General features: G+C 47.9%; 2 protein-coding genes across 3 annotated transcripts in view; one reads left to right on the forward strand and one right to left on the reverse strand.

The window, feature by feature from the left end:
- The window catches only part of PEBP1 (phosphatidylethanolamine binding protein 1), a 5,442-nt gene extending 3,358 nt beyond the window's left edge, over positions 1–2,084 (reverse strand). The window contains exons 1-2 of the mRNA XM_077766021.1: positions 1,841–2,084; positions 356–465 (exon numbers count right to left, since the gene is read on the reverse strand). Of these exons, the coding sequence (XP_077622147.1) occupies positions 356–465; positions 1,841–1,975 (245 nt within the window). The 5' untranslated portion in view covers positions 1,976–2,084. The remainder of the gene's footprint in view (positions 1–355; positions 466–1,840) is intronic.
- A 21,134-nt stretch (positions 2,085–23,218) lies between these two features.
- VSIG10 (V-set and immunoglobulin domain containing 10) lies at positions 23,219–60,705 on the forward strand. Of its 2 annotated transcripts, none has more exons than XM_077766022.1 (9): positions 23,219–23,631; positions 29,639–29,920; positions 41,164–41,466; positions 43,218–43,478; positions 51,455–51,748; positions 54,266–54,376; positions 54,903–54,918; positions 56,369–56,586; positions 57,735–60,705. In XM_077766022.1, exons 1-9 carry the CDS (start codon positions 23,553–23,555, stop codon positions 57,788–57,790), a joined length of 1,620 nt encoding a protein of 539 aa, XP_077622148.1. In that variant the 5' UTR covers positions 23,219–23,552; the 3' UTR covers positions 57,791–60,705. The 2 variants fall into 2 exon arrangements, with proteins under 2 accessions (XP_077622148.1, XP_077622149.1); XM_077766023.1 differs by having other exon boundaries at positions 54,906–54,918.
- Positions 60,706–62,199: the final 1,494 nt, after the last annotated feature.

The raw sequence follows: 62,199 nt of genomic DNA on the forward strand, positions 1-62,199 counted from the left end.
TCCAACAAAACCTCATACGTGAACAATGAGATCTGAATTTCATGTAGCTTTCACATGTCACAAAGCATTATTCTTTCAATTGCAATCACTTAAAAATGTAAAATCCATTCTTGGTTCATGCGGCTACACAAAAACAGGTTATCAGGCAGATGTGGCTCTGGGTTACAGTTTCTAGGCTCCTGCTCTAGGGACTGAAGGGGTAGGAAATGCATACCCTGGCTCAAGCGTCAGTGTGAACATCCCAAACTGGGTCTATTCTCTTGGCACAGCATGTCCAGCGAGGGGCTTACCCCGTGCCAGGAAGCACTAGGTCACCTTTGGATGACCTGGTGTTCCCCATCTTTGCCCAACTTGCCTGTATTTGGGGTCCTTCCTGCTGGGAGCATCTGGATCAGTCATGACCAAGGTGTAGAGTTTACTTGAATCAAGGCCATCCCATGCAATACTCGTGGGCCGGTTTTTAACCTGTAGGAAGGAAGCAATGTGGAGTTCAAAAGTTGGAAATGCAGAAGCCAGCACTCTTTGATGCCAGGTTCCTGAAAGGCAACACATAGATTATTAATAAAGGCTAAAGTTTATGGACTCTGCTGAGAGCTCGGAACCTAATAATATACGTTATTTATTTTAGTCCCATCAACACTACAGGGCTGTGGGGGCGCCTGGGTGGCTTAGTTGGTTAAGCGTCCAACTTTCGCTTGGGTCATGATCTCACGGTTCGTGGGTTCGAGTCCCGCGTCGGGCTCTGTGCTGACTGCCAGCTCAGAGCCTGGAGCCCGTTTCAGTCTGTGACTCCCTCTCTCTCTGACCCTCCCCTGCTCACGCTGTCTCTCTCTCTCTCTCCTAGAAAAAAACAAAACACTACAGGGCTGTTAACCTAGCATGTTATTAACAGAAAGAGAGGGGGTCAGGATTTAAACCCTCAGGTTTAAAGACTGAGTCCTCTAAACTGCAACCTCACATGGTCTGGAATGACAGGGTCTCTAGATTTGGTGACCAGGAGCTTAGCTGGGGCCTGCTAAAGTGCAACCTGAATTAACCAGGCACTTGAAAGTGTACAGGAAACGACAAAGTCCAGGGGACCCGACTGGACAGTGAGTCTGGGAAAATGGAGGTTAGGGAGAGAGGCACTTTATTTAAAACAATGAGCTCTGTAAAATTCCAACACAATACACTGTCAGAACAGTTTATTCACACCAGTGCCCCGGAGCTTCATGGCCAATAACCAGCAAGTGTCCGGCACTCCCGTTTCGCCACTTGCACTAGCCAGGCCTAGTCTGGTCTCCGGACGGGGCGTTGGAGGCCAAGCAGTAGAACAAGGCTGGCTGTTGCCCTCGAGCCTTCCAGCAGCAGAACGAATTTACCGTCGGGTGGCTTCTTGCTCTTGCCCGCTAAGACAAACGGGAGGAATCCGGCAGCGATACTGGTCACTGGTTATATAATGCGTCACATGCCATCGGGTGGGGCTTTTGCCACCAAACCGTGGCCTAAAATCTTGAGACCCGAGCGGAGGCTCTGGGGCCTCGGGGGCGAACTCGGCCACCACTTCCCAGGCACCGCCCCCTCCCCGCCCCCGCGGCCCAGGCTGTTACTGGGCCTAGGCCCGGCCTACGCCTAGAAGGAAGTCCCTGCAAAGTAGATCACTTTCCCTTGCAGGCGGAGCCCCGCCCGCCACGTGCCGTGGTCCGGGTGCTCGCAGGTTTCTGCAGGCGTGGGCACCGCGACCCCCTTCCCTCGGAGGATCCGGCGCACAGAGGCCGAAACATCCTTCCCATCTCCGCTGGGTCCCCGCCCCGCACACCTCCAGGCCTGGAGCAGAGACACCCCCGCCGCCCGCGGGTACCTGGGTGGGCGTCAGCACTTTCCCCAGCTCGTCGACCTCGGTCCCAGTGTATTTGACCTGCAGCGGATGCTGCGGCCGCTCGTCCACTTCCTGCAGGCTCAAAGGCCCAGACCACTTGCTGAGGTCAACGGGCATCGCGGAGCCGCGCCGGGGCAGACAGCGGAGAAGAGTCGCGGGAGGTAAGGCACAGGCCTGCAACAGCGACTCCCAGCACTCTGCAAGCGGGCGGGAGGAGGCGCGCGACCAGCGGCCGTGACAACGCATGCGCCGGAGCCCAGCCCCGCCCTTCCTCTGTCCTCCAATCACAGGCGAAGCCCGGCCCACTCTGCTCTCTAATTGGTCAAAGTCGGTAGCGCGGGGCGTCCCGCGGTCCCAGGTCAATACAGTAGGTTTTGCTGTTCTTTTTGCACCGAGAGTGGTTGTTAACTCGCTGCAGCAGCCGAATTCCGAGGAACTGCCTCGATTTGCAAGACTGTCTTTTCAAGGAATGCAATTAAACTAGCTTTGAGATATATATAACATTTCGCATGATTCTTTGCTCTATTTTTTAAATGCAGAAATGGTAAGGCCTTGCTTCTTTTCCCACTTCTTGCAGCAAGCTTGATTGCCCTCACGCTCTATACTTTCCGCGCATGCTCATGTTTTGCTAACTGCCAAGTGAGAAGGCCTGAGATCGAACTAATGAGCATTTTTCTAAAGGGACAAATATATTTGCACGTGTATTTGACTTCCCTGCCCCCACTCGGTGCATACAAGTTTCCTGGGAAGTGATTTATTTTTATTTTTTTAATTTTTTAAGCCATAATGATTCCTGTTTTGCTGGCAAGGGGCTCTCCCTCTGCCAAAACTGCTTTCACGGTCGCCACCAAATGCTTTCTTTTTACTAAATAGAACTATTTAACAGTCCTTAACCAATTTGACCTTAGGACAGTTGTTAATATTGATTACCGCCTTTCCCCCTCGGCCCCAGGTAATAAAAAACTGTTGTTTTCTTAGTGATAAGAATACAAGTTCATTGTAGAAAATTCGGAGGGAAAAAAAACTAAAGAATTAAATAAAAATAATTTTTGTTCCACTACTTGGATATAAACATCAGTTAACAATAATTTCGTTCTGTTTATTCACCAAAAAAGTTGCATTAACCTCCACCATTATAGAATATATCAAAAATATATCAAAGTATATATAAAAAATATACCCAAAATATCAAATCAAAAATAAATCACTATTTAATGGCTTATTCTGTTCTAGATGAACCACCATTTATTCAACAATCCTCTTGATGTTAGACATTTATGCTTTTTGTTGTTCTTTCCTTTTACAAATATCGAAATGAACATATTTATACACACACATTAAAACACTTGAGGGGTGGCTGGGTGGCTTAGTTAAGCATCCAACTTCAGCTCAGGTCATAATCTCGCTGCTCCTGAGTTCGAGCCCCACATCCGGCTCTGTGCTGACAGCTCAGAGCCCAGAGCCTCTTTTGGATTCTGTGTCCTCCTCTCTCTCTGCTCCTCCCCTGCTCAAGCTCTGTGTCTCTCTCAAAAATGAATAAACATTAAGAAAAAGAAAAAACACTTGGTAGGTAGTTTCAGGAAAATTTTATTAGGGATGTACTAGGCCAAAGAGCACTCCAAGGAGGACTGTCATTTACTGACCGTTAGCACTACCATGTGCCAGGCCATGACTGAAGGGAAGCCTTGAAACTCAGAGTCTCATTCATCATGACACCAACACAACGTGGGAGGCACTGCTGTTACCCCATTCCATAGATAAATAAACTGAGGCTTGGAAAGGTGTAAGCCTACCTGGCTACAAAGGCCAGACACAAAGCCCTTATGCACACCCTAGCTGGGAGTGCAGGGTGAGGGGAGCGGGGGTAGTAGAGGTGAGGCAGTCATGATCTAGCCTCCAGAAAGCATCCTCCAGGAAAGGTGTCACCATGAAGAGCCCACTTGGCAGCCATGAGAATGTGCCTCTTAGATCTGACTGCTAGGAGAGAATTTGGATCCCAGCTTCTATGCTCTGCTTTCAAGCCCAGGCCATGCTTTGGCACACTTCGCCCACTGGCAATGACTGAGCTCTGCAGAGATACTCTGGCAGAGCCGGGAGACTGGGACTCCTCTGTAGTCAGAATGGATTGCCTGCTTTCCCTGAAACTGCACCTCAGGTAGACGCTTCCTGCACAGACGGTCAGATGGCTCTCCCAACCTCTTCGCTCCCTCCCACTTACTTGCACAGCCATTTCCCCTAATAAATTGTTTGCACAGTTTCTCCGATGACCAAGAGTGACACTCCCAAATTTAAAAGACAGTATGAGGACAACCCAAAGTGGAAGCGAGCTTGGAGTGTTAGGGCTTGGAACAGGGGACAGATGGACTTTGCTGGAATGGAGTGTAGGGATAGGAGTGTTAGGTAGGGACAGGTGGATGGCATAGCAATTAGGCCGAATAAGGCTGAAGAGATGAGAAAAGGAATATCCTTTTATTTATTTTTATTTTTTAAAATCTTTAGTTATTTTTGAAAGAAAGAGAGAGAGAGAGACATAGAACCCGAAGCAGGCTCCAGGCTCTGAGCTGTCAGCACAGAGCCCGATGCGGGGCTCGAACTCACAAACCACAAGATCATGACCCAAGCCGAAGTTGGACACTTAACCGACCGAGCCACCCAGGTGCCCCATCCTTTTATTTTTTTAACCTAAAAAAAAAGTTTAAAATTTTCTCCAATACACAAATAACCAGCCACATAGCATAATCTAAGGGCATGGGTATGGGACACAGAATGAGTTCCTATTCCAAATACCTCACCTTTGAAACCCTGGGCATGTGTGGCAGGCAGAAGAATGGCGTCTCAAAGATGTCCACATCCTGACCTCAGAATCTGTGAATATTGCATGGCAAGGGGGAATTATGGTGTCAGGTGGAGTGAAGGTTGCTAATCAGATGCCCTTAAAATCAGGAGATTATCCAGGATTATCTGGGTGGGCCCAAGGTAATTCCAAAGATCCTTAAATCAGAATGGGAAGGCAGGATTGTCAAAACTAGAGTGATGCCCTGTGAGAAAGACTCAACCATCCATTGCTGGCTTTGAAGATGGAAGACGGGGCCATGAGCTAAGGAGTGCAGGTAGCCTCTAGCAGCTAGAGAAGGCAAGGAAACAGATTCTCCCCTAGAGCCTCCAGAATGGACGTAGCAGTGCTGACACTTTTGATTTTAGCTCGGTGAGACTTCAGATTTCTAACATCCAGAACTGTGAGAAAATACCTCCGTGTTGTCTTAAGCCACGAAGTTTATGGTCATTTGGTATAGCAGCAACAGGAAACTCACAGAGCACATGACTTATCCCTCTCTAAACTGGGTTTACCGACACCCCTGAAATGATTCCATTCAACTCACCTGATGTGCCTCATACACAGCCTGGCACCTCCAAGTAGGAAGCTATTGCTTTATTAGATGTTCATTGCATAAAACTCATAATAAAAATAAGCAAACATAATCAGCTAATTAAGCAATGTCTTTTAGCAATCCTACCACCCAAGTCAATGAGCGTGTTGCTGTATTTCCTTCCAGACTTCTCTCTATGGCTATAAATGTGAATATGCATATATGAAAATCTGATTTTCATATGACATACTTGCTGTTGTATAATTTGCCTCTCTGTGGCTTTCTCCAGTCATGTCTGTAAAAAAATACAGCAACATTTCTTTAAGTCTGGCTTTTTATTGATTTTTATTTATTTATGGTTTTTTTTTGAGAGAGAGAGAGCATGCACAAGTGAGCAAGGGGCAGAGAAAGAAAGAGAATCCCACAAGGGGCAGAGAGAGAGAGAGAGAGAAGTGGGGCTCACCCAGGGCTTGAGCAGGGCTCAAGCTCACCCGATGTGGGACTTGAACTCCTGAGCCCTGAGATCATGACCTGAGCCAAAGTCAGACGCTTAACAACTGAGCCACTCAGGAGCCCAGCAACATTTTCTTTAATGTTTATTTTATTTAAAAAAATGTTTTAAGTTTATTAGTTTATTTTTGAGAGACAGAGTGAGTGAACAGGGAGGGGCAGAGAGAGAAGGAGAGAGAGAATCCCAAGCAGGCTCCTCCCTGTCAGCACAGAGCCCAATTTGGGACTTGAACTCACAAACCAAGCCGAAACCGAGAGTCGGATGCTCAGCCAACTGAGCTACCCAGGCACCCCAAATGTTTATTTCATTTTTGAGAGAGAGACAGAGAACAACAGGGTAGCGACAGAAAGAGAGGGAGACAGAGGATCCGAGGCAGGCTGTGTGTTGACAACAGAGAGCCCGATGCGGGGCTGGAACTCACAAACCGTGAGATCATGACCTGAGCCGAAGTCGGAGACTTAACCGACTGAGCCACCCAGATACCCCTACAGCAGCATTTTTAATAGCTGCACAGGATTCCATTGTATGGATCATCACCTGTTTATAAACACAAGCCGCCCCTTTGGGGACATGTAAGGCATTTTTGCTATTATGCTCTAGAAACATCTCTGCAATACTTCCCTTTGGCATGTACCTTCGGACCCTCACTGGGTTGATTGAGTTGGTTGTTTTCTCTTGAGGATAGAAAATCCTGAAAGTGGGTCAAAGAAAATCTACATTTGAAGTCTGAGATACCATGTTCCATATTGGCTTGGGGCTCTGCGGTCAGTCTTTAAGTGAAAAGGGCACCTAGCATTCAGCCAGGTTTACCTTGTCATTTATTTCTAATGTTTCAACCTCCACAAAGTTCTATTTTCATGCTCTTATCAATATATGTAGAGTACGTGATCCACATAAGGATGCATACATAATTCTGCATTTGACCTCCTTTATTATTTTATTTTGAACATTTCCTGATGTTAAATACGTTTCCAAAAAAAAAAGTTTTTTTTTTAAATGGCTAACACAATGGGGTCATGAATGGCTTAATCATGCGTATGTTGGTTTTCATTTTCTCCTTTGACAACCAGAGGAAAGTGGAAGTTCAGAAATTTCGGGAACTTGCTGAAGGCTGGCAACCCGCTGAGGAGAGAGCATTTAGTCTGTGCTGAGTGGTCTGCGGAGTCCAGAGCAGGGTCTGAGCAGAGAGGCAGGGCTTGTCCAAGACACAGCTCCTGGCAGCCAGAGCAGAGGCAGCCCTGTGCGCCTGCAAATGCCCATGGTAAGCCTCGTTTTCACCTAGACACCAAGGAGTGCCCCAGAAATCCAGGTTAAAACCCAGCCCTGGAGACGTGTGGAGGCTCCTGGCATTCAGCAGAGATGCTCTATATTTACTGATTACTCAGAGCACTGTTCACGCATTAAAGGAGATGGGGAAAGCAATTTTTAAAAAGGAAGAAAAGAAAAACAAATGTTATCTTTATTGACACATATCCACTATATACTTGCCTTTCTGGGTTGTAATCTGTGTGTGTGTGTGTGTGTGTGTGTGTGTGTGTGTGTGTGTCTAGGCAGGGAGCTTCCGCTGGTGCTGTCCTTGGGTAGCCTCAAATGAATGAGTCTGAAAAACCGCAGGTTGTTTTTGTTTGTTGAGTGAGGGGAGGAAATTCACTGATGTGGTTATTTGGTGGAATGGCTTCATTCCAGTTTACTCATTGTGCTTCTGCTAGAGCAGCGTTTCACCAGGCAGGCCTAGGCAAAAAAATAATAGTAATAATAATAAAGCTCTGTCCTGTGGCCATAATTCAGAAACTGTTGTTGAGGCCATGCTTGATTTGGAATTGTAACATCAGGGGATCCAGGCACTGGCTGTTGGCCATGGAAGCTGGACTGAGGTACAGTTCTGGAAATTGACCAAGATGTTGGTCTCTGGCACTTCACTTGTTAGGTTTTTATACTGAGATGTTTGCTTTTCTGCTATGAGAATCAAAGCATTTTATTTTATTTTTAAAGATTTTGATTTTGAAGTAATCTTTACACGCAACATGGGAACTTACAACCCCAAGATCGAGTCACGTCACCTGCTCTACCAACTGAGCCAGCCAGGTGCCCCTCAAAGCATTTTAAGACACTCTTTAGGGGCGCCTGGGTGGCTCAGCCGGTTAAGCATCCGACTTCGGCTCAGGTCATGATCTCATGGTTCGTGGGTTCGAGCCCCGCATTGGGCTCTGTGCTGACAGCCAGCTCAGAGCCTGGAGCCTGTTTCAGATTCTGTATCTCCCTCTCTCTCTGACTCTCACTGTCTCGCTCTCTCTCTCTCTCAGAAATAAATAAAACATTAAAAAAAAGATACTCTATATTCATTAGGAAAAAATGAGACAGAAAAGTTTTTAAATGAGCAACTCTATTTCCTCAAAAAAATTAAAGTAGGCTTCTGATATGACCCAGCAATCCTACTTTTGAGTCTGTATCCAAAAGCATTGAAAGCAGAATCTCAAAGAGATATTTGCACATCATATTCACACCAGCGTTATTCACAATAGCCAACGGGTGGAAACAACCCCAAATTTGTACTGATGGATGAGCAAAATGTGGTCTCTCCCTACATGCAATATTACTCAGCCTTTAAAAAGGAGGAAGCCCTAGGGTGCCTGAGAGGCTCAGATGGTTGAGCGTCCAACTTCGGCTCAGGTCATGACCTCAGAGTTCATGAGTTTGAGCCCTGCATCAGGCTCTGTGCTGACAGCTCAGAGCCTGGAGCAGGCCTCAGATTCTGTGTCTCCCTCTCTCTCTGCCCCTCCCCCGCTCACACTCTGTCTCTCTCTCTTAAAAATAAACATTAAAAAAATTAAAGAAAAAAACAAGGAAACTCTGTCACAGGCTATAACATGGATGAATCTCAAGGACATCATGCCAAATGAAATAAGTCAGTCACGAAAGGACAAATACTGTATGATGCCATTTAAATGAAATATCTAAAGTAGTCAAATTCCTAGAGACAGGAAGTAGAATGGTGCTGCCAGGGGCAGGGGAGGGGCCAGGGGAGGGAATGAAGAAAGTTCTAGAGATGGATGATAACAAAATGGTTTCCCAATAATGCAAATGTATTTAATGCTGCATAGCTGTGCTTAAAAATAGTTAAGATGGTAAATTTTGTGTGATGTGTATTTTATCGCAATTAAACATAAAAAATGAAATAAATAAGAACCAAGCAAATTGTGTATATACACATGATGGAATATAACTCAGCCCATAAAAAGGAGCGAAGCACCCATACTTCCTACAATGTAAATGAACCTTGAAAACATTATGCTCAGGGTACCGGGTGTCTCAGCTGATTAATAATCCAGCTCTTGATTTCAGCTCAGGTCATGATCTCGTGTTTGTGAGACCAAGCTCTGTGTCAGGCTCTGTGCTGACAGCAGGGAACTTGCTTGGGATTCTCTCTCTCTCTCCTTCTCTCTGCCCCTCTCCCACATGCGTGTGCTCTCTCTCTCTCTCTCTCTCTCAAAATAAATACAAAACATTTTTTAAAAACCTTTGAAAACATTATGCTAAGTGAAAGCCACACACCAAACAAAGGCCAAGGATTTTATGACTCCATTTACACGAAATATCCAGAATAGGTAAATCTGTGGCAAGAGAATGAACACTGGTGGCCACGAGGCGTGCAAGGAGGAAGGACTGACGAGCCACTGTTTAATGGGCACGGGGCTTTATTCTGAGGGGATGAAAATGTTCTGGAACCAGATAGAGGTGGCAGTTGCACACTGTGAATGTACTAAGTGCCACTGCTTTGTTCGCTTTAAAATGGTAAATTTTATGTTATGTGAAGCTCACTTCACTTAAAAAAAAACAAAAAAAAGCAAATTCTAGAAGTCACCTGCAAATATGTTGGTAGGCTCAGAGGACATTAGCAAGATCACTCTACCAACAGCACATGCTTTTAGAGACTGGGAGGCAGACACAAGACAGATTAGCAGGTGTAGACACTAGTGTTGCTTTTGCTAGCATTCATTTCTCTTTCAAGTACTGACAGCCCATTCCTCTGTCACTCTCAGTGCATATGGGTTGGTGGGGGGCGGGTCCAGGGATGGTCACGTGACCAGAGACTGACCAATCAAAGCATTGCATCCCTCTGGTCTAGCCACTGGTTCCCGGATGCACAGGTGACCAAGCCAGCCCAATGAGACTCTGTTTGGGGACCTCAGGCAGAACCACTGTGAAGAAGGACTCTCTCTTCCAGCCAGTGCTGCTGAGGAGAGAGGACGTCAGCCTGGGGCTGCTGGGGATCATCTTGTCACCAAGGCAAAAGAGGCTGCTTGAGAATGAACCCACACAGAGGAAGGTAGCCCTGAGAGAGTCATCATGACATGATGACATTGACACTGTGTGACCTCTGGCTGGAGCCAAGCCTGAAGCAAGAATTACCCTTGGACTTTGCAGATACATGAGCCAGCAAATTCCATACTGGATCTGTGCCTGTTTAAACTGAATGCTGTTCGTTGGCAACAGAAAGAGTCCTTGGTTAATGCAGATAATCTCCTTATTAAAAAGGAGCTAGAAATAGAAACCAGTTCTCCCAAATCGTGCTCCAACTCAGTGAAGCCTCGTTCATTCAGATTTTAATGCTATCAGATTGGTGATGATTCAAACTGGAATCTTGACCATGCACATGAAAAACAGCTTGCGTTGTGTCTTTGAGCCCCCCATGCCCACAGCTCCTAGGAAGCCCTCAGGAGTCCAACCCCCACCCACCTGACCGCCAATCCACAAACTTGACAAACCACCTATGAAACAGACCTGCTCAACGGCATGACCTGGAACAATTAGATTTGCCTTCTTGAATCAGCCCTGGTACCTAAGGAGAAACAGGCAGGTGTAAATGGCCGGAGCTAATGCAGAAAGGAGATGTACGGAGGGCGTAAAGGGGCCATCGAGAGTCTTGCACAGGATGAAAATCAGAGGCAGCAGGGAGTTTGGGTAAAAACATAGAGAGACTAGGGGAGAAATGGCTCATCAGCAGTGGGAAAACAACAGATCACAGAGAGAAAGCAGCAGCTGGAGAGACATAGACCTCTGAGCTCCAGAACTGACCCACTCCACAACAGGGCCCCAGGTCATCCTTTCAGCTAACACCTTGTCCTTGACGTGACCTCAGCACATCTCTATCGCAAGACACCCAAAGAATCTGGCCAACTTAATTTTATGTTAATCAGGACTCTTTCGGTTTCAAGTGACTAAAACCCAGTGCAAACTGGAGCCTTTAGGGACTCCTGGGTAGCTCTGTCGGTTAAGCGTCCGACATCAGACTTCGGCTCAGGTCATGATCTTGCAGTTGGTGAGGTTGAGCCCCACATCGGGCTCCCTGCTGCCAGTACAGAGCCCGCTTCAGATCCTCTGTCTCCTCTCATCCGCCCTTCCTTCCCACTCTCTCCCCCTCTCAAAAATAATAAACATTAAAAAAAAAAAAAAACCACTGGAAACTTTAAGGAAAAGTAATTCATTTGGGTCCTGGGACACCAATGGGTGGTTGGCTTCAGAAGTGTCTGGATCCAGGGGCGCCTGGCTCAGTCGGTTGACATCCGACTTCGACTCAGGTCATGATCTCACAGTTCATGGGTTCGAGCCCCGTGTTGGGCTCTGTGCTGACAGTTCAGAGCCTGAAGCCTGCTTTGGATTCTGTTTCTCCCTCTCTCTCTGCCCCTCCCCGGCTCATGCTCTGTCTTTCTCTTTTTCTCAAAAATAAACATTGAAAAAATATATAAATCACAACATAAGTGAAAGAAGTATCTGGATCCAGGGGCTTAAGTGGTACCATAAGTATCTCTCTCGCTCCTATTTCTCCCCTTTGTGCCTCTGGCTGGTTTGAATCTCAACTAGACTCTCCATTTATGTTGCCAGAAAGCCATTGTGATGGCAGCTTCTAAGAAGGCCCTGGTGATTCCCACCTCCTGGTATTCATGGCCTTGTATAATCCCTTCCCCTTGAGTAACCCAGTTTTAACCAAGAGCATACAGCAATGTTAATGGAATGTCACTTCTGCGATCAGGTTACGTAAGATTGTGACTTACAGCTTGCTAGCACACACTCTATCTGGCCTTCTCAGCTTGCAGGCTTTCATGGAATAAGCTGCCACGTGGAAAGGCATATGGCCAGGAACTGAAGGCAGCCTCCATCCAACAGACAGCGAGGATCTGAGGTCCTCCATCCAATCGCCCACAAGGAATTGAATCCTACCAGCAACCACCAAGAGAGATTGGAAGCCAATGATTCCCCAGTCGAGGCTTCTGATAAACAGGGTGTCCAGCCCCTGGTTAAAAACCTACGTGTGACTTCTCAGGCCTGCCCAGAGGCCTTTACCTCACGGGTCTCACAGGGGAAAGCTGGCCTCCCCACACCAGGCCTGGTGCACGGCAGGCACATGGCAGGCTCTGAAAGGAGATGCATCAAGGACTCACGTCCTTTGACCAGTCATGCTCTTACCCATGTTTGTATTCCAAGGGCTGGTGCCTTCATTCCGAGGTCCCTTTATCTGAGGTCTTGGGCAGAGACCCTTTTCAGATACCCATGTCAAGGCCTCCTTCTGGAGGGGGGACAGGACTTTGTAGACACTTCCTCCCCTCTGACTCAGTACCAGTAATTTTCCACTCCAAGGCTTGCTCTCTCATCCTTTGCATTCCCACCTCCCAAACTCTAAGATCCATAAAACCCTTGGAGCCTTTCATTCGGGGTTCTTTCAATAGCAAGATGACCCCCATGGCTCTGTTGATTCCCCCTGTGACATTCCATGGCGGGAATGCAAAGGGGAGACAAGAGGCTTTGGCCAGGTTCCGCCTCTTGCTTATACCATTGTGCTAAGAGCAGAGGCCTGATGCTTTCGTTTTGGGCCTGATGCTTCAGAGCTTGACTGAACTCCTGACGATGGGACCCAGCCTTGTCTGACACCTTGAGAGACCCTGATTCACAGTACCCAGCTCAGTCACACCCAAGCCCCTAATCCACAGAAATTGTGAGATAATAACGTATATTGTTTTATTTGTTTTTATTTTTTAATGTGTATTTATTTTGGGGGGGGTGAGGGGCAGAGACAGAGGGAGACACAGAATCCAAAGCAGGCTCCAGGCTCCAAGCTGTCAGCACAGAGCCCGACACAGGCTGGAATCCATGAACCTTGAGATCATGACCTGAGCTGAAGTGGGACGCTTAACTGACTGGGCCACCCAGGTGCCCCTATGTTTTATGCCACAAAGTTTGTGGTCATTTGTTCTGCAGGAATAGATAACCAATGGTTATCTGCAGAAATGGATAACCAAGCCACCAACAGCTTCAGTCTCACATTCACTCGGGTTAGCAACCACAGCAGAAGGAAGGCTTTCATTGCTCAGCACCTCCAGCAACATCCAGGGACTGCTTCTCACTAATCAAGACAAGGTTGTGCACCCAGCCCTCATCAGCTCAACTCCCACCATGCCTGGGAGGCTCACCCACCCCCATGGCTCCATCCCAATCCTGTTCTCTTAGGGTCGGGGCAGCTCTCCAAAGGAAAACAATTGTGCTGATACCAGCAGGAAGAGAAATAGAGGCAAGAAAAGCAAAAGCAAAAGATGTCCTCTACAAGGAGCAAATGAGTATTATACACACCTTCACAGAGATTCTGTTCACCAGATCAACAGAGTAGCATGTAGACCCTGTGATGGCAAGCACCTTGTGTGAGTACACATCTAATACTAATTACATATAATATGGGTCATTTTATTCGACTCCATCTCTACCTATCAACATTTTATGAGCTTACTAGAACTTTCTGCATGTTCCAGAAATTAATATATTTATTATCACACATGAGCCTAGAATTTATTTTGACTTCCTCAACTCATTTGAATTCATTTTTGCTGTCTAGAAGTCCAAGGAAAGTGAACAGAGAGAATTGGTAACAAAAGGGTCCTAAACCATTTCCCTGTAGTTGAGTGAAAGTCCCAGAGGGCAAATGTCATCTATCTATCTATCTATCTATCTATCTATCTATCTATCTCTCGTCTATCTATCTATTTATCTTTCATGTATATATATATTTCATACGTACATATATATCTTTCATATATATATATATATATCTTTCATCTTCATCTGTTTTACCATAAGATGAACCCGGTCAGGGTTACTAGTTGCTTTGAACACAAGGTGTTGATGACTTCAGAGTTTATTTGCACTTTTTGTGGTGGGAGGGGTGGAGTTCAAGAGATGGAAGATACTTCACGAAATATAGCTAATCTTATTTGCTTTTATAGTGAGTTGAGATATAAAATCACAGTTGGGGGGGGCGCCTGGGTAATTCAGTTGGTTAAGCGTCTGACTTCAGCTCAGGTCATGATCTCATGATTCATGAGTTCGAGCCCCGCATCGGGCTCTGTGCTGACGGCTCGGAGCCTGGAGCCTGTTTGGCATTCTGTGTCTCCCTCTCTCTCTGCCCCTCCCCTGCTCCCACTCTGTCTCTTTCTGTCTCTCAAAATCCACCCAGTAATTCCCAGAAACAGAGGCTCAAAAAGGGGAAGATAAGGACACATAGAAACATAAGCAAATCTGATGCATATGAGGACTGAAATCTGTATTCAGTGCCTCACCCACAAGCAGAATAAACAAAGAAACAGCAGTCTGGTGTGGTGCATTGGGTGGCTCAGTCAGTTAAACGTCTGGCTCTTGATTTCTGCTCAGGTCATTATCTCACGGTTCATGAGTTCAAGCCCCACACGGGAGCCTGGAGCATGCTTGGATTCTGTGTCTCCTCTTGGGATTCTCTCTCTCTCTCTCTCTTTGCCCCTCCCCTGTTCACATGATCTCTGTCTCTCTCAAAATAAATAAATAAACATTGGGTGCCTGGGTAGCTCAGTCAATCGGGCGTCTGACTTCAGCTCAGGTCATGATCTCACCGCTTGTGGGTTCGAGCCCTGCGTTGGGCTCTGTGCTGACAGCTCAGAGCCTAGAGCCTGCTTGGATTCTGTGTCTCCCACTCTATCTCTCTCTCTCAAAAATGATTACTTGTTAAAAAAATAATTAAATAAGAAAGAAAGAAAGGAAAGAAAGAAAGAAAGAAAGAAAGGGAAGAAAGAAAGAAAGAAAGAAAGAAAGAAAGAAAGAAAGAAAGAAAGAAAGAAGGAAAGAAAGAAAGGAAGAAGGAAAGAAGGAAAGAAAGAAAGAAAGAAGGAAGGAAAGAAAGAAAGAAAGAAGAAAAGAATGAAAAGAAGGAAAGAAGGAAAGAAAAAGAAAGAAAGAAAGGAAAGAAGGAAAGAAGGAAAGAAGGAAAGAAGGAAAGAAAGAAAGAAAGAAAGAAAGAAAGAAAGAAAGAAAGAAAGAAGGAAAGCCAAGCAATCTGGAGACATTTTGTGTGGGTGATAAGCCCCACTAATTTTTACAGATAACAGGACGGGAGCCAGAGTTCACAATGTCCACACATACAAAAGCTCATTGCTTGAACCGTCATGAGAAAATACTGCATTGTATCCACTGGGCCCTATTCAGAGTAAGGGAACTATATGATACATTTCAGAAATATGTGAACTTGGATAAGTGGGTGAGTCCCGGCTTTATCCATGAGCTGTGACCTTGAGCAAGTTCCTTGACAACTCTGGGCCTCCTCTCCTCCTCTAGATGGTGAACGTTATTATTGGAACCAATAATCTCTGAAATTCTTTGAGTTCCATGCAGCTTGGACCAACTCTTATCTTTTAGCTGACCTTGGCTATGGGACCCAAAGTCCATTCAGGGCTGAGAGCGCCACCTGGTGATTCAAGTTCATACGTGAGATTCTCCCCTTCCTCCTGGGCCCAGCCAACAATTCCTGTTCAGAACCTCGGGATATTGTTTTGCTGTTTTCCTAACTCCTTGCATTTGCTTTTAAATGTTGGAAATACGTCATTTTCTGAGGAAGAGGGTACAAAGTTTTCATTACAAGGTTCTTTTTGCTCTTTTTTAAAAAAATATTTTATTTTTAGGGGTGCCTGGGTGGCTCAGTCGTTTGAGTGTCCGACTTAGCTCAGGTCATGATCTCATGGCTCTGAGGTCCAAGCCTTGCATCAGGGTGTGTGCTGAACGCTTGCTCAGAGCCTGGAGACTGCTTTAGATTCTGTGCCTTCTTCTCTCTCTGCCCCTCCTCTGCTCATGCTCTGTCTCACTCTGTCTCTCAAAAATAAATAAAACATTAAAAAGTTGTTCTAATATTTTATTTTATTTTTTTAAATGTTTTATTTATTTCTAGGAGAGAGAGAGAGAGACAGAGAGACAGCGTGAGCAGGGGAGGGTCAGAGAGAGAGGGAGTCACAGACCGAAACAGGCTTCAGGCTCTGAGCCGGCAGTCAGCACAGAGCCTGACGCGGGGCTCGAACCCACGAACCGCGAGATCATGACCTAAGCGAAAGTCGGACGCTTAACCGACTAAGCCACCCAGGTGCCCCATTAATATTTTATTTTTAAGTAATCTCTACACCCAATGTGGGGCTCGAACTCACAACCCCGAGATCAAGAGTCTCATGCTCTTCTGACTGAGCCAGTCAGACACCCCTCATCACAAGTTTCTTCATCCTTGAAGTGCCCCACCCCATCCAAGTTTTTACTCTGAGTAAATGTGAGGCCCAGAACAGAAGTGGTTCATTTTATAAATATGGGCTTGAGGCTGTGACTTTATTCGGAAAGTTATTTCACCTCTCTGAGCCTCAGCTTCGCTCACTAGTAAAATGTAGGTAAGAATAGTACCTACTTCAGAAGTCTGTTCAGGGGATGGGAGGAGACATTCCAATGAAGACTGGGCCTGGCAGGAGCAAATAGTATACATTATGAGGGAACTTTCTGGAAATCTTACAGGAAGTCAGCCATCCACTGGAAGAGAAAGGATGAGAGAAGTGACCACGTCTTACCAGTTTAGCAAGTCTAAGTTCTCCTGGACAAGGAATGCAAAAATCTCAAAGCTGAGTTAAGTTTAGTACCTTTGGCGTTGAGAAACGGGATGCAATGTTTGCAGGGTAGGGAGAAAGAACTGACACAAACAATACTCAGATGCTGGAACCCTAAAAAGTGGGGAATTCCTGCCTATATACCCCCAAAGGAGTTTGATTGAAACCTTAAAGAAAAGGAAAAATAATGGCATGAAATTCTGCTTGATCGAATTCCCATTCAGGTGCAAACGCAGAGACCAAACTAAGAGACACAGGCCTTTGTAAAGGCCAGTCTGCCTACAGTAGAGCAGCCAGAGAAGGAAGAGAGCACTTTCTTTCCAGAAGACACACGTGGTAAGTAAGGCAGAGAAGAAACTAAGAAGCGCCCTGAGTTCTCTGAGTCACTTCGTGGCTTTAATGTTTATTGAACGTCCATCGCCTGCTGAATGGATAAATCAAAATGTGGTATCTCCATACTTCTCCCAGGAAGAGGACTGGGATCAGGGGAAGGTGAGCATAAGACTTACTCTTAAGATACAATTTCACTGTAAAATTGCTTGGATTTTTTTGGGTATGATTCACCTTTGATTCATAAATAACCAATGAAGTATCTCTGTTCTCTATCCCATGCGTATATTATTTTTTTCTCATCCTTCTCCCACTTTCCCATTTTTCCTGCATTAATTTTTTTTAATGTTTAGTTTTGAGGTGGGGGTGGGGAGACACAGGATCTGAAGGGGGCTCTGCGCTGTCAGCACAGAGCCTGATGCCGGACTCAAACTCACGAACTACAAGATCATGACCTGAGCTGAAGTCAGATGCTTAACTGACCAGGTGCCCCTGCATTTATACATTTTTTAAATGTTTTTTTAATTTATTTCTAGGAGAGAGAGACAGCGTGAGCAGGGGAGGGTCAGAGAGAGAGGGAGTCACAGACTGAAACAAGCTCCAGGCTCTGAGCTGGCAGTCAGCACAGAGCCTGACGCGGGGCTCGAACCCATGAACTGCAAGATCATGACCCAAGCGAAAGTCGGACGCTTAACTGACTAAGCCACCCAGGCACCCTGATTTATACATTTTTTAAATTGTGGTACAACATAAATAACATAACATTTACCATCTTAACCTATTTAAGCATACAGTTCGCTGGCATTGAGTACATTCACACTGTCAAGTAAGCATCGCCACTGTCTGTCTCCAGAACCCTTTTTATCTTGCAAAACTGAAACCCAATACCCAATAAGCACTAACCCCCACTTCCCTCCCCCAGAACCTGGCAAACACCTTTCTGTCTCTTAGGAATGTGACTGCACCAGGCACCTCAAATAAGTGGAGACAGTATTTGATTTTTTGTGACTGGCTTATTTCACTTAGCACAATGTTAGCAAGGTTCATTTGAATTTTCTTTCTTTCTTTTTTATCATTAATGTTTTATTACTTTTCCAGTTAAAAAGACTAGTAATTACTTGTCAAAAAAAAATCACAACGTCTAAGGAAACCATCAAAACCCTGGAGGAGAAAGCCGGAAACAAACTCCTTGACCTCAACCACAGCAATTTCTTACTTGACACATCCCCCAAAGGCAAGGGAATCAAGAGCAAAAATGAACTACTGGGACCTCATCAAGATTAAAAGCTTCTGCACGGCAAAGGAAACAATCCATAAAACTAATAGGCAACCGACGGNTGAGGAGGGCACAGCTTTGAGGGGGAAAAATCACACACGTTGGAACTCAACAGAAAGAATTGAAAGTTTCTAATGATGTTAGTGACTATTTCTAGATGGGGGATGTTTACATTTTGTTTCCTATGTTTCTGTTTTTCATTGTTCTAGAATGAGACCCATCAGCTTATAATCAGGAAAAAGCAAATGCCATCTAAGAAACAGATATGTCAACTTTGGAAAAATGTTTCATCCAAGTTTTCCCTGGAAACCCAGTATTTACTAAGTTCTTCTATTGCCATAAATTAAATAGACTTGCAGCTATCACCCCATACGTCCCAATTTGAAGTTAGGAACATCAAACTTATTTTGGCCAACAAATGGCGTTCGATAGGTGAGTGTGAGATCAAAGAACAAGAGAGTCTTTTCTACCTGAGATATCTGTTTGTCTCCTGGGAAATCCAGCCAAAAGTTTGAAGTTGTGGCACTGGGGGAGAAGTGTATTCCAGGGCCTTCCGGGAGCATTGATTGTCCATATAGTGTAGTCATTTCACAGAGACAGCCTGGAATTGGTTACGGTGGAGGTATTTACACCATGGAAATTGGCAAACGCTACAAGTCAACCCTTGTCCCTGCCCCCCACCACCCTCATCACCACCAGCTGGAGTCTGTGGTGAAACATTTACGAGGTGCCACTTTTAGGTGGGTGAACATTTTCCTTCCCTTCAGCCCCTGGCTGCTTATTTCTCAGGGAACCAGATGCTCATTTCCTTGATCCGTCTGTAAGTGCCATTTTGCTTTCTGTGTTTGGATCTGCCTTTCATGTTCTGTGGTTCTTTGCCACTCAGACACACCAAATGCACCCTCCTGTCCCGAGTCCAGAGAGGAGAGGCTGGGTTCTGGGGCACCTAGGGGGCTCAGTTGGTTAAGCGTCCGACTTTGGCTCAGGTCATGATCTCACGGCTGGTGGGTTCGAGCCCTGTATTGGGCTCTGTGCTGACAGCTCGGAGCCTGGAGCCTGCTTCGGATTCTGTTTCTCTCTCTCTCTGGCCCTCCCCCCACCCCCCAAAAAGTAAATAAACATTAAAAAAAAAATAGTAGACTCATTGGGGTGCCTGGGTGGCTCAGTCGGTAAAGGGACCAACTCTCGATTTCAGCTCAGGTCATGATCTCACGGTTTGTGAATTTGAGCCCTACGTCGGGCTCCACACTGACAATGAATGCAGAGTCAGCTTGGGACTCTCTCTCTCTCTCCCTCTCTCTCTCCTCATCCCCTGCTTGTGCTCTCTCTCTCTCTCTCAAAATAAATAAACTTAAAAAAAAAAAAACATAGTATACTCAGGGGTGCCAGGGTGGCTCAGTCGGTTAAGCATCCAACTTCAGCTCAGGTCATGATCTCACAGCTCGAGTGAGTTCGAGCACGCGTTGGGCTCTGTGCTGACAGCTCAGAGCCTGGAGCCTGCTTCAGAGTCTGAGTCTCTGTCTCTCTGCCCCTCCCGCTCAAGCTCTATCTCTCTCTGTCTCTCAGAAAATAAATAAACGTTAAAAATTAAAAAAATGAGTCTGCATAGTAGACTCATTTGACAACTCTCCACTCTTCTATTTTCCCATTTCATCCTGCCAGCCTCTTAAAACTTTGCCAGTTTTCAGGAACTTTCTTGCTCTGTGTTTCAGGTCTTTTCTTCTGGGCAGAAGGCAGAGGGGAATGGGAGGAGAGGGTGCCTGGGGAAGGTCTATCAGGCTTTCTTTTCCAGAGAACAAGCCAGGCTGCCTTTGTTGTCCGTTCCCTGAGGTGCCAGCCTGCGGGTCCCAGGCCCATCCAAGCGGGCGCGGGCGGGGTTCTCTCATCCACCTGTTTATTCCTCTTGAAGTGAGGGGTGCAAAGTTTACTGAGGGGCCAGGCTGCTACCCCAGCTGTTCCCGACTGGCCTGCCCTCTCTGAAACTCCCAGGAGAATATCTCCAGGTTGAGCAGAGAAGCAGATTGTTGCTAAGAAACCTTTCAGCATTGAGTCTAGGGAGACAGAGGAGGAGTAGCGAGGCAGAAATAATAGGTAACCTGATGGCCTCAGAGACCCAGGCTGCAGGAGGGCTGGCTATGGAGCCAGGCATCCGGTCTCTCCCTCCAACACAGAACAAGAGGGCTTTGCCTCGGACCTGGGTTCAAATCAGCCCCCACCCGGACCGCCATTCACTTGTTAGGTCACCTGGCCTCGCTGAGCCTTCCGTAAATCCTGAAGGAGAATGCCTACCTCTCAGGGTTGTGCTAAGGAGTCCACGAATTCATGTAGGTAAAGTGCTTAGCCACGAGTAAATTTTTGTTTTCAGTTCACAGGAGGTGAAAGGGAAACGAAACAAAACCAGCCGCGTGTAGCAGCCTGAGCAGAGAGGGGTTTGAGCCTCATGTTTCATATGCGACTGTGGGGTTCAGGATTAGCATGTGACTGTGGATTGGGGTCGATGCCTTAAAGACACTTCATGGAGTCCCTTCCTACAAGTCGACTCACTCGATCTTTCCAACAACCCACGAGGTACAGACCGTAAAACTCAGGCTTTGAAAGGTCTCTACCTTGTCAGGGACCCACAGTGAACCCCCACCGCACCGGTCACTGTTCTAGACAGGGCGCTTTCTCCTGCCCAGAGCCACCTGAAATGCTACAGGACACCAGAGCAGGGCTTTTCCTAACAGATCCGGTAGCCGGGTGGCCCACAGCCTGTCCCCAGACCAGGGAGGGTGGGGGTTCCCCGGGCGACATAGCTGTCCTTGAGCCCCGTTCAGGGGCTTGCCCATGTCTGCTGGCCCAGTAACACCCAAAGCATCCGGACCATGGCAGTTTATGCATAAGTGACAAAATGGAATTTTGCTTGGCAGGACTTGGTGTGGGACAGACATGGGTTCTAGTCCTGGCTTTGCCACCAACCAGCTTTGTGACTTGGAGCTGACCCTCCTGGGGTCTTTAGGTGTCTCATCTATGAAGTGGGATTGCATGATTTCTTAGGTAAAAGGGTTGCAGGGAGGGCCCGACGAGATTAAATTTCTAAAGTGGCTTTGGAAAAAGTCCCCAGCCGTGCAAACTAGTCTGCAGTGTCAACCATCCTGAAGGAAGTCGATCCTTCTGGGGGTGGAGAACTAAGTGGTCACAAGGACCTCACATTTGACTCAGCAAATATATCAGGAAGGCTGGCTCTGTGCAATTCCCCACTGAAGGTATCAGCAGGGTCACAGAAAATTCCAGATCCCCAGCTGGAAACTTGCCAGCTATTGATTTTACTTCTATCTTGTTAGCTTCAGGTGGGGAATGTGAGGTCAGGAGTTTGTCAGAAAACCCTGCGGAGCCGCTAGGAGATCAAAACCAATGAACCTCTCCTATGTTTATTTAACAAATACATAGTGGGTGGTTAGGAGGTGCCCGGCACTGAGGAAACAGGAAGCGTCATTGAGGATGGAATTTACCTTCCATCACAAGGTAGAAGAGGAACCACAAAACTGAAGGGAAAGGAAGAAAACTGTCAGGAGCTGGCTGAAGAGTTAAATCATTGCGCAAAAGAGGGGAAAGGGAAGAGCTGTACAACTTTATGGCTCAGTTCATCAGGCGAAGCACATGTTTTATTAGTTTCAAAGGATTTCATCATGGAAGAAATATTTCAGTAAGGGGCCTTTGAGCAACAGGACAAATGATTTTTCTCAACAGGAATTTTTGGGTTTTGCCCAGTATTTTATGATGAACATTTTCGGAGTAGTTGCAAGAAGGTAGACACCCATATACCCCTCTCTAGAGTCTACAATTAATATTTTACTGTACTAATTGCTTTTTTATTTTTTTAAATTTTAAAAAAATTTTAAATTTCTGAGCGAGAGACAGCGTGAGCAGGGGAGGGTCAGAGAGAGAGGGAGATGCAGAATCTGAAACAGGCTCCAGGCTCTGAGCTGGCTGTCAGCACAGAGCCCGTCACCAGCTCGAACTCACGGACTGCGAGATCACAGCCCGAGCCAAAGTCGGACGCTCAACCGACTGAACCACCCAGGCGCCCCAATAATTGCATTTTTAAAATATTGTGTTTACTTAGAGAGTGCGGGGGTGGGGGGAGAGGGAGAGAGAGCAAGAGCGAGCTGGGGAGGGGCAGAGAAAGAGGAAGAAAGAAATCCCATATAGGCTCAGCGCTCAGTGCAGAGCCGGAGGCGGGGCTCGAACTCATGAACGGTGAGATCATGACCTGAGCCCCAACCAAGAGTCCACGCTTAATCCACTGAGCCACCCAGACGCCGCACAATTTTTAAAATGTATTTTATTTTATTTTATTTTATTTTTTGAGAGAGAGAGAGACCGAGTGTGAGCAGGGGAGGAGCAGGGAGAGAGGGAGCCACAGAATCCGAATCAGGCTCCAGGCTCCGAGCCGTCAGCACAGAGCCCGATGCAGGACTCGAACCCATGGACCGTGAGATCATGACCTGAGCCGAAGTCGGATGCCCAACCGACTGAGCCACCCAGGCGCCCCTGCCCCACAATTTTTTAAAAGAGGGGTCCCTCCTCGGGCAGCTCTTCCTGAGGATATAGAAACCTTAGTTTTCCTAGCATGGGAAGGGGCGAGGAAGTGGCAGGGAAGAGGGATTTCAGCTTTCTGGGAACCAGACTGGATGCGGTTGAGCGTGGTGGGGGGCGGGGGGACAGAAAGCTCCCCAGAACAAGTTCTGCCGAGCTCCGCTCGCGCTGTGTGGGCTCAGCTAGTTAGCAGAACAGGAGTCTCGTGGCCGCTTCTGGCTGGAGGACTAAGGGATCATCTTTCTCCTGCTCTAGACTTGCGTTCGTTCTGCAAAGGGCAGAAGGCAGCCATGGCGGCCCTGGCGTCCGCCCCGAGCCCGGGAGAGCACAGGAGAACCCTGGAAGAGCAAAGCAGGGACACCGAGGGNGCTCCCGCCTGGATGGGAGGCGGGAGGGAGTCCGGCTCCTGTTGTTTTCCGCGAGCGGGAGTGGGTGGCGGGCGCAGAGGGCGGGGTGCGCCCTCCCACCCCGGGCCGGGCGCGCCGGGGCCAGAATCGCGCCGGGAGCCTAGCGCAGCTCCCGGCCCCGGACTCAGGGCTCAGCCCAAGCATCCTTCCTGGGGGCTGCGGAAAGCAGAGCTACTCGGTCGTTCCGAGGACTTGGGAGGAGCGCTGAGTACCCCGTGGGCCGGGGCCCTGGGGGGCGCACATCCACCCAGCCGGCGCCTGCGCTTGCTGAGGGGCCCCTGGCCGGCATCTGGGGCGAGATGGCCGCGGGCGTCCGGGCGTCCCAGCCGCAGGTCCTCGTCTGCCTCGGGGTGCTGCTGGCCCGCTGGGTCGCCGCAGGTAAGGGGCCGCGATCCCGAGGGCAGAGTGGAGTTTCGCCGAGCCACGGGAAGGGAGGGGAGAGGAGGGGCAGGGACCCAATTTCCTCCGACTCGGCGGGAGCCGGTTGTGGCCGCGGCCCCGCAGCCGCCCCGGGAGGGTCTTGAGTTTCCTGCTCGCTGCTCGGCTCTCTTTGCAGGAAGGAATTTTCCCGGGCGCCTGATGGAGGGCAAGATATCATCAGTCTCTCGGGATGGGTGGCCGGCGAGGCTGCGGAGGGCCTGCGGAGAGGTGATGGGAAAACTGGGGAATTTGAAGAGGGAAATTTTGAAGTAGGGAAAATTGAAGAGGCACGTGTAGGGGGCAAAGTGGTGTTTTGTTCTGTTTTTTTTTTTTTTTTTTTTTTTTTTTTTTTTTTTTTTTTGTTGGTTTTNGCGTCGGATGTAAATCTGCGCTCTGGTTTTACCTGCCGCGCCGGGGCTCAAACTCTAGGCTCCTTTATTTTTCTCTCCTTTGCCCAAGGTTGAACTCGCCTTACGCTCGTAACCTGTGGATTTCCCTACACACCCCTGCAAGCCGACCTGTGCAGACTAGCACATTCAGAACCGTGCCTTCTTCCTTCACCTAAAACAAACAACACTTTTTATTTTGATGTAATTTCAGACTTACAAAAAACTTGCCCTTAAACTTGACGTGACCTCTTCCACTTGACGTGATTGACAAAAGTCTTGAATACTCCATCTGTGCTCTCCCTTGTAACGATAAGATCAGAGCGTTGCTTGCAAAAATATATGGGGTGTAAAAATATTGAAAAAGCATTTTTGAATTTAATGCACCAGTGAATGCATGTCTTTTGTGTGCAGGGCAGGGTGATGAGCAGTGAGAGTGAGGACTCAGGTAGAGGGAAAGGAGATGGGGCCAGGAAGTGATGTAATCTGCCAGAATACTTGGGGTGTTTTTTTCTGTGTTGCCCAGTGCAGCCCACACTGCTGATCTCCTCTTGTAATCTCTTAGACGAATTGCACTTTGAGCTTCCTAGCAGCAAGTGCCAAAAGCTCTTAACCGTTAGGCTCACATAAGATTTTATTTTGTTTTGGGGTGCTTGGGTGATTCAGTCTGTTGAGCGTCCGACTACAGCTCAGGGCATGATCTCGCGGTTTGTGGGTTTGAGCCCCGAGTTGGGCTCCGTGCTGACAGCTCAGAGCCTGGAGCCTGCTTCGGATTCTGTGTGTGCGGTCTCTCTCTCTCTGCCCCTCCCCCACTCACCCTCTTGCAGTGTCTCTCTCAACAAGTAAACATTAAAAAAAAAGATTTTATTTTGTTTTGAGCAATCATTTAAAAGCAGTAAAATTGCCCACGATCTAGATTTCTAGTTTATCTGGAAAAATCAGATGATCTGGCAGCCCAGGGCTTGCTTTTTCCCCTTGGAACTGAGCAGTGGTCACCCCTTCTCTGTAGGGCATGTGACCCCCAATTTGACCCACCTCTTCTGTTGTAGTACTTATCCGTGACCCCCTTCGGTTATGGACCTCATGTGCTGACCCCTGCAGGCATTGGACTTAGTGGTCACTCTGCTAACGGGGAAGAGGAGAAGACAGACAGTTTCCCATTGGTTGTGCCCAGAAGTTAAAGGTGATTGTTCCCTTCTCTCTGGCTGTCTGCGGTGTTTACTGCTCCGTGACTATCAGGGACCTGGGACATCAGAAGCCTGCGTTGAAATCATCATACTGGAATGAGCCAGCTTTTAGGTTGGCTGCAGCTCACCACACAGGGACACTTCCTGCACCACCATGTCCCGTCATTTTGATACCCAGGCCAAGTTCACCTTCATGTGTAGTGCCCGGAGGGCTTCCGTAGCTAGGTATGTTTTTGTTGTGTAGTTTTCAAACTGGGAGTTATCTTAGGGGAAAGAAAATTGTATTTCTCCTGTCGCTTGACTCCAGACGCTTTTCATGCCTGCACTGTCGCCTGAGATTGTAACTCCTGGGTCATTCTCGGGGAGAAGGTGGTAAGGAAGAAAACTCAGTGGGTACAATCCCAACTCTGCAAATGATAATATGAGGGCAGCGTTGGGAAGCGGTTGCTTGTGTTGCTTCCTCCTTAGGTCCATATTCTGAATTTAAGGTTGGCGGAATTGGGGGAGGGCATTTGAGGACTCTCTGGATACCGTGGGGACAACTTCGAGTGACTGTTTCAGGACTCAGCCTGCCTCACCTTGAACCCAGCGCTCAGGACTGCCGCGTCTCAGGACTACATGCCCTCCAAGGTCACCTTCAGCTTCATGGTTAAAAAGAACGGAGTGAGCAAAGCCAGGAGAAGGGGGATGCCTTCAAACGGTCTCTTTTGTGATCGTGTCATTCTGTTCCTTGGAGGAGAAGACAATGTTAGCTCAGGTTCTGAGATTCAAGTTTTGCCAGGGCTTTTCCAAGTTCATTCTTTCTTCCTTTGCCAGGGAGCCAGGAAAGGGCCAGGTCTGCAGGTCTCCTGAACACCTGCTGTGTGTATAATGCGACAGCCCGTCTTCTCTCTCCTCCACGGGGATTGCCACTGAGGACTTGGGTCCTCAGGCCTAATCGTTTAAAAATAACTCTCACGTGCCTTGCAAAGTGATCGTTCAGAAAGATTTCTTGCTGTTTTGGAATCCCTGGCATTAGACGACATTCTCTGCCTTCCAGCGAGTGACTTCGAGAGTTTTGTTTTGTTTTATTTTGTTTGTTTTTTTCCTGGCATGTGGTGGGAGTGGTGTGGCTAAGAGGGGGGAGAGTTGGAACTTCCTGAGGCTCCAGGCTAGCTTCCCGCCTTTCAAAGGGAGCCCCTTCCAACCATACAAAGGGCCAGAGACGAATCACTGTTACTCTTTCTTTTATAATCAGGAAGGGTTTTCAAGGGACAGGTGGCAGTTTATTTATTTGTTGTTTTGGTTTTTTTTTTACTGATTTATTGAGATAGAATTTACACACCATAAAATGCACCCTTTAAAAATACATAAGTCAGTGGTCTGGGGTATATTCACAAGATCGTGCAAAGCATCACCACTAATTAAGTCCAGAATGTTTTCATCACCCCGAGAGGAAGCGTCAGGCTTGAGTATTAGCAGTTGCTTCCCACTACCTCCTTCCCCCGCCCCTCATAAGCCACTTTCCCCAGCCCTAGACACCTGATACCCTACTTTTTGTCTCTGCAGACTTGCTTATTTCGGACATTTCATATACATAGGCTCACACAATATGCAGCCTTTTATGATTGCCTTCATTCACTTATTGTAATGTCTTCAGGACCCATCCATTCTATAGCGCTTGCTTCGTTCCTTTTTATGGCCAAATAATATTCCCACCGTATGGCTATACCACACCGTATTCATCTGCTCACCAGCTGATGGGCATTTGGGTGGTTTCCATCTTTTGGCCATTATGAAGACGCCGCTGAGAATGTGTGCGTGAAGTCTTTGTGTAGACACGTCCACCCAGGAGTCGCATTGCTGAGTCATCTCGTCACTTTAACCTTGTGAGGAAATGCCAGCCTCTTTTCCAAAGTCGCTGCACCATTTAAGAACCCTCCCAACAACGCAGAAGGGCTCCAGTCTCCGCATCTTTGCCAGTGCTTGTTAATTTGCTATTCTCTTTGATTTTGGCCATTTTAGCGGGTCTGAAGCAGTAGGTACCTTACTGTGGTTTTGATTTGCGTTTCTCTAGTGACAGATGGTGAGCATCTTCTCATGTGCTTTGGCCTTTTGTAGATCTTTCTGGAGACATGTCTATTCAGATCCTTTCCCCATTTTTAAACTGTATTATTTATCTTTTTATTGTTGAATTCTGAGAGTTCTTTATATGTTCCGGATACAAACCCCTCATCAGATAGCTGATTTGCACGTATTTTCTCCCCGTCTGTACATTGTCTTTTCACTTTCTTGACGGTGTCATTGGATGCACAGAGGTGTTTAATTCTGACAAAGTCCAGTTTATCTATTTTTCTTTCAACGCTTGTGCTTTTGGTGTCCAGAGAAACCATTGCTTAACCCCAAGTGACAAAGATTTATTCTTTTATTTTCTTTCCTAAGCGTGATATAGTTTTAGCTCTTTAAAAAAAAATTTTTTTTTTAATGTTTTATTTATTTCAGAGAGAGAGAGCGAGAGAGAGCGTGAGGAGGGGAGGGTCAGAGAGAGAGGGAGACACAAAATCCGAAACAGGCTCCAGGCTCTGAGCTAGCTGTGAGCACAGAGCCCGACGTGGGGCTCGAACCCATGAACCGTGAGATCGTGACCGCAGTCGAAGTCGGACGCTTAACCGACAGAGCCACCCAGGCGCTCCATAGTTTTAGCTCTTACGCTTAGATCTGTGGTCCATTTGAGTTAATTTTTCATATATGGTGTGAGGTAAGGGGTCCACCTTCATTCAGTTGTCCTGGTACTGTGGTCAAAGGCACTTTATTTTGTGATGAAATACCACCTTTCACAAATCCCGCAGGCTCACATACTTTGGGAGCCTCTAAGGTGGCAGAAAGAGAATGTGCTAGAGGATGGCAAGAAGTCTAGCTTCTGGTCCCACGCGGCTGTCTTCTCGCTGCAGGACTTGGGAGTTAGCCCTCTGTCCTTGGCATCATAACTTTTCTCCCCCACTGAATGTGACAGCGTGAGTCAGACTCCGCACGGGGGCTGCCGATTATTCCTGTGCCCGTGGCCTCTTTGGATTGGGGTGTTGACCATGGAGGGGGCTGGAAAGTTTCCACACTTCTCAGCAAAATGGGCTGCGTTTGCCTCGTGTTACCTGGTGACCATCTGTGCCAGATCAGTGGCCCTTAGCAACTGTCAGTGGTGAGTAAGCCTCAGAATCACCTGGAGGGCTTGTTAAACTTCAGCCTGCTACCTTCCACCTCCACCCCTGGATGGGTGATTTATCTGATTTAAAAGTGCTGGGGTGGGACCTGATCATTTGCATTTCTGATAGAGCCACCGCCCTGAGGCCGCAGCCCCGCTGCTGCTGCTGCTGATCTGGGCTTCTGAAGTGCTCTTGCCTCTACCTGGCTAATTCCTACCTGTCCGTCAGATCTCAGTGTGGCCTCCTGAAGGAAGCCTTCCCTGGCGGTCACCCCAGCTGGACTTGGGAGCCTCTTCTCCGAGGTCCTGTCATAGTATCACACTGTATTGTAAATGCCAGTTTATTGTCTCTTTTCCCAACTGGCCTGTGAGATCCGGGAGGTCTCCGTCTCTTTTGCCCGTCCTTGGCTCCCCAGTGCCTAGCACAGGGCAGGCCCAAAGCTGGAGCTGTAGGAGAGCTTTGACTCCAGGATCATTTGCTCCTGAAGTGCAGAGAAGGACCATGGGAATAAAGCCTAGGCCCTCTTCCTTTCATCCCTTCTGGATTTCTAGGCAAATAAACCCACTTGGGTTCTGTGTCAGTTATTTATTGCCACAGTGATGCCGCATCGTAGTCACAAAATGACAGTAAGTGCTTATTGCTCAAGGGCTGGGGTTAGTCAGCTCTGCTGATCTTGCCTGGGCTCACTCACACGTTGGGGCATCGACTCAGTGGCTCAAGGCTGATCTGGAATGGCCTCAGCTCGGGTGATTGGGACCTTTGGGGTCTGCACACGTAGCTTTCATCTTCCTCCTGGGACCTAAACCTGGGTATGTCCTTCTCCAGGCGATGGCAGGCGGGAGAGTGAGCAAGCCCAGTTACAGCAGGCTTTTTAAGCCTCTGCGCCCATCACAATTTGTTAACATCTTATTGGCCGGACCAAGCCACGTGGTCCAGCGCAGAGAGTCTGGGTGGGAGGGCAGTGCGGTCATGCAGTGAAGGGCATGGATAGTGGTGGGAGGGGCCCATTGGGGCTGCCTGTGCAATTGCTGTTTACCACAGGTTCATTAACATCGGCAGTGGCCAGTCATCCCCACAGAGTGGAGGCTCTGCCTCTTGAAAACACACAACTGATTTTTTTTTTTTTTTTAATCCTAACGCAGAGGGATTGTGCACAAGGGAGGGTGTTCGGAGATGAAGAAATGTAGTAACGGCCTGACCTTTCCTTGTGCAGGATTAGAGGCTCTGGTCATCGGAGAGGTTCACGAGAACGTTACTCTGCACTGTGGCAACATCTCGGGACCAAGGGGCCTGGTGACCTGGTACCGGAATGACTCGGAGCCTGTCTTCCTCCTGTCCTCCAATTCCAGCTTCCGGCCGGCGGAGCCCCGCTTCTCTCTGGCCAATGCCAGCTCGCTGCGCATCACGGCGCTGACGCTGCAGGATGAAGGAAATTACACCTGCCGGGAGGTCCTCAATGAGACGTGGTGGTTCCAAGTGTGGCTGCAGGTGGCCCGTAAGTGCGGTGGCGGGACACTGGGGCCGGCTGGCCAGGCGCTCGGAGCCTTGGACGGGATGGAGGAGGGCTTTGGGGTCGATGTCTGGGTTTCATCCTGGGCTCTGCTTCCTGCTCGCTGAGTGACCTCTCACGCCCGGATTTCTTTACCTGTAAAATGGGGGCAGAAAGAATTCTTGCGTCCTAGAACTCCTGTGAAAACTAGATCCTGGTTTATCTAGATAAAGTGCTATTAATGGCCCCTGGCAGATTAGTTAGTGATTACTTTCAGCCTGTTAGTATCATCCTTGCTGTTTAATATCATTTTATTATGGACCAGAGTCAGAGTATAACACGATGGAGTCAGACTTGCCTGAGTTCCAATCCTAAGGTTATGTCACCTTGAGTAAGTAGCTTAATATCTCTGATCATTAGTTTTCCTTGTTTGTTAATTGGGGATAATGCATTAGGTACCTGGTAAGGCTTGGTGCATTTAGGATATAGTGCTGACGACGGGGCTTGATATGAGCTCCTATTATATTACATACTACACTTTCTGAACACGGTATCTTATCTGATGATATACACGCATGAACTTAGAATAGGGGTTGGTAAACTATAGCCATATCTGTGGGCCGTATCTGGTCTGCAGGCTATGAAGATTTGTTACATCTTTAAATGGTTGGGGGAAAAAAAACAAAAGACGAATGATGTTTGTGACATGTAAAAATTATATGAAATTCCAGTGGCCACAAATAAAGTTTTATTGGAACACAGCCACACTCATCTGTTTACATCTTATCTCTGCCTTTGGTGCTGCCGAGGCAGAGTTGAGCAGCAGCGATGCAGATCGTCCGGCCTGCAGAGCCTAAGATACATACTCGATAGCCCTTTACAAAGACAGTGTGCTGTTTACTGGTTTCGATGGGTATCCATGTTCCACATCCAGGGTGCGTAGTGTAGGAGAAATATACGTGTGAGCACTTTACTACTCCCTGGTTTCCTCGTCTGTAAAATTATTTACTTATTTCTTTATTCAACATTGATTGATTGAAAGCCTAATGCCAGTCACTGTTCAAGGTGCTGGCCACAGGAGTGAACAGGACAGACAAGGCCCCTGCCCTCATGAGGTGACACCCTGGTGGGGAAGAAAGACAGACAATAAGCTTAAGTACGTAAATGATTCAGGCAATATCACAGTGATGAGGGCTTTGCAGAGAATTGAGGCTGGGTGATTCTCTGAAACACTTTATTTCTATTTATTATTTAATGTTTATTAATTTTTTTTTAAATTTTTTTTGTTTGTTTTATTTATTTCTAGAAGAGAGGGAGAGACAGCGTGAGCAGGGGAGGGCCGGAGAGAGAGGGAGTCACAGACTGAAACAGGCTCCAGGCTCTGAGCTGGCAGTCAGCACAGAGCCCGACGCGGGGCTCGAACCCACGAACCGCGAGATCATGACCCAAGCGAAAGTCGGACGCTTAACTGACTAAGCCACCCAGGCGCCCCTAATGTTTATTAATTTTTTTGAGAGAGATACAGAGACAGAGAGATGGAGCATGAGTCGGGGAGGGGGAGAGAGAGAGACAGACAGACACAGAATCCGAAGCAGGCTCCAGGCTCTGAGCTGTCTGCGCAGAGCCCGACGCGGGGCTTGAACTAGTGGCCCTTGAGATGATGACGTGAGCTGAAGTTGGCTGCTTACCAACAGCCAGCCAGGAGCCCTGACCTCCCCCCCCCAATTTAAAGTGTTCTGGGGGCGCTTAAGTGGCTCAGTCGGTTAAGGGGCCAACTTCAGTTCAGGTCACCATCTCGAGGGTCAGAAGTTCAAGCCCCGCTTCGGGCTCTGTGCTGACAGCTCGGAGCTTGGAGCCTGCTTCAGATCCTGTGTCTCCCCCTCTCTCTCTGGCCCTCCCCAACTCCCACTCCATCTCTCTGTCTCTCTCTCTCTCTCAAAAATAAACAAAACATTAAAAAAAAATAAATTAGGGGGGTCGGAGAGAACCTTTCAGAGGAAGTGACATTTAAGCTAAACGATAAGTAGGAGCCAGTCATGCAAAGCTAAGAGCGATCCAGGCAGAAGTATATCCAGTGTGAGGTGAGTTGAGTGTGGTGTGTGTGCTCAGGAGACAAGCTGGTGTGGTGCCAGCCCAGTGTGTGAGGGCGTGGGATGTGTGAGGGCGTGGGATGTGTGAGGTAGGGCCCGGTAGGACTTGTGTTATGGGTTGAATTATATCCCCCCGCCCCAATATTGAAATCCTAACTCCTGGTATCTGTGCACGTGGCCTTATTTGGAAATACGGTCTTTGCAGATGAAATCGTGTTCAGAGGAGGTCATGGGGGTGGGCCCTAATCCAAACTGACTGGTATCGTCCTGAGAAGACGAAACTGCAGACACACAAGAAGAACATCGTCTAAGAACAGAGGCAGAAAGTGGAGGACATAGCTGGGAAGGAACGCCAGAGACCGGCGGCCAGCTCCAGAAGCTAGGGAGGAAGCGACGAAGGATTCTCTCCTGGTCCCCTGGATCCTCTGGAGCGAGAGCTGCCCTTCTGACTCCGCAGTTTCAGACTCTGGCCTCCAGAACTGTGAGAGAATCCACTTCGTTGTTTTAAGCCACCCAGTTTGTGGCACTTGGTAAAGGCGGCCCCAAGAAACTAATGCATCTGGCAAGAACTTGAGATTTTTGTTGTGGTTGCTCTGGATGCCAAAGGAAACTTCTGGAGCTTTAAGCGTTTGTGTGGCATTATTTCACTTACACACGCAGAATGTCTGGGCGTGATCCCAGGAAGGGCTGATACAGATAGGGAAGCCAGTTGGAGGCACAAGATGTTGGTGGCCAAAACCACGGTGGTGGCAGTGACCTTGGTGACAATGCACAGCTTCAGACTGTTTTGGAGGTAGACCAGTAAGACCTGCTGGGGGGCATTGGAAGTGGAGGATGAGGAAAAGCAAGGCTTCAAGGACACTTCTAGGGTTTTTGATGGTCTTTAAGGTTTACTTGTATGCCAACTCTTGGGGCTTAAAAGATTTGGGAGTACCGTGTTTTTACGTCTGGAGATGCCGTCGTTAAACTGTTGAATTGCCTGGGATGAATGTGGGTGTATTAAAAATGTCACTCACCTTGGCCCAGCTGTATTTAGAGCTGCACTCATGGGCAGTTCACTCCAGCTGCCGGTCACTAATGACTCATGTCGGTCTCCTCAATAAATATCTTCTCTTCTGACCCCCGAGTAAGATGGCAATGCAGTTTGTTGCTTTTTAAAAAATTATCATCACTCCCTCCAGTTTATGATGACTTTATCTGACATTGATTAATCATTGGCTAAGTTTACTGGAGGGTGGATTCGTTTCATTATTGCCCTGTGGGGAGATAAATGCAAGGCCTCTTTATGATGAACGTGAACTTAGATATTATTTTATTAAAAAAATTTTTTTTTCTTCAATTTTTTTTATTTCTTTCTGAGAGAGAGAGAGAGACAGCATGAGCAGGAGAGGGGCAGAGAGAGAGAGGGAGACACAGACTCTGAAGCAGGCTCCAGGCTCCAAACTGTCAGCACAGAGCCCGACGCGGGGCTCGAACCCACGAACCGTGAGATCATGACCTGAGCCGAACTCGGACGTTTAACCGACTGAGCCACCCAGGCGCCCCATGATTTTTTTTTTTTTTTAATGTTTATTTATTTCTAGGAGAGAGAGAGACAGCGTGAGCAGGGGAGGGTCAGAGAGAGAGAGAGTCACAGACTCTGAAACAGGCTCCAGGCTCTGAGCTGGCAGTCAGCACAGAGCCCGACGCGGGGCTCGAACCCACGAACCGCGAGATCATGACCAGAGCGAAAGTCGGATGCTTAACCGACTAAGCCACCCGCCAGGTGTCCCATGATTTTAAAAGAATCCCTAAAGGCAGCCGGCTCTTGGGGCTTCCTGAGTTAACTGTGATGTGATTCATAGTAGGGACATTCTTTGTTTGGAGACAGACGGTGTCCCCGACTGGTGTAGGCTCGTTTGTGAAAAGAGGACACAGCCGGTAGCTTGGTTTGGGCTGCTGTAACAAAAGTAACCTAGGCTGGGTGGTTTCAACAACAAACACTTCTGGGAGTTCTGGAGGCCGGGAAGTCCCAAGATCGAGGTGGCAGCAGATCCAGTGTCTGGGAGGCTTGCTTCCTGGTTTGTAGATAAAGTCTTCTCATCGTGTGCTCACTTGCCAGAGGGCAGAGAGAGACAGAGGAAGCAATCTCTCCAGGGTCTCCCCTCAGAAGGGCGCCAGTCCCGTTCGTGAGGACTCTACTCCTAGGACCTCGTCTCCTCCCCCAAAGGCCCCACCTCTAGAAGCCATCACAATGGGGATTAGGTCTCAACGTGAATTGTGGAGGGGACACGAACATTCAGTCTGTAGCACGGATGTCCTCTGGTCCCACACATACCAGAGGCCTCCGGAATCTCAGGTCTTGCTCCCGTTCTAGGAGAAACCCAGACAAGCACCAGACCCCTCTGGGCATCAGGGACCCCCTTCCCACTCCTCCTCAGACAGTGGCTGAAGGGGAGCCCTTGACATCTCAGATTGGACTCAGCCCTCATTTTCCATGGAAGATTTTGGAATACAGATTAGGTTTGATCCAAAGGCGATTTCTGGGAGGGCCATGGCATTGCCGAGCGGCTAAGACCAGACACGGAGGTCCAGCTGCCGAAGTTCAAATCCAGGCGCTGCTGGCTGTTGTCCTTGTGGCCTCGGGGAAATCACTGGAACATCTCTGGCTTCAGTTTTGTCACGCGCGGATCAGGGGTAGCGGTGGAACCGAGGCACAGATTCACCGCGCGCATTTGTGACATTTACGTGCATGGCCCTCCGCACGGAGCTGGGCACGCGACATGCACTTGGTTCGTGTTACCTCGACCAACTGGTCCAGCAGGTGACGGACGGGATTCCTGTGGGAAGAATGCATCTCAGGTTCCCAGTAATCCGTTCATATCCAAGCCTTTTGAACAAGACCTTCCGTGGGTCAGGGACTCTGCGTGTCCAGATCTTCTCCTGTCTTTTCACTGACATGGATGAAAGCTTAGTCTCTTAAGGAGAAGAGTTTGGAAACGTTTTAACCTGGCCTTGGAAGCTAGGAAAACAAATTCTGAGACGGGACGAGCTGTTATCTGGGAGTTTGTGTGAATGGACAGAGGTGCTATAGAGGCACAAGCCTGACTCTGAATGCCGGTAACTCCTCCCTCCTAACTGTTTGGATCTCCGCCTGTTGATGAGGCAGCATTTGGTACCTCTGCCCTCCAAGGAGTCAGGTTTTCTATAAGCCGGGAGTGATTTAATATACCTGGGGTGGGCGCTGCGATGTGATTGTGTCGTTTGTCTCAGGATGAAAGACTGATTGTTAATTTAAAATTTTTCAATCATTTATTGATTGATTGATTTAAATATAATTTATTGTGAAATTGGTTTCCATACAACACCCATTACTTTAAAAAAATTTTTTTTAAATATTTATTTTTTGAGAGAGAGAGAGAGAGAGAGAGACAGAGTACAAGCAGAGGAGGGGCAGAGGGAGGGAGATACAGAATCCGAATCAGGCTCTAGGCTCTCAGCTCAGGCTCAGGGGCTCAGGCTCAGCACAGAGCCCGAAGCGGGGCTCGAACTTAGGAACGGCTAGATCATGACCTGAGCTGAAGTTGGACGCCTAACCGACTGAGCCACCCAGGCGCACCTGTTACTTGTTAATTTAACGATGCAGTTGAAAAGCCTTGCTCTCCAGATTGGGACCAGTGCTCCCGAGAATACAGAAATCCCTTAGTCCAGAGCAGTTCAGGGCTGCCGCGGCTATTTATTTCATTGACTTACCCCTCCTCGTCTGCCTCCAAATTGGGGTGGGTATGAGGGTGGAACTGCTGTGTGTTTCTCTGCAGGAAGGCTGGAGAGATGGGCAAGGTAGCAGAGACCTTAACACATTCCACTAGACTTCGTTCTTCTTTAAGGATACCATCCATCTCTCACGCACTGGGGAGCCGAGCGATCAGATAAGCCCATGAAAGCCGCAGTCAGATCTCATGGTACATGGTGCCAGGCTTGCCCTGCGTCTGTTTTTCTCAGGCCAAGCAAGTGTTGAGGGAACATTTGAGCCGGATGGCACATGGGCAGCGAGGAGGCTGGTTTATATCAACCTCCAAGACTCTCTTTGGAGTCAGCTGGGGTTTGGGGGGATGGAGAGCACTCTTGGCTAGCAAGTGATGTGGCCACCACTCCAGACATCCAGGAAAGGGGCCTCAGGAAGGTCCCATGTTCCCTGGCTAATTGAGCTAATCTATTCGCACTTGTTCTGTGATGGTGGCGGCGACAACATAGGGTGCCTCGGGACAACATAAGGTCCTAGGGAAAGAGTGGTTGGGACAAGTTGAAGAGCATCATTGGCCCCTTTTGGAAAATGGAGGATCCTCGCCTGGAGTGTGATTAATTTGAGTCTTGCCAGACTCCTCTGAAACAGAGGTGCATCCTGATACGAAGCTGAAGACCGCTGGGTTCCAGCTTTGTGGATGGCATTGGCAGTTGCTAGGGAGATCGGGAGGCAGTGGGGTTGTCGCATGCATCTCTTTGTTCGGTCTGTAAAAGTGGTATCAAAACAATCTCTGTGAGTTTTCCTGAGGATCTTATCCCATTGAGAATGATAGGTATGTCCACTGATTAGCAGAGACTACCTGGTATATTCTTAGGTTATTTTTTTTAATGCTTTTTATTTATTTTTGAGAGACAGAAAGAGAGAGAGAGGGAGAGAGACTGAGTATGAGCAGGGGAGGGGCAGAGAGAGAGGGAGACACAGAATCTGAAGCAGGCTCCAGGCTCTGAGCTGTCAGCACAGAGCCTGACACGGGGCATGAACTCACACACTGAGAGATCGTGACCTGAGCCGAAGATGGAGGCTTAACTGACTGAGCCACCCAGACGTCCCTATCCTTAGGTCATTTTCAAATCAGACTGCTGGTATGAAGAGCAAATGCGTGAGGATCACTCTTCCAATTGGCAGGGAACCCAAGACACCGAGATGGAAATCTCCCATCTTGTGGGTCCCTGAGTTGTAAGTCAACCCTTTGAGACCCTTGACTGGACAAACTATGGTTATAGGGGTGGGGAGGGGGATGAAAGAAGTGAGTTTCTATGTCAAGAATGTTGGCAGAGGGGTGTCTGGGTGGCTGACTTTGGCTCAGGTCATGATCTCACGGCTTGTGAGTTCGAGCCTCACATCCGGCTCACTGCTGTCAGTGCAAAGCCCATTTTAGATCCTCTGTCTCCCTCTCTCTCTCCCCGTCCCGCACTCACACTCTCTTGCTCTCCCTCTCTCTCAAAAATAAACATTAAAAAAAAAAAGGATGTTAGCGGAGAAGAGGAAGGCAGTGGCACCGGTACGTTGTTCTAGAACAGGAATCAAACTTTTTCCGTAGAGGGCTAGGTGGTAAAGATTTTAGATGTTCTCCCCCAACTGGTAAATTAAAACATGCAAAACAAGAGTGAAACACATTTCCACAGTTTTCAATTGATAAAATTCAAAGTATAATAATAAGTGAATCCTTTTTTTGTAGTATAGTGTAATGAAAAAAATCAAATTCCTTTTTGTGGCAATAGCATTTCACTTAATTGGGATTCAAAGTTAGTATTCTATCCCACCAAATCGATTGTGAATATTCTTCTGTAAAAACCATTCTTAGCCTGTGGGCTGTAAAAAAACAGATAGTGGGCCTCCATTGGCTGATGCCTATTGAATCCATCTACAAGGATACTATCGATAATAATATCAGGTAACGTTTATTGAATATTGACTAAGGTCAAACACCAGGTTCAGTGTTCTGCTTGAATTTTTGTATTGGGGACGTCAGCAACCCAGTGATAGATGCTATTACTGTTCTTTTCATTTCATAGGAAAGGCAAGAGAATAAGGATGAGCACTTGCCCAAGGTTGTCTGTCTGTCAGTGGCGGTAGAATTTACACGAGGTCTGTGAATTCAGAGGACAAGCCTGGCCCAATCTAGGCTAAGGCATCCATCCAAGAAAGAGCCGAGAACTCCAGCTCCAGTCACCAAGGCCTCCATAACACGCTGAGCCTTTGTCGCCACTCTATTATTTTTATTTATTGGCTGTTTTATTTTTGTTTCCTGCCCCAGCTCTCTTTTCTCTTTGAGTGATTGCCACCCTCACCCCGGAGGCAAAAAGGGCTGGTGGTTTCTGTTTGGGAATAAATTATCAAGTGGGTGGAGAGAGCAGTGGAAGGGGAAGAAACGGGCACCTCCTTTGTAGCGAAGTCAGAGCAGGGGAAGAACCCCATGGAATCAAGATGGCGTCAGCTTTAATTAAGAAAGTGGACTCAGGGGCGCCTGGGTGGCTTAGTCGGTTAAGCGTCCGACTTTCGCTTAGGTTATGATCTCGCGGTTCGTGGGTTCNTGAGCTGTAACCTCTGAACACTTCATTCAGGAGGCCTTTCAGGTTCTTCCATTTGATTTCTTTTTCTAATCCTTCTCATCCATTCCCTGTATCCAGCCCTGTTTCTTGGTGAGAATTGTGCTGGTCAAAAGCCCCTCTCACCCAGTTGCTAGGGGTCCACACTGTCCATTCAGGCCACTAATGGCCCTCCAGACCACAAGGTAGAAGACTCAGGCTTCCAATCTAAAATACTACCTCCTTGCTGGCATGGGCTTTGGCTGTCAGGGCTACAGAGGTACCCCATGCTTAACTGGATGCCTGCCAACTGTGGGCACGCCCTATTACCTGTGGGTCTGCATACCTAATCAACTAGCCAGCAAGAGTAAGTGGTACCTTCCATACCAATGGCATCATTGTAAAAACAGACCCTCTATGGGAGGTGACAGCAAATCAGTGCAACTGTTGGGGGCCAGCCCCAACCTGAGAAGAATATTGTCAAGAATCCTGTCCTGGGAAATGCACAATTTCTTTCTTTTTTCTTTCTTTTTAAAATGTTTATGTATTTTTAAGACAGAGAGACAGATCGTGAGTGGGGGAGAGACAGAGAGAGAGAGAGAGACAGAATCTGAAACAGGCTCCAGGCACCGAGCTGTCAGCAAAGAGCTGACACGCAGCTCAAACCCGCAATCCACGAGATCGTGACCTGAGCTGAAGTTGGACGCCCAACAGACAGCCACCCAGGCGCCCCAGAAATGCACAGTTTCTGGAGTCATACAGTGGCCTCAGACATAGATGAAATAGATGCTGTGCTTTGAGGGGCTCTGGGAGAGGCTTTTCCTCCCTGGAATAATTTTTCCCAGGCCTATTTCTGTTCAAATTCTATAGTCACAGATTTATTCCTTTGGTTAAGTGTTGCTTTTCCTGGATTCTTCTTTTTTGAAAGGGGGAGAGGTAACACGCTAAATGACTTTAGTACAAATAGGTGTTAAATATATTCTTTTCATCAAAAGAGGTGCGGCAGCTTGCATGCACTGGGCACCAGCCATGGGAGGGCATTTCTGGAGGTAAGAAAGAAGTTCAGAAACGTAAGGGGGACCCAGAGAAGACGCAGCACTTACCAGTGCTTCCCACCTGACCAGCACTGTTCTGTGTGCTCTACTGTGCTACTTAAATTACCAACATAGCTCCCTGCAATGGCTTCTGGCCTTGCCCCCATTTTACAGATGTGGAAATGGAGGCTAAGAGAGGTTAAGTAATTTTCCCAAGGTCACACAGCTAGTGAATAGCGCCCAAAGGTGATCTTGGAACCAATGTTTCTTGTGTTTCAGTGTGAAATTGTGCTAGGAGTTGCCCTGCCCACCCCCAGGCTCAGCGATTTCTCTGGGAGAACTCACAGGACTCAGCATGTAATTTCATTTATTACAGTGAAAGGATACAAAGCAAAATCAGCAAAGGGAAAAAGGCACGTGGGGTTAAGGCCGAGGAAAATCAGGAAAGCCTCCAAGGTTCCTCTTCCGGGGGAGTCCCATGGAACATGCTTAACTCCTCCAGGAATGAGTTGTGGCAACACGTGTGAAATGTGTTAGAAAGCCCATGAGATACCCAGAGTGCTGGATTTTTACTGGGGGCGAGTCACGTTGGCGCCCTCTACCTCGCATGCACCCAAATCCCAGATTCTCAGGGGAAGCAGGTGTACAGCATAAAGCACACTGTACAAATGGTTCAGGCCCAGTGAGCCTCCCTCTCGTCAGTTCTGGAAATGGCGAGACCCTCTGAAAGCCAAGTTCCGGTCACCAGCCAAGACCAACCTTGCAAGTGGGCCTTTTTAAGGAAAGCACTTGGACTGGCCATGTTAGCTCTTTCAATGCACAGGTAGCCCATCCACTCACCAGTGTTTTTGAAAAGGAGCGATTTGCATTTTCCCCCTTCCTTTAAGGATTGAACCTCCCTCCCAGTAAATTGACATTTATCTCAGGATTAGAATGCATAAGGGCATTTAAGCATAGCATTTGTCATATAGTATGCATTCAATAGAAATTGACGTCCTCCATGGTTGCTTCCTGATCATTTCTGTGTCTGTTAGATCTGGTAAGGAGCTCAAGTTAACTCTTTTTTTTTTTTTTTTATAAAAAAATATTTTTTTAAACCTTTATTCATTGTTGAGAGATAGAGGCAGAGCATAAGTGGAGGAAGGAGGGGCATAGAGAGAAGGAGACACAGAATCCGAAGCAGGCTCCAGGCTCTGAGCTGTCAGCACAGAGCCTGACGCGGGGCTCGAACCCACGAACCATGAGATCATGACCTGAGCCGAAGTTGGACTCTTAACCAACTGAGCCACCCAGGCGTCCCTCAAGTTAACTCTTAAGTAATGAAAACTAGGGCGCCTGGGTGGCTCAGTTGGTTAGGTGTCTGACTTTGGCTCAGGTCATGATCTCCTGGTCTATGGGTTCGAGCCCCACGTCGGGCTCTGTGCTGACAGCTCGGAGCCTGGAGCCTGCTTCGGATCCTGTGTCTCCATCTCTCTTTGCCCCTCCCTCCTCTGCTCGCACCATTTCTTTCTCAAAAATAAACATTAAAAACTTTTTTTTAAAAAAATGTAATGAGGGGCACCTGGGTGGCTCAATCGGTTAAGCGTCTGACTTTGGCTCAGGTCATGATCTCACTGTTCATGGGTTTGAGCCCCGCATTGGGCTCTGTGCTGACAGCTCAGAGCCTGGAGCTTCTTCGGATTCTGTCTCCCTCTCTCTCTGCCCCTCCCCTGCTCACGCTGCCTCTCTCTCTCTCTCAGAAATAAATAAAACATTAAAAAAATACTTTAAAAAAATGTAATGAATACTTTCTCCGCTCCCCTGTCATTCCCAGGCGGTCCCTATGAGGTTGAGGTCAATATCTCCAGCACCGGCGTGCTCCCCAATGGCACCCTCTATGCGGCCAGAGGCTCCCAGGTGAACTTCAGCTGCAGCAGTAGCTCTCGGCCTCCACCGATGGTGGAGTGGTGGTTCCGGGCCCCCGATTCCAGCCCTGAGCCCTTCGGAAACAACCTGGCGGTCAGCAGCTTCACTCTGCTGCTCATGTCGCAAAACCTCCAGGGAAACTACACCTGCTTGGCCAGGAACGTGCTCAGCGGGAGACGGCGGGAGGCGACCACTGAGCTCCTGGTCTACTGTGCGTAAGAGGCGCCCCCTCCCCCACGTCCTCACCTTGACCCTTCGTCACCTGCACGTTTGCGCCTCTCCCTCTTGTCTACAAAGGCGTGTCTGCTGCACGGGCCCCAACGTGCCTCTGGCGTTACCTCCGCGCACACGCACACCCCCAGGGCTGCCTGTCCGAGAGGAGTCACTGCTAGAAGCTTGCTGCTAAGTTGTGGGGGGGCGGGGGGGCGCAGAGGAGCGTCCCCGTGAGCCACAGAAGGAAATTAATGCCAAGCCTAATGCTTGCTTTTTTTTTTTTTTTAAATTGAGGCGGAAGTACAGAATAACCATTTAAAAATGTACAACTCCGTGGCATTTGGTACAGTCATGGCATAGTGCAGCCGTCACCTCGGTGTAGTTTCAAACGTGTTCTTCACCCCAGATGGAAATCCCATCCCCATCGAGCAGTTACTACCCAGTTACTGCTTCCTGTCTTCTCCACCCCCTGGCCACCCATCTGTGTTCTGTCTCTGGGCATTTGCTTCTTCCGGGTGTGTTCTATCAGTGGGCTCCCTCCAGTGTGGCCTCTCGTGACCAGCTTCTCTTACTTAGCGTTGTGTGTTCAAGGTTCATCCTTTTTATGATGGCGTTAATATCCCACTGCATGGAAAGACCACCATTTGTGTATGCATCTGACCATCCTCATTCTGTGCGTGAACCTGGGCCCTCTAGCACTGTTAGGAGCCAGCAGTTCACAATCGTTTCTTGTGGGGGGTGAGAGAACAAATTCCTTGGGTGAAGACCACCGTAGACATGTAGAGTGTACTCATAACCTCTGCTAGCGAAAGGGAGCGTCAGGACAGCAAATTAATGAACAGGATAATAACACCTTACTTAATTCATACGTTATTCAGAGCCTTTATAAGTCTCTGTGTTCGCTGTCATAAATGACATTTATTGTAGATGAAGTCGTATGTGCTTATTAGAGGAAACATGAGTGGAAAGAAGAAAAAAACATTCTACCCCTCATTTTGGTATATTATCGATAATTTTTCTTGTAGATGACATGTACGTACCCATTTATGTAAGATCCAAATTTATTTCTATTTATGTGTATTATATAAAATCTATAAAACATGAAACATGATATACATACGTGTTATGATATACATATAGAATACATGCACAGTATACATATATATGTGAATTTTCATATACAGCTATTAACACATGGGTTACATTGGATTTACAGGTTTGTAACTTGTTAAATGTTTATGTGTTCTTAGTAATGCCTGCACACCTGCACAAAGTAAAACCGAAGGATATGTTAAGGGTGGGGGCGAATCCTACCCGTAACCCCCCTCCCCCACCCCCAGGGACCAGCACTGTCCAGTAGAGCTTTTAATGATGATCAAAATGTCCTGTTCTTTGTGGCCTGATACAGTAGCCGCCCACCACATGGAGTTACCGAGCCCTTGAAATGTTGAGCGTGTGATGTAAGGATTAAACGTGTAATGTAATTAATTTTAAATAGCTGCATTTAAAGGTCACCGTGGCTAGTGAGAATTGCCAAGATGAACGAGGGCCCCAACCTCAGAGACTGGACACTCCGCAGAGGAGACCCGGACTATTGTCATGCACAGATTTGTGCCAAGGAGCTACTTCGGGGCACACTAACTGAGCATGAGTGTTTCTCGGATACACTGGTTCTGTAAGTCCATAGGGTCAGTCCAGTGGCTCATCTCAGAGTCCGTGAGTAAGCCCGTGTCCTCTGCTGTTTCACAGCACCCCCTCCGGCAGCCCCTCAGTGCCGGGCAGAGATGTCGCAGAGACAGCTCACGCTGCAGCTCACCTGTCGCTGGGACGGGGGGTACCCAGACCCGGACTTCCTATGGACAGAAGAGCCAGAAGGCGTGGCCGTGGGGACGTCAAGGCTGGGGGTGGAGACGCTGAACCAATCCCAGCTGTCAGACGGCAAGAAGTTCAAGTGTGTCGGGAGCCACATAGTGGGGCCGGAGTTGGGAGCCAGCTGCGTGGTACAGATCAGTGAGTCTGGCTTGCCTTGTCTGGGGCTGGGGTCCACCCTTCTTCCTTTATTCCGAGAGGACCTTCTGCAAGAAGGTCTGGAAAAGAAATCCCAAGATGTCGCGGTGAACAGAATTCTGTTTCTTCTTCTCTTTTGCTTTGTATTTCCTTCCTTTCAAACTTTAAAGATGCTTCACCGAGCTTCTTGGTTCTCCTCCAAGCTCTTTGCCACTTGGTGAATCCTAACTAAGCACGTGCTGTGCACCAGGCACAGTTTCTGGGTACCGGAGGTGGAACGCTGAACGAGTACGTGGTTCACTTATTAGCTGTCTCCTGTCATGTAACAAACACCCCCAGGCTTAATGGCTTAAAACAAGTCATATATTTATCTTGTGATTTCTGTGGGTCAGGCATTCAGACAGGGCACAGTGGGGATGGTCTCTCTTGGTTCCATGATTCCTGGGTCTCAGCTGTAAGACTTCGTTGGGAGGGCTCAAATCGTCTGAAGGATCCACTTCCGGTGCTTCCTTGCCACGGGGCCTCTCTCCAGAGCCCCTTGACTGTCTGCAACATGGCGCTGGCTTTCCCCAGAGCAAGTGATGCAAGAGGGAGCAAGCCAGGAAGGTGCGATCCTTTTTCTGCCCCCCACCCCCCCGCCTCACAAGTCACACGGCGTCCCTTCTGCCATCTTCTCTTCATTAGAAGTGAGTCACTCAGTCTGGCTCCATTTTCTAATTTTTTTTTTTANGTCGGACGCTTAACCGACTAAGCCACCCAGGCGCCCCAGTCTGGCTCCATTTTCAAAGGGGGTGGGGAGTGGGTGGAATTGGGCTCTACTTTTTAAAGGGAAGAGTGTCAAATGATTTCTGGTCATGTTTTTGAAATCACGATCATTCCTCTTTCCTAGAGCTTAAGCTCTTCTGCGTGGGGGTGGGGGTCAGAGGAAGATAGAAAATCCAAAAGCAAGTAAGGTTGGTTCGGATAATGATAATTATTTTTTTAATGTTTTCATTTTAATTTTGAGAGCGAGAGGAGAGCGCGCGCGCACACGTGTACGAATGGGGGAGGGGCAGAGAGACAGGGAGACACAGCCCCAAGCAGGCTCCAGGCTCTGAGCTGTAAGTACAGAGCCCGACACGGGGCTCGAACCGACAAACTGCGAAATCATGACCTGAGCCAAAGTCAGATGCTTAACCACCTAAGCACCCCAGGGATAATAGCTATGAAGAGAATAAAGTGGGGTGTTTTTAAAGAGTGTATCACAGGAAGGGGGCCACTCTTCCTGGGGGGCATGGAGGTCTCCTTGTGGTGATAGTATTTGGAGCAGAGACCTGTGAGATGAAGGAGCTGGCCAGGTGGGCTGAGTATTCCTGGCAGAGGGAATAGCAAATGCTAAGGCCCTGAGGTGGAAACATATCCAGCGCTTGAGGAACTGAGAGAAGACCGGTGAAGCCGCGGTGTTGTGCATGAGGTAGTGATTAGGCTAGATGGCTATTGTGGGTTGAATTGTGTCTCCCAAAAAAGATATGTTCAAGTCCTAATCCTGGGTCCCTGTGGATGTGACCGTATTTGGGATAAGAGCCTTTGTGGGCGTGATTAGGTGAAGATGAGGCCATGCTGGATTAGGGTGGGCTCTATTCCAGTGACTTATATCCTTACAAGAAGAGGGACAGTTGGACCCAGACACGCAGGGAAAAGGCCGCATGATAACGGAGGCAGGAATGAGAGTGATCCAACCACAAGCAAGCCCAGAATGCCCTTGGTTGCCGGCGACCACCAGAAACTAAGAGAAGGCATGGGATGCTCTCTCCCTGGTGGCCCCCATAGGAATCAAGCCTGCTGACACCTTCGTTTCAGACCTCCGAGTGTCCACGCTGTGAGAGAGTGGATCTCTGTTGTTTTAGGCTACCCACTTTGTGGTACTTTGTGAGAGCAGCCCCAGGAAACGAGCACAACCAGAAGCAAGGACCTGAGAGTCTTGGCCGTTGTTGGCCCTGGTGAACACGGTGTGTCAGGATAATCCTCCCAGGTGCAGCCACAGAGGGCTGACCTGCTGAGTCAGTGAGCCCTGTAATTCCAGGAGGTGCGTGTTTCCCCGGGCAAGTAGCATTCCCACGGGTGACCCTTCCCCAGTGGCTCATTCAGCAAATGTGCCCCGAGCGGCCATCTGTGTCCGGTACCTGGGCAGCTGTAGGCAACAGAAGGGACCAAGACTCACTTTCTACATCAGAACAGGGGCTGGCAGACAATGGCCCGTGGGCTAAATCCGGCCCAACTGTGTTTTTGCAATTGTATTTAAAAAAATTTTTTTTCGTGTTTATTTTTGAGAGAGAGAGGGAGAGAGAGCATGAGCAGGGGAGAAGCAGAAAGAGAGGGCGAGACGCAGAATCCGAATCAGGCTCCAGGCTCTGAGCTGTCAGCACAGAGCCCAATGGGGCTGAAACTCCCAGACGGTGAAGTCACGACCTGAGCGGAAGTCGGATGCTCAACCGACTGAGCCACGCCGGCACCCCGCAATTTTATTTTTGTTGGGATATAATTCACATAACACAAACTTCGTTATTTTAAAGTATGTAATGGTGGATTTTAGTATATTCACAAGGTCGTACTACCATCACCACTGTCTACTTCCAGAACATTTCCATCATCTCACAAAGAACCCCTGTACCCACTGGCAGGGACTCCCCTCTGGGAAGGCTGGGCGAGTACTTAGTTGCCAGTATTTCCACTGACAGCGGGTGTTATCTTTAATTTTTTAGACTTTTCCTATTTGTTAAGACATGGCATAGCTTTTAATTTGGGTTTCTTTGATCCTAATCAAATTGACAATTTTTATGTACCGATTGGTACAAATATATGCTAATTAGTACATAATACTGTGTACAAATTGGTTCCCTATATACTGTCTGTGAATTAGCTGTTCATATCTTGTCCATTCTTCTACTGGGTTCATCCCTTTCTTATTATTCACTAAGAGTACTTTACATTCACTTTGTCAGTTAATTTCCTAGAAGGGTCATGCATGTCATAGATCTTTTTCCGTCCTACTTGGCTCCTAAACTGCATTTGTGCCCCATTTCTGCTAACTCAGCAGTTTCTGATTGTGAAGGGGTCACCTACCTCTGTCAGTCCGGTTCTCTTAGGTTCCTGGGCCCAGAAGTTCTTTTCCTGTTTCCAAATTGCGAGCACGAGGTTTGAACCCTCACAGTAGCCTGCAGATTAGACAGGACGGTTTGTAAGTTGCAAATGTCACATCATGTGAATGAACTTACCCAAGATCACCCCCCGCCTGTAAGTGACCGAGCCGGCACTTAGGCCCAGGCCGATCTGACTCCAAGAACCCTTGCCTCCCTCGGGACCCCCTTCCACACCTAATCCAGCAAGTCTTTTCGGGTAAGAGTTACATACTCAGCATGGTGCCAGGTACTATATAGGAGTACCGAGTCCTTACCTTCGAAGGACTTAAAATTTCCTCGGAGAGGAAGTCACAGAAACGTGAAATAGGGAACTGACAATATCACAGTAGTGACATCGATATTTGTTGAGCTCAAACTGTATGCAAGGTGCTGTGCTGAGTGTTTTCCACACAGTACCTTGCTTAGTCCTCACGATCACCCTGGGAACTGAGGGCTCATATTTTATCCTCATAGATTCGTTTCCTGGGGCTGCTGTAACAAAGCACCATGAGCTTGGTGGTTTTAAGCAACAGATATTGGGGTACCTGGGTGGCTCAGTTGGTTAATCATCCGGCTTCAGCTCACGTCATGATCTTGAGGTTCGTGAGTTAGAGCTCCACATCGGGCGCCATGCAGATGCCTGGAGCCTGCTTCAGATTCTGTGTCTCGCTCTCTCTCTGCCCCTCCCCTGCTCATGCTCTGTCTCTCTCTCTTTCTCTCTCAAAAATAAGTAAACATTATGGGGCGCCCGGGCGGCTTAGTCGGTTGAGCGTCTGACTTTCGCTTAGGTCATGATCTCGCGGTTCGTGGGTTCGAGCCCCGCGTCGGGCTCTGTGCTGACTGCCAGCTCAGAGCCTGGAGCCTATTTCGGGGTCTGTGTCTCCCTCTCTCTCTGGCCCTCCCTTGCTCACGCTGTCTCTCTCTCTCTCCTAGAAATAAAAAAATATTAAAAAAAAAAATAAGTAAACATTAAAACAATGAAAAATAAAACAGAAATGTATCCTCTCCTAACTCTGGAGGCTGGAAGTTTGAAATGGAGGCGTCGGTGGGCCGTGCTGCCATCGAGGGCTCCAGGGGAGAGTCCTTCGGAGCCTCTCCTGGCCTCGAGTCCCGCCGGCGTTCCTTGGCTCGTGGCTCCGTTCCTCCAGTCCCTGCCTCTGTCTTCATGTCTCCTCTGTGTCCGGGTCTCCCTGGGTCCTCTCCTCTTGGAAGACGCCTGCTGTTGGCCTTAGGGCCCACCCTACATCCGGGATGACTGCATCTTGAGATCCATAACTGGTTAACATCTGCAAAGATCCTGTTTCCAACTAAGGTCACATTCTGGGGTTCCACGTGAACTTTGGGCAGATGCTATTCAATCCACCACGCTCCATGTTATGGATGATGAAGCAGAAGCAATGGGCTTGACCCGGTTCCTGCAGCCGGAAGCAGGGACGACTTCAGTGGTGGGGCAGGAAGACTCCCAAAGGGTGCTGTGGACGGCGGCTCCCAGGAAGTGGCTAAATTATGGACTGACCCCCGGGGGGGTGGGATGGCAGAGGCAGCTGACAGGTTTGGTGTTGTTTTCCACCCACCGCTTCCTTTTTTTTTCACTGAAGTTCTTGTCTGACTCATCATTCTTGTGGCCCCTGAGACTGGGCCAGCAATTTGAGTCTAAATATGTGCTCAGGATTAAGAAATGTGTCTGGAGAAAAGAACTGAGTGGACATTTTCCCAATTTCAGGAGCATAGGGAAGGAGGCCCAAGAGCCTAGAAGCTTCCTGGCTCTGACATTGTCCATTTCTCCCCTCTTCCCTCTCGGTCGTTTGGGCCCAGAGCGTCTCAGCCTTGATGTCATACAGGTCACCCGCAGGGCTGGTTAAAAGGCAGATTCTGGCTCTCTGGGTTTGGGACAGGCCCAAGACTCAGCATTTCTAACCAGCTCCTAGAAAGTGTCGATGCGGCTGGTCCAGGGACCATACTTTGAATAGCGGTGCCCTTGGGGGAGAAGGAGGCTCTGGATCAACGTCCTTGGGAATTCTAGTAAGTCATTGCAAAGTAATGTTAATGCCCACCTTTCGGTACAGAACAGCATAGCCCCCCAGGTGATGAACAGTGATACTTTTGGGGATTCCTGCTGCCCACATCTCTCTTTAAATTGCTTATAGGCCCCTACACGGGAGAAATCCACTTGAATCGTGATAAGCTGAAGCACTAAGCAGCTCATTACGTGAAGGCCCTGGTGTATTATCCATCTCTCGCAGATCTCTGAGGGCTCTGCATCCCCTCACCCCTGCACACAGCATCCTCTTAAGTGAAAGAAACTCTGAATTTATAGGTGCCACACTCGCTGTTTGGGTGACTCGGCTTTTTGAGGGGGTAAATGCTGTTTTGCAGGAGCCAGTTTATGAACATGACCTCTGCTGGGGTGGGGGGGGGGCCCAGGGGCGTTGTTTGCTTTGCTTTCGCTGCAGGATGGGAAGGCCTGTTTCTTAACTGACTGAGCCACTCAGGTACCCCAGGAGGCCGTTTCTTAAACTTAGGTTTGGGGGCCCCTGAATTCCAACATACAGATGAGGCGTGTCGCTGCTGCTGGCTTGTGACCCCAAAGGAGATAGGAGTTAACCACAGAGAGGGGGAAGGCACAATTTGGCGACGTGGCAGGAACCCGACAGTTGATCCAGAAAGGGCTGTAGCATGTAAGTTTCCTGAGGAAACCTAGGTTTGGGGGTGTCTTTTGCTGACATAATTTAGAGGGAGAGGCTTTGGGCTGTTCCACACCCCTCCCCCCTCCCCTGAGAACATTCCCCCTTCTGTCTCCCCAGGCCACCAATACTGAAACCCTAGATTCTCTCTTGGGACAACCGGCTGTGGGAAGCGTGTGGTTTCACTCTCCCAGGCAGGAACCCAGCATGCCATTCTGTGTCCTTCAGCTGCTGAAAATATGGGCTTCATGTATCACCCAGGATGAATGTGCCACCCTTCACAAGATGGTGTGCATTTTAGGAAAAGCTTTCTGCTGCAAAGAAAATAAATGGGTTGGGGGCACCTGGGTGGCTCGGTCAGTTAAGCGTCTTACTTAGGCTCGGGTCACGATCTCTTGGTTTGTGGTTGAGCCCCTCATTGGGCTCTGTGCTGACAGCTCGGAGCCTGGAGCCTGCTTTGAATTCCGTGTCTCCCTCTCTCTCTGCCCCTCCCCTGCTCACACTCTGTTTCTCTGTCTCTTAAAAATAAGTAAACATTAAAAGTTAAATAAAAAAGAAAGAAAATTGGGGCATCTGGGTGGCTCAGTCGGTTAAGGGCCCAACTTGGGCTCAGGTCATGATCTCATGGTTCATGGGTTTGAGCCCTGCATCAGGCTGTGTGCTGACAGGTCAGAGCCTGGTGCCTGCTTCAGATTCTGTGTCTCCCTCTCTCTCTGCCCCTCCCCTGCTCACACTCTGTTTCTCTGTCTCTTAAAAATAAGTAAACATTAAAAGTTAAATAAAAAAGAAAGAAAATTGGGGCATCTGGGTGGCTCAGTCGGTTAAGGGCCCAACTTGGGCTCAGGTCATGATCTCATGGTTCATGGGTTTGAGCCCTGCATCAGGCTGTGTGCTGACAGGTCAGAGCCTGGTGCCTGCTTCAGATTCTGTGTCTCCCTCTCTCTCTGCCCCTCCTCTGCTCACACTCTGTCTCTGTTTCAAAAATAAATAAACATTAAAAATAAATAAATGGATTGCTGGGGTGGACCTTAAGAGTTCCCCATGCCCCACTCAAATCGGCCCCTGAGCCCACAGGGACGCTGTGTTCTGAGTTGTCTAGGACACACCTGTGATAGAATGATGTCTCCCCACAAAGATGTCCGTGTCCTCATCCCTGTGACCATGTTCCCTTACATGGCAAGAGAGACTGTGACGCTGTGATTTAAGATCTTGGGATGGGGAGATCATCCTGGATTATTGGGGTGGACCCGTGTCGTCACAAGGGTCCTTCTGAAAAGGAGACCGGAGGGTCAGAGTCAGCAGCAGGAGACCTGATAACAAGCGTAAGAGCGGGGCAAGGAGGGGCCATGAGCCACGGGATGCAGGTGGCTTCGGAAAGCTGAAATAGCAAGGACACGGACTTGCCCCCTGGAGCCCCCAGAAGGAATGTGCTCAGCCAACAGCTTGATTTGAACCCCGTAAGATCATTTCCAACTTCTGACCTCCAGAACTATAAAAGAATAAATGTGCGGTGTTTTAAAGCACTCAGTCTGTAGCAATGTGTTAACAATGGCGATAAATGACTATAGCTGCTTTACCGTTCCCTTGAACACTCTTGGCAGGCTGCGTGCCCATTTTCCATATGAGCAATGTGGTTACTATGCATAGAAGCCTACAGCATAGACATAAGGAGCGTGGGCTACAAAAGCCTGGCAACTTAGCTTCAAGAGTAACCAACTCATCCCGGTTTGCCCAAGACTTGCCCCGTTTTCTCACTGAAAGCCTCATGTCCCGGACCCCCCTGTCTTGAGCACACCACCACTCTTATTCATCCTAATCCTAGCTGCACCATTTATTGAGTTGTGTGACTTTGAGCAAAGTTACTTAACTTTCTTTGGGCCTCTGTTTCCTCATCTGCAAAATGGGGATAAGGACAGGGTTTTTTGAGAACTTGTTGGGTTAATAAGCGTCACCATGCCTGCCTAGCCCATAGTAGATCCTAAATAAACGTTAGCTTTTATTATTACATGAGAACAAGTGTGGTTCAGAACTTCCTATAGTTGTTTCATAAGGAAGGAGAGAATATTGTTGAAAATCTCAGGCCACTGCTTGAATCTCCTTGAACATTTGCCTTCTTTCTTTACCTTCTGATCACCAGGAAGCCCCTCCCTTGCCTCTGAGCCCATGAAGACTTGCTTTGTGGGGGGCAATGTGACGCTCACCTGCCAAGTGTCTGGCGCGTACCCCCCTGCTGAGATCCTGTGGCTGAGGAACCTCACCCAGCCCGAGGTGGTCATCCGGCCCAATGGCCACTATCTCATCACCCAGAATGGCCAGAGCTCCACACTCACCATCCGCAACTGCTCCCAGATCCCGGATGAGGGCTACTACGTCTGTCGGGCCGAGAACCCCGTGGGGGTGCGGGAGGTGGACATCTGGCTGAGTGTGAAAGGTGAGTGGCCCCAAAGGAGGAAGGTTGAGAGCTTCAGAGGACTTGCCACCAGCATGGGGACGGTTGGTGCTTCCCTATCTATGGGTCACTGCCGTCCGGGAGAAGGCCTATCTGCTTGACTAGGACTTGACAAGGTAGAAAAATGATTTTCCAGTCCTAAATTTCCAACACTGTATGGGGATAAAAAAAAGTAATTTATGTTGAAGCGCCTGGCAGGCTCAGTCGGAAGAGCGCATGACTCTTGATCTCGGGGTCGTGAGTTCAAGCCCCACGTTGGCGATAGGGATTACTAAATAAAATATAAAAGAAAACTTTAAAAAATAATAATCTGTTACCTCCCAAAGAATATGTGTGATCAAACATATTTTAAAAATATAAAAAGTATAAGTTGTGAAGCATAAGAACAAAATGAAAACCCAAGAAACCACCAGCCTGCCTAAGATACGGAGCAGTGCCTATGAAGTTACTCGTAGGTAGTGTGGCCAGATTTAGAAAAATACAACAAAGCTGGAAAAAAACCTGGGGTGCCCACTTAAATTTGCATTTCAGAAGAACAAAGAATTTTCTTAGTGTAAATATGTCCCACAGTTTGCACGGGAGATGCTTATTCCAAAACATGATTCATTATTTACCGGAAATCCAAATTTAAGTGAACATGCTATATTTTATCGGGCAGCTCTACCTGTAGACTCCTTTCCAGTCTCATCCTGGGCCTCCTGAAAAATGTAAGCACTACTCAAAAAAAGTTTTTCTGCATAAGTGAAATGTTTGCTTTTTTCACTCCACATTTTGTTCCTAGGATTTATTCATCCCAATGTGTGTAATTATACCTCGTACCTCCTCTGCTGCAGGATTTTCTATTGTGTCACGATTGCACAACTAAGTTACTAATTTTCTGTTGATAGACATTTGTATTGTTTCTGACTTTTTGTTGTTGTGATGAGCAAAAATGTTACTATGAAAATCTTTTACCCAGTTTCTCCTGTATTTTTATAGCGGGTCCCCAGGCAAATATTTCTCTAGGATATATGCAGAAGGAGTAGAAAGGAAGGGCATGCGCATTTCTATCTTATTGGATAATACCAGCTTATTCTCCAAAGTTGTTGTACTGCTTTCCATTCACAACAGCACTATTTAGGAATATTGAGTTGTTCCACATTTTTGCGTTCAGGCTTTGTGATTTTTGCCCATCAAGTACATGTAAAGTGGAATCTCACTGTTGTTCTAGTTTGCTTTTCTCTGGTTCCTAAGGAGATTGAGCATTATTTCATATTTGCTCAATAGTATATTTGCTATTTGTGTTTCTTCTGTGAAATATATGCGCGTCTTTTGACATTTCCTCCTTTCTTATAGATATGTACAAGTTCTTTAGAAATTCTGTATACTAATTCCTACTAGTTTCACAGATTACAGATCTCTCCTTTTAGTTGTTTGCCTTTTGTTTTGCTTTCTTTATGGTATCCTTTGATGAGCATTCTTACTTTAATGCAATTTTATGAGTCTTGTATCATTAGCAATTTTTATGTCTTAAGACATCCTACCTCCCCCTTGGCCACAAAAATCCTATCCTATATTTTCTTCTAAGAAGTTTTAATGTTTTGCCTTTCACAGTTAAATCTTTAACCCATCTGGAACTGATTTTTGTGAATGGTGTGAGGTAGGGATCACGTTTCTCCACCCCCCCAGCCCCACCCAAATATGGATAACCATTTATTCCAGCACCATTCTTGAATAATCCTTCTTTTACCCACTAATCTGTTATAGATCAAATTTTCTTTTATGCATAGGTCTGTTCTTGGGTTCTCGATTCTGTTCCATTCATCACTGTTTATCACAGCACCAATTACTCATACTTGTACTTTCTGTGGCCTTATAAATGGTCTTGATGTCTGGTAGACACATGGAGGTGTTAATTTCCAGTGGGTTTTTTTAATGTTTATTCTTTTTAAATTTTTTAAAAATTTTATTTTTAAGACAGAGAGAGAGACTCACAAATAGTGAGATCATGACTTGAGCTAAAGTTGGCACTCAACCAACTGAGCCACCCAGGGCCCCTAATTTTTATTTATTTTTGAGAGAGAGAGAAAGAGTGCAAGTGGGGGAGAGGCAGAGAGAAGGAGACACAGAATCTGAAGCAGGCTCCAGGCTCTGAGCTGTCAGCATGGAGCCTGATGTGGGGCTTGAACTCTCAAACCACGAGATCATGACCTGAGCCAAAGTTGGATGCCTAACCGACTGAGCCACCAAAGTGTCCCAACTTTCCAGTGTTCTTTTGCATCACATGCTCCATTTGATTCCCGGAAACTGAGGAAATGAGATATTTGTCTTGCTTTATGGAGAGGTCACATGCTTTGCCCAAGCTTATGGAACCAAAGTAAGACTAGGACCCAGGCAGAGGAAGGGAGATGTCGCTCTTTTACCTGCACGTGTATCAATTTTAGTGTGCGTGTTGCTGAAGCGAGCACTGCCTGCAGATGTATCAGGTGGAAGAATCAACAGTGTGATTTGTCTTTGTAGAACCTTTGAATATCGGTGGGATTGTAGGCACCATCGTGAGCCTCCTTCTGCTGGGACTGGCCATTATCTCAGGGCTTATGTTGTATTACAGCCCCGTGTTCTGCTGGAAAGGTAAGGGTTTCTTGGGTCCTTTTGTTTACCTTTTAGGCTTCTCGAAAGGGTGTGGGTGTGGGTCACCCGGGTGGCTCAGTCGGTTAAGCATCTGACTCTTGGTGTTTACTCAGGTCATGATCTCATAGGTTGCCAGGTGCGGCTCTGTACTGACAGCGTGAAGCCGACTTGGGATTCTCTCTCTTCCCCTCTCTTGCTTAAGTGCATGCTTTCTCTCTCTCTCCTCCCCCCTTTCTCTGTCTCTCAAAATAAAGAAACTTGAGAAAAAAAAAAAAGGAAGAGTGTGGGTGCGGGAAGGAGGCCCTAATTGTATTCCCAGCTGAGGTCCCATTCTATAGGCTTCTTCATTGGGTCCAGAGATGTGCAATAATGAATGTCCTAAGTGCCATTCCTGAACACCCTGTCATGTCTCACGTTGGGCCAGTCTTTAATTTCTCCATTCTTTTGTAAATGTTCAATTAAAAACGTTTTTTGAGGCTGAAATAGATGTTATTGGATATTAATTGTTTTCCCTTTCTCCCTCCAGTAGGAAACACTTTCAGGTGAGTGTTCCTAGCATTGAGTCAAAAACTCGTTTCCATGATCTGTCTTGACCGCGATTTTTGTTTACTTTCGTAAGAGCAATAATAGCAGCCATGGTTGAGGACCCTCCAGGTGCCAGACACTGGGCGAGGTGCTTCATTAGGCATGATTATAAACTCCATCATAAACTCTTCTGGATGGTGGTGGCATCTCCGTCGTCTGGATAAAGAGATAGACGCTCGGTGAAGGAATGGCTGCAAGCCCATCCAGGAAATGGATGGCTGCACCGGCATTCAGATCCTGGTCTGACTGATTCCAAAGTCTATGCTGTTTTTACAATGCCAGGTCCCAGGGTGGGGCACGTTGCTGAGCTGTTACTGAAGCGTAAAGACGGTGTGTGTACGATGAAGCCGTTTGTGCATTTATTTCATCTCATTTTCTAAAAAGAGCTATAAGGAAGCATAAGTCATAGTCCTACAGCATGTTTTGGGAGACTGGTCTGAGCATGCCCAAAATCCCCTTCCAAAAGGAAACCTCACTGGGGCAAAGGAACTAAATGAAACTTGTGTATTTCATTTCCTAAGGATATTCTGGGTTGGGGCAAAGAACTCTTCTCTTTGTTCCTCTTAACCGGTGGTATTACTGTTCTGGGATGATCTTTCATGGGAAAATGTCACCTTTAGTGCTGTGTATTTGAGGGCCATGAAAGCCTCACTTTCATTCCCTGGGCTTATTTCTCACAGGAGGAGGAAGCAAGGCATAGAGGCAAAACGCTTTGGAATTAGCGGACCTGGGTTCAAATGGCAACTCTGCCATTCCCCAGCCCTGTGCTTGTGGAAAATCCTTGACCCTCTCTGAGCCTCTGTCTTCCTCCCCTGTTTCCCAGAGGGAGACTGTGAATATCAGGTGAAAACGCAATACTCCTAGCACTGTGACTGGCCCACAGCACGTGTAAGAAATGTACAGTCCGGCCAGGCAGGCAGAGATAGTGACGAATTGGAGAACAATTATATGCCAATCCACTGTGCATCCCCAAGTGCACCCATGGTTCAGGGCTTCCAGGGAGGAAGACAACTTTATCTGGACCTTGAATAATGAGTAGGAGGAGAAATTTTAGGAAGTAGAGCAGAAACACAGGGCATTTCAGGAAAGGAACGCAGTAGCATTCGCGTACGTGCTGCATGAGGAACTTAGACGGGAGGTTCTTGGGACGAAGAGTCACCTGCCCAGGGAGCAGGGGGAGATAATAAACCCACCCAGGAGAATGTGTGATTGTCTGTAGGAGTCTGTGACGGCATGTCTTTGAGAGATTACAGTCAGGTCATCATCCCTCGACTTAACCAAGTTGAACACACAGAGGATTTTCCACGTTACAAAAGCAGTTGCAATAAAATCTAGTGTTTTGGATTTGGTGAGGGCTGATGTTGGAAAGGATATCATCTTGATTATTTCTCCCCCTTTGGAAATTAGGGGGCAAGACATGGGTGATGTCATGGTTTTGGTGGATTCAGAGGAAGAGGAGGTAGAGGAGGAAGATGCGGCCGAAGACGAGGAAGAAGAGGAGGAGGAAGCAGATGAGAGGGAGGAGTTGCCAAAAGAAATACACAAGCATGGCCACATCCATCGAGTGACCGCACTGGTGAATGGGAATGTAGACTGGACGGGGAATGGACTCCAGGCTCTGCAAGGTAAGCTCTTTTTTCCTTAAAACCACCCTGCTGGGGTAAGAAATCTTTGAGTTTGGTTTTTCCCAAGGGTGGGGAAGATAGTTAAAGTTTAATCTGGCATCTGCTATCAACTCCTGACACCACAATTAAACTGACAAACATTTATCAAGGACCTGCTCTGGGAAAGGTGTGATATCGGCACTGTTTAGGGGAATAAAAAAGACCGATGATAGCTGTAAGCTGGGCGCTTTGCAAGACCAGGCAGGGTACACAGAGTGAAAGCTGGAGAAGATGAAAATGGAAGCAGGATCTTTTTTTTAAAAATGTTTATTCTGAGAGAGAGAGAGAGAGAGAGAGAGCGAGCGAGCACATGCACGCACGAGTGGGGAAAAGGCAAAGAGAGAGCTAGAAAGAATCCCAAGCAGGCTCGACCTCACGAACTATGAAATCATGACCTGAGCCTCAAGCAAGAGTCAGATGCTTAACTGACTGAGCCACCCCAGGGGCCCCAAAATGGAAGCAAGATTTAACCATCAATTTGAGACAGCAGCAGAGGAGGACTTTGATTAATTGTCAGATGAACGATAGGTTTAAAAATAACAGGACCTCAGAGAGAGGTGAGTCCCTTGAGGGGTACATTAGTCGGGAGGAGTTTAATGGCAGAAGTATGATATGAGGCAAATCCTTCAGAGCAATTGAGTTTGAATAAGCAGAAAGGAGAGAGTGAGAGTATTCCAGGTGAAGAGAACGGCATCAACCGAGTTTATGCAGCATCAAGCGTGTCTGGAGGATTCTGAGTGAAAAGAACAGGAGAGGGGCTCAGTCGGTTGAGCGTCCGACTCTTGATTTTGGCTCAGGTCATGATCTCACAGTTCGTGAGCTCAAGCCACGCATCGGGCTCTGTGCTGGCAGCGTGGAGCCTGCTTGGGATTCTCTCTCACTCCTCTCTCTCTGCCCCTCCCCTCCTCTCTAAATAAATAAATTTTAAAAAAAGAACAGGAGAAAACGGGGAGCACATACCCTGCCCCACCTGCTCCCCCACAAAATTCAGTTCTGAGGCTCTCCAGTAAAGGACTAGAAATTGCAGTGACTGAAACCTGATGGTGGAGATGGAGTCCCCTCTTGTCGGCCTCACTCAGACTCAGATCGGCTTTTCCCTTCCTGTCCAGATGACAGCAGCGAGGAGCAGAGTGACATCGTTCAAGAAGAAGATCGGCCAGTTTGAAGAAGAGAGAATTGCCCTCCGTTACCCTGTCTTGAAAGCTTTGACTGACTTGCACTCCTGCCTGAGGGCTTAAAATGGTTTGGGACTCCCAGCAAAAAGGAAAAACACACACACATATATTTCCTTCCCCCCCCCCCCACTGGTTTGACTCGCTGTAAGTTTTCTCATTGATGTTAAAAAGTATTGGAACGGGCAGTGTGTGGGGGAAAGGTGCAGTCAGCATCTGAGGTGCCCTTTTTCACTGTGACTTCTGGCTTTATCCAGCTTGACTGATGCTGATCTGGGGGAAGCAGGGGTAGGGGGAAGCCCTTGACCTCAGTGCTCAGGGCTCGCAGTGCACTATGAAAGGTCTGTGGCCATCTTGCCCCCAACACACAAGGGAATAGCGTGGGGCCCCTGCCCAGGTAAGCTGGAGAATGAGGCGGACGTCACCTCCCTGGAAAAGGCAAGGAGGTGTCAGTTACCCATGCTAGTCAGAGGGAGGCAGTCTGGCTCAGGTTTGGGAGTTGGAAACACCGAGGCCTGAATCTGAGCCCTGCTTCTTGTTTCACTGGCTTGGGCACGTTGCTTTACTGCTCTCCGGGGACCTCAGTTTCCTCATCCACAAAATAGGTGGAATCATACCTGCCTTACAGGGTACGGTGGGTCCTGAATGAGGTACTTGTGGGTGTGAAAGCGCCCAGGAGGTGTTCAGTCGATGTTGGTGATCTGCTCCTTTGCCCTCCCTGGTGGAGGAAACAATGTCAACTGTAAATTACAAGCTGCCGCCTTGGCCTCTCCTTCTTTGTCAGATGGTTTCAGATGAGAGCTCTCCTGATGGTATTTGCTTCCCTGGAGGTATAATTCTTTTCAAAAGAGGTAGGGGCCCATAAGAGGAAGTGCCTTTCATTAGAACCTCTCATTTTGCAGGGCTTCATATGTATACAAAAGCCTCTTAGGTGATACCCTATTGGTTTTCAGAATTTCCCATTCTTCCTTTTCTCCTGTGGCTTTGAAAGAAGGCAGGAGAAATGTTTTGCAGTGGAGTATCTGGCAAGAAGCACTCCTTGGGCAGACAAGTTCATCCGGCCTCGGTTTCTAGATCTTGTAAATGGGACTGAGAAAACTTGTTTCCTTCCCACTGTCTAAGGAAGGCGATCATGAGGATACGTTGATCAACAATGCGAAGTTTGGACTGAAAATAACATATGATGGGTTTAAGCTGCTGTTTCCAGATCCCTGGACAGTTGAGAGATTTTTGTTTCTCTGATTTCGTCCAAACCTCTTTTTTTTTTTTTAATTTTTTTTTGATGTTTTTTTTTTTTCTAGGGAAGAGAGAGAGACAGTGTGAGCAGGGGAGGGTCAGAGAGACAGGGAGTCACAGACTGAAACAGGCTCCAGGCTCTGAGCTGGCAGTCAGCACAGAGCCCGACGCGGGGCTCGAACCCACAAACCGCGAGATCATGACCTAAGTGAAAGTCGGACGCTTAACTGACTAAGCCACCCAGGGGCCCCATCGTCCAAACCTCTTAAACGTCAGGGACCTAATAAGGGTGCAAAAGATGTGTGCTAACCCTGAAAATCTGACGACTTGAGTTTGCGCTCCTTAATGTTCAGATCCTGCCTCATGGGTAAGACCTGGGGCTTAATGGAGAACTTCCTTTCTCCAGTAACAGGGACTAGAACTCCTGGAAGATGAGAAACTGATTATTTGTAGGGTTACCCCACAGGTGTCGTTGGCATAGTTCTATTTTCTTGGATGAAAAGACTGCGCAAAATCACTAGGAGTGAGTCCTGTCCCCAGTTCAGAACCCTGGCGATCACAAGAGCTGGCTGCAATTTCTAGCCCTCAGGAATCGCCATGACCTGCTAACGGTCCTTACATGCTGGGTCTTTCGCTCCACCGTATTTCAGTACTTAACCACTCCGGCCAGTCTAAGTTAGCATCGTTTCAGAACAGGAGACTGGAGTTACCGCTAAAGTCACTGAACACTGAGCTTGTCTCCCTTTAGAATCTTCCGTGATTCAATTCCTGAAGAGTCCACTCTGCAGAGGCAACCGTATTGAAAAAGAGAAAAAGAAAAGAAAAAATCCCTGGGTAGGAACACAGGGAATGATTGGCAGGATCACTGAGCTGCTTTTCCAGAACTTCCCTCTTCTCTTGCACACACGCCTGATGATAGAAAATCTTCAGAGAGGGGTTGTTCCACTAGCAATAGGGGCTTCAGGCTCTTGTTGTCAAACACTATAAACGCTAGGTTAGCTGAGCCACGACTTCTGTCACTTATATCTGAGCCCTATCTGCACATTAATAGAGCTGGGTCAATTAAGAGCACACGTACTGGGGTTCTTCAAGCTTTAAGGATTTTTACAGAATTTGGGCTTGCTTTTCTTTTAAGACGACCCCCAGCCCCAAAACTACAAGCATGTTGACAGTGGGTTACAAAATCTGTGTGGCAAAGTCCAAGCTGTTAAGTTGCGCTGTTATACAATCTTAACTGAACGTATTGTGAACTCCGTATCAGAAGCAGGAAGATAAATACTAAAGGGCTATCACAACTGACATTTCAACAGGGGACACGGGGGAAGGGCTCCCGCAATCCTGTGGCTTTGATACTCATCTGCATTCTCACAAGCACACACAGGCCCTGTTACTGCAGGAAACCCGTGATGGAAAACTTCCAGAACCCATGCACTGAAACCTGGAAAAGCATCCTTGCCGGGTAAAGTTTATCATGATGCAGTAAGTGCCAACTGGTAGTTCTCACCACGGGCACTGGCCAGGAACTGCTGCAACGAAAAATTAGCAGATCCCTCTGCGTTATTTACATTGTAATAGTTGGTGTCTGTGTTTTGGGGGGATGGGTAAGAGAAATTTATTCTGAGGTTATAATGTGGATTTTTTAAAAAAAGATTATGGAATAAAGTTATTTTTAAGTAAATGTTTTAATGATCTTGATTTAGACCTGATTAGTAAACTGAAAGATTTAGAGAGATGGGTTTACTTTCCCCAGTTTCTTTTGTTTTTTGGGTTTTTGTTTTTTTTTGTTTTTGTTTTTTTTTACTAGCTTTCCCCATATTGGTAACAATAATAGTGGTCTCATTGCTGTTTTTTTATTTTCCTGATAGGTCCTGTCTTACGTTTACTGAGACATCCCCACCTTTCCTAATCTCCCTGAGAAACTTGTTCTTCCGTTATTATTTTTTTCCTCCCTGTATATGCCTCTGTTTTGGTCAGACTGCCTTTGAACATGAAAGGGCTGGCGTGGACCACAGATCTGCTGGACTGCCTTAAAAGACCATTTCTATCAGCTTTCCCTGTGGTAGGTGGTCTTGGATTTCTTCATAGGCTCATACCTCACACTTGAGGCCCCTTTCCTAGAATGGCCCGGGCTACACCCCAGTCCTTAGAACAGGCTTCCAGCCAGTCTTCCTCTTAGGTCATTCCTCCTCCAACCCCCGCCCCCCATACCTCTTTCCGCAGTGGCTCCAGTCTCCCTCCCCAATGCCCCCTCAATGCTCCCCAGCTCTTTATCACAGCTTTCCCACCTTCACTTCCTTTCTAACCAAACCCATGCTTCCTGCCTTAACCCCAGGATCCCATGTTCCTTCCAACCCAGCCCACCCCTTTTTAACGTGTACTTATTTTTGAGAGAGACAGAGACAACATGAGCGGAGAGGCAGAGAGAAGGGGAGAGCAGGAATCTGAAACAAGCTCCAGGCCCTGAGCTGTCAGCACAGCCAAACCTGGGGCTCAGGGCTGGAGCTCGCCGAGTGAGATCATGACCTGATGCTTACCGGACTGAGCCACCCAGGCACCCCCAGCCCCTCCCTTTTAATATGTGTGGGTTTAATCAGAGCCGGTTTCGGAGCCCCCAGTTGTACTTCTGGCTGTTTCACTTCTCTCCCGGCTGTTCCTGAGCACCCCCTTTTGTGACCTTCAGTCCTTCTAGGTCACGGCCATTTTCACCCAGCTTGGCCATTTTTGGACCCCCACTCTTCTTGGATTCCCCCCTTCTTTTCTGGCCGGCTGCCCCATTCTGACCACCCATTTTTACCTTGACCTGGTCGTTCACCTCACCAGCCTCCACTGGGCTTGTCCTTCGTTCCCATGTTTAAAAACCTGCAGCTTACACCTTCCTCTGGTCCTCGGCTTTCATCCCGGCCCCTGGGCTCAGCTCCTCTACCTGGGCTCCCTCCCATGTAACCTTTGAGCTCCGGGCCTCTGCGCCCCCATTTTATTCTCCAGGATAGTTCCTTCCCTCCCATCTTCTCACCCGCCCGGGGGTTCCCGGACCCCCTCCTCCAATTCTGTCCGAGGCCTTCGCTTTTTGTCCCTCCCCCTCCCCCCCAATATCCCTGTTCCCTGGTGTCTTCAGGTCCTCGTTCTCGTGCGGCAGTCTCCTGCCCAGTGGCTCCCCCTTCCCCTT

The sequence above is a fragment of the Crocuta crocuta genome, unplaced genomic scaffold (assembly GCF_008692635.1).
Source record: "Crocuta crocuta isolate KB4526 unplaced genomic scaffold, BGI_CrCroc_1.0 scaffold339, whole genome shotgun sequence".
NCBI lineage: Eukaryota > Metazoa > Chordata > Mammalia > Carnivora > Hyaenidae > Crocuta > Crocuta crocuta.

What these genes read in the sequence shown, in the direction of transcription:
- VSIG10 (XM_077766022.1), top strand. Translation starts at nt 23,553, where the DNA reads ATGGCCGCGGGCGTCCGGGCGTCCCAGCCGCAGGTCCTCGTCTGCCTC. An exon ending in CACTGAGCTCCTGGTCTACT is followed by an intron (nt 41,467 to 43,217) that starts GTGCGTAAGAGG and finishes GCTGTTTCACAG; the next exon opens with CACCCCCTCCGGCAGCCCCT. An exon ending in TGGACTCCAGGCTCTGCAAG is followed by an intron (nt 56,587 to 57,734) that starts GTAAGCTCTTTT and finishes CTTCCTGTCCAG; the next exon opens with ATGACAGCAGCGAGGAGCAG.